The sequence below is a fragment of the Cottoperca gobio genome, chromosome 11, assembly GCF_900634415.1.
Source record: "Cottoperca gobio chromosome 11, fCotGob3.1, whole genome shotgun sequence".
Lineage (NCBI taxonomy): Eukaryota > Metazoa > Chordata > Actinopteri > Perciformes > Bovichtidae > Cottoperca > Cottoperca gobio.
In genome coordinates this window covers 17,992,283-18,064,371 of record NC_041365.1, presented here as the reverse complement: position 1 = coordinate 18,064,371, position 72,089 = coordinate 17,992,283, and the positions used below count along the sequence as shown (strand labels likewise).

Below are 72,089 nucleotides of genomic sequence, written 5' to 3'. Positions count from 1 at the left end.
TTATATATATTTGAAACTTCAGCAAGAGTAATGTAGCACAAGCTTTAACCACATTTCCCATCTACTACTGTTATTAGTTCACTGGTGGATGGAGATAAACAGCTGATGGTGGCATTAAACAACTTCATAGGAAAGAAGTGGACACAACACCAACATCCCAGCTAACTCATTTACGTAATGCTAAATAGTTGTTTGTTAGCTGTGTATATAGACTTAGGAAGTCAATATTACTTCATAGCATTTGGGCCGTTATAGAGCATCTTTGATGAGGTCATTAAAGAGCTCCAGTAAAGCGCCAACTATGGAAAACCATGTGGAGAACATGATGGAAATATGACTTTTCTGTGAGCTTCATGTATCACTGTGGAGGGTTACAGTCTTACATGCCTCATGTACGTCAACATGTATTCACTGAGGTGGTTTCCTTTGCACTCTCTCACATTTAGTTTTTATCGATATTCCAAGCGTGTCTCTACTCAGCTTTCTTTATGCACAAATTGAAAATGTGCAGAAAAACATCTGGATGGAAACGCAGCTAATGTCTTGGTTACTTGGCATGATCCTCAGTCAGAGCTCACTGGGGAGTGTTCTTCTACCTCCAATGGAAAATGGTTTCCAGTCAAACAAACTAAATATCTAGATTATATTGGTGTGATGGAAAAAATCTAAGATCTAAATCAACAGCAGATTAGTCCAACAGAAAATCTTAACACAACCATTTTGATGGTAGATTCTTTTGTTCTCTTGTAGTCTCTCAAATGTAAATACATTTTGGGCTTTTTCAGTTGTTTTATCCTGGCATTATTGAACATTTGAGGGGTTTGGACTGTTGGTCAGACACACACCTTGGGCTCCAGGAAACATTTTACAGTTGGTTAATTGGAAAAAACAATAATCCAATATCTGTCATATTTATATACTTGTGTTATACGTGTACATTAGACTCTGGTTAGACGCTAACTGCATTTGGTTTTTCCCAGTACTTGATCACTGATTTAGATATTTATTAATGAACTAACCAGTTGTTGGTGGCTTTATATATTAATGTAGACATGAGAGGTCTTTGCGTCTAATTCTCGGTAAGAAAGTGAATGAGCATCCAAAATGTTGAAGTGTTCCTTTAAGGAGGGACACTCCAATCCCCCAAATTCCTCAGCTTCTCGATAGTTTGAAACTCAACTGTGCATGAAAGTGCATGTGATCTTGAGGTTTCGCTTCTAGTTTGGCAAATTTTCTTCTGTAGGGTTAGGGTTAGGGTTAGGGTCTTGGTGTGAAGGTGAGCAGTGTGCAGTGTGCGTATCACCAATCTCTGACCTTTGACCTCAACCTTTGATATGATAGGCTGAAAAGTATCCCTGCAGGTATCGGCAGAATATCTCTCAGAGAATAAAGATCCGAACCCCCGACTCTATCTGCGTAACAGAGGGGTTTGTCCAACAGCAGCATGATGATGAAGGTGATGATGATGCCTTTGGAAAGCTGCCTGCTGGACCTGCATGACATCATTGTTGCTCTTAGTCCTTCCAGGAGCACTTCAATTCAAATATTAGTACTGTTTCCCCGATGATAAAACAAACTTACATTACAGATGTGACTTCAGAAGCTGTTGATCTGGAGCTGCTCCTGCTGGCTCCAACAAACACAAGTGTGTTTAACGAGTTCAGTCTCAGATGACAGACTGTGTTCTACGTCTGGAACTCATCTAGTAATCATTTAGGAAGTCCAGATTCTCTCCAGTCACTCAGCCTCAGTACAGAATGTTGTGAAGGATAATACAGTTAATACTGCTCATTCGTATTTATTTTTTCTACATTTCTGCTTCGTATTTTAAGGTCTTTCAATCTTGTCGTGTTTGTGTCCCGTAGCCTACAGATTCTGTATGTATAAATCTGTAGGTAGAAGCAGGCGATTCGCCGGCAGAATGATGCTTTGCTTCATGAGATATACAGTACATATATATATATATATATATTTTTTTGCATTTACTCAAAAACACCTTTTCACCTTCATACTTCATGACATTGTATTATTAATGCTTACAGAGTGACAGTGTTGACAGAACTTAATAGCAGCATCATCACACATCCATAATGAAATCTGTCATAAATTGAGTGTGAAGTGAAGCTGCTTTGTTCAGTGTTTTTACCAGCTTTACTTACTAATATCCTGAACAATGAAGTAATCCTGATCGGGTGCAGCTGACTGTAGTAACTCCCATGATCCTCTCCTTTTGTTATTGTTTGGATTGAGAGGTCCTTAGTGGCAGACATTGACATATTGTACATTTAAACTATCTTTTTATTGCTTTGAGTGCAAAACCAATTACATATAATAACCTAGATTATATTAGTGTGATGGAACATCTAAGATCTAAATGAACAGCAGATTAGTTGATCAACAGAACATTTCTAAACATTTTGATAGTAGATTATTTGTAGCAAATATGCCAAAACATCTTTTCTAATCCCTCAAATGTGAATATTTTCAGTTTTTCTCTCACATCCGTGTGTTGTCTGATCAACATTACTAACAAGTCATTTGAAGATGTCACCTTTGGCTCGCATTCAGCACGGTCAGATAAAAGTCTCTCATCACCATCAACAGATGTTTGTGTAACATCTGCCACTCATCTGATTCCCACTCTGTGTGACTCTCTGCATAATTCACATTCTCCTGCTCCATTTGTAATTGAATAGTTTGAATTACACAGAGGAATCCTCTTCCTCCTCACCACTGTTACAATGGCTGCTTTCAGCGTCTTGGGAACAACCGGCCACTTCTCTCACGCTGATCCACTCCAAAATCGTGATTTTAATGTCTCATTTGTCCTCATTAACTTATCTGTGTTTTCACACTAAAGAAGGTCGTTGACTTTGTCTATGGAACTGTGGGAAATAAATACCTTACCAAAAGAAGAAAGGTTATCTTAATTACACAAAACACACTAAAATACAATAAGGAGTTTTGAGAGGAATTAAAGCAAATCAAATCTTGAAGTCTGCTCTATAAACTACAACATACCAAAAATTAAAAATGTAAGTGTTTTATATATTTACATGTTGGATAATTAGCTTTTTTCCAGACACTTTTCTCGTCTTAGTGCTGCAGACTAAGATCTGTATTTAGAACAATTTATAGTGCAATCAGATAGGAGCACCAATACAAGTATTATCTTTTTGGCTGCATGCCGACTGCTAAACCTGCAAAAAATCTGAAATTCCCACGGGGGCTGAAAACCCATTCACACTGCTGACTCCCAACAAAAGTCTGTGTTTCGGTGACATATGAGTAACTTTACAAGCATCCCTGCGTCGGCCCACAGGAAGCCTTTTCCCAGAGCATTACTCAGCCAAAACAAAAGCTGCCCCCGTCACTGGCATCCATCCAGCTGCACAGGCTAACAGTGACATCACTGAGAAACATTTAGCCTTTGTCTGTCGGGGAAATAATTCATTTGCACTGTCAGACAGTTGGGACAGATGTTACTCTGCTAGGAGTGTATAATATACTCTCGCTGGAGAAATATAAACTAATCTAGGAATTAGGGACGTTAAAATTATTCCTTTGCATTAGTGCATTGTCATAAATTAGGACAATTCAATTGACAAACAGACCTCTAACTTTGCATCCAGCCTAGCAAACCACCAAAAGCAAAAATTAAAAAATTAAAACCTATGCAGTGAGAAAACTTTGCAAAAAAACTACAGTTCCATTGATGCTTTGATGGACTCAGACATACATGAATACATGAATGAAACTCTTTTTTGCATCTTCTTCTCTGTTTCGGTAAATTTTCTTCCTCTCGGTTCTTTCTCTTTCAGAGGTCATGTCTTCCCCCTCCGGCTGCTCCAGGTTTCTGTCTCTCAGCCTTTATGAGATGAGGGGTTAGGAGACCCATATGGTGAAGGAATGATAGAGAGGAGGAAGAGAAGACATTTCTTTTGTCCACCTTGTAAAATCTGTCCCCACATCCCTCTCTTTACCTTTGCCTCTCTCAGAGGGGTGATAGATGTGCTGTTTCTTGATGTTCTTCCAGTCTCAATCAGTCTCTCTCTGAGATGGACAAACCAGAGTATCAAGGCCACTTGGTGGCCAGCATGCGAGGTAACTACCAAAACAAAGAAATACAAATACAAACTTCATATATACCAGCATATATACCTTCATATATACCTTCATATATACCTTCATATATACCTTCATATATACCAGCATATATACCAGCCATCTTCCTTTTTTTTGTTGGCCCGTTTTTGTTGGCCCGTTTGAACGGACCAGCTTTACACAAACCTTGATATGAATTGCAGACACAGTAAACCACATCTGAATTAAACCTGTCGAGTGTCATTAACATTAAATAGTGTCTTTGTTCTGTTATTTCCTGTTAATTCTTTTTTAGTTCTTTTGTACCCCATGCTTAGTTTAATTTGAATCAGTGAGAGTTAACTGGTAAAATAACACAAAGCAGCAGTATTGTTGCTATGGTTACCTGTTACCATAAAGTACCATAAACTAAACTAATGTCATACAATGATTGTTTTAGATGTCCCACATATAACATTACAGCCTTTACCTTTATAGCAGTGTGACAGGTTCAAATAGATTCCACTCAGGCCTCTCTGCAGAAGCCAATATAGATTATGGAAGAAATATAGATTAATAATACTCTGAACCAATATTATGACACCTTGCACATGATAATAAAGTCAGAATCTAAAAGCCCTGATTGTAGTGGCCAACTTTGAATGCTGTGTGTTTACGAACAGAGAACAACAATGTGTCCTACTACAGTATGCCTTTAATGTATTCAGGGTCTCCACATCTGCCCAGTCTGGCAGGCAATGCTCTGGATAGGATTTATATGGCTCCTTCTGTATGGTGTGTGTGTGTGTGTGTGTGTGTGTGTGTGTGTGTGTGTGTGTGTGTGTGTGTGTGTGTGTTGTACGTACACATTTGCCTGCAAGACCAAAGTGAGGATATTGTTCAGCTCCCTGCTGAAGCTGGTTGTGTGTTAGTGGAAACTATAAGTCAGTGGTCAGGCTGGCTCTCTGTGTGGCCAACATGTGCTCATCTCCCTCCAAGTGTCTGTTGGCCTGCATTAAAGTCACACACTGCAAAATGTGCATCCTTGGTATGTTCATCTGCCATGTGTTGGATTCCAGTATGAGTTTGTGAAACGTGACGTATTTGAGGCCAGGGTTCCCTCTCTACATACCTCATGCTTTCTTTTAAATCATACTATAATGACAGAAGTCTGTGTGTGTGTTAGGGTAAGTTTGTCTACATTTCTCTGTGTGTGCTGTGTACATGTGTGTGACCATTAAAAGAGGATTAAAAATCCTTAACTTCTTACCATGTGGACGGCCTTGTGTACAGTCCACCATGCTTGACTGGCATATCGTGTAGCCAATGAAACGCTGAACATTTAGACATATCAGTTGAATGGGTTTTATTGTATCTATTTCTTAATTGTATTTATTATATTCAAAATACAAATAAAACACAAAAATATTACAAAAAATGTGTTTATACTTCAGTTACTTTGTGTCATTACTACTGACAGGGAATATTGGGTATATAATAGTTATTTATGGCCTTTTTTATTAATAAATATTATAATATCTCCAAATTGCACAGCATGTGTACGCCTGGTGTTACTCTTAGAAAACCCTGTGTCATAAGTTAAGTTTTTGTCCCTTTTATCTGAAATTTGAAGCTGAACTTTGTAACACTTGATGCTATGATCTTATTATGTTTTCCAGCTCACCACAACCAGCTATACCCATCTTCAGGCATCTTTTTCAACAACAAAATTCAGGCGAAGTGTATTTTCTTAGAATTCAGTATATTCAGACCACTATTACTCAGTGCCAGAAGCACTTGGAGTGATTATTCACTGTTTTGCAAGAACAAAAAGAGAGTTATCTTTTGAATGAGACCAAAATCATGCAGCTGGTGCAAATGGTTGAAGAGCAGCTTCTAATTTACTTTGGGTGTTGTTTGTAGGTATTTTCGGGTAAATTCCCCCACACTGTAAGAGGTTCATTTCCATTTTTTTATTTGTTTTTCCAACAGCAGGGTCTCGTCCGCTATCAGCCACTATGGAACATCTGTGTTTTCTTTCACAAAACAGCGCGCCTGTTCCTGTGGTGTCTTCCTGCATTTAACATCTTTTCCCTCATCAGCTTTTCACAGAACTTCATCTGAAGTTATTATCATTTTGATTTCAAAGTCTCTCGTTGTCTCCTGTGCTGCAGTACCACTCTCTGCCTGAACAAGAGGTCAATTTACCCCCCTGAGGCCATAAAATGTTCAGGGCAGCTTTTGTACTCGTGAAGCGTACACTGTAGCGTTGCTGCCGTAAACACTTGCATAGACTCACTTTGAAACCCAACAAGCAGCGGCACGAGCACATCCCGAACAGCCACCGCACTAGTACAGTAAATTCTGTGATTCTCTTCAACCTACATTTTCTTTTTAAATGTAATATTAGATATTTCAAAAAGTGTTGATTTGGGTTCCCCAACGTAACAAATAAAAAACTGAGACATTATAAAAGAAAAATACACTCACCAGCCACTTAATTATGTACACCTGTGCAGCCATTTTGGACTACTTCTTGTTTTTCACATTCACACATTCTTCATCACTATCATTTTCTTTTTATATTAATGTGTTTGAATACTTGAATATCCTGTAACAAGTGTGTAAAGTATTTTCTGCTGCAGATATGAGTGAAAGTAAAAGTTATTGTCATACCAGCTACAGCCTTCATACATGTGTGTGTCTATTGTGTCAGATTCAGCAACATGTGTTTATTTATAAAGGTGCTACAGTGCATGCCCCATAAAGCTGACACATGACTCCTCACTGTCATTGTCAAGCTGACAGTTTTATGGCCAGACGACAGTTGACCCGTTACAGGAGCAGTAAAGCTCCTCACCACCTGGAAGATGTGTCACCTCCACCCTCTTCACACCAAGAATACAAGACATTACAAGACTTTCCTATAAAAGCACACATCTGGACCGACCTAACATCTTCACTTCAGCTCCCAAAATAACAATTTGTATATCAATTACTCAAACTGTGTTACTTTTAATCCTTAACGCAAACTTTGCTTTTCTCGCATGCCTTCGCGGTGAACAAATAATCAAGTATTGATGAATTGAAGTAAATGGGTGGGGGCATTTATTAACAGCCAAACTATATCAAACATACGCTTACAAACTCTCACACAACTCGTGCAGTATAATCAAAGTTTCATTTCTCCAGTATGCTCACAGTATGCTAGTAGCGCGCTACTTACTTCAATTCATCAAGGATTTCCTCCGTTTTGGATTCTACAAAACAAAGTTCTCTTTGTGGAGTCAAGGTAACATGGGGTGAATAATTGATATACAATTGATCATTTTGGGGATGAAGTATTCCGTTAGTATGTGGGTGTTTTAGTTATAGAAGTGTTTGTTGGAGCCATTATTTTGCCTCGATCACTACCCAAAGCTAATGAGTGAGGGTTGGAATGTAGATCGACTGCTGAATGAAAAACATTTGGCTCAGCTCCTTCTTCCAACATAACTGTCCGGTACAACTCCCAAATTACTGCTGATGCTGCACCGCCTGTTGATTTCTCCTTCCATTTTAAACTCACACGAGACCCAGAGATACTAGCAGAGAACCCATCCCAACCTTCACATTCAATGCTGAAGGTCACGGTTTGCAGTCATCGATAACGGCGTGTTGAAAAATTCAATATTCTGTGCATAGTTTTAACATAATTTCTATCTCTTTAGATTTCTTACAGTAGCAAAATCAGCAACTGGGTGCAGGATTTGTGCTTTCATGAACAGCTCAGATACTTAGTCATCTGGTTCCAGGCTGTGGAGATTTACATATATCGTCTTGTGTCCTTTAAAATCATGAAGTAGGACCCTCGCACTGTCAGTCAACAGCATAATGCACCATTAGGTAAGAGAGGCTTGGCAGGTAGAACACATGAGTTATGTGTGTTTTTGTGGGCTGATTGTCCCTTTGTGTGTCTTTTTCTGTGTTACTTTCGGCGGAGGAGAGAGCAGGCGTGCGGCCAGACAGACAGACAGGTCCGGACGGGCCTGTTGTACATGAGCTACTCGCACTAATGAAAACCTGATCCCTCCTGAGGTAATGCTGCAGTCACTTTGTATTGGAGTCCTACGGAGAATGGGGAGCAAGCTAGATCCCCTCGTCTCTAATAGATTCCCAGTCTGGTCCATCGTATTTCACAGCGGCTGGCAGTTTGGGGAATACAACACACACACAGAAAGATGTATGTCTGTATGAGTGTGAACAGTTAATATCTATGTGTGTAACATGTGTGAGGGCATTCAACATGTTGCTGCATCAGGCAAGTTTCCCTTTGAATTACAGTCATGTTGGACAATTCTGCACAATGCACAATTTACTTCCAGTGCCAATGCAGGAAACAAGAATTTGCTTCCTGTTGTAGGCTAATAGTTACATTTGTATCTTTAACTGTAACGCGCTCTCTTCCTACGGCTGTGTTGCATGTGTTAATATACATCTGTAAGCAATGTGGGTGTTTTTGTTTGTTTGTGTCTAAAATGCAGAAGAAACAACAAAGCCTACATTCTACTGCATCAGGAGCTTACGTTGCACTCTATTCCACTCGCTTTGTCTGCGAAGCTACGCAAGGTTTCCGGGGTGGTTTCTATAAGCCCTGAGGCCACCGGAGGACTTAGTCTGAATCAGGGGAAGAAACCAAGTCGTTCCAGACTCCATCCTGTCTGCTTCAAGTCTGCTCCTCGGCCTAAGTCTCTGCTGCCCAGCAACCCTGAATCTCCGCTGCACCGACACCGGATCCTGCCGAGCTGCGGCAGTCCCCGGTAAAGCAGACTCCAGTTTCTCTTGCTGAGCTGCAGTGGTACCAACTTCCCCCTGCACTCTCCCGACTTCGTTGTTGGTCTCGCCTCGGCATTCCTCCTCCATAGGGGTCTTACCACCTACTTCGTCCTCCAGAGGGGCTCCTACTTTGTCGCTGACCTCCTGTGCGGCCCTGGACGTCTGGTCGCTCTCCTGCCCGGTTCTGCACGTCTGATCGTCCTCCTGCTCGTCGTCAAGTCCAGCAAGCCAGCCACGTTACAATCTACACAAAAAATGAAGACCTGACAAATAAACACAAAAAGAGCGTTAACAGCCTCACACATTGACAGCAACACAGAAAACTAGCCAACATATTGACATACTGTACAAGGCCAACGGGTCACACTTAATGTTACACAACACCTACATTAACATCACATGTTGTCAGTTTACCTCATGCCTTCACACGATGTTTCTTTCAGTAAAGCAAATAAAAAGTAATCCATGTCTTCATCAGGTAAAGTAATCCAGTCAGAGAAAGACATTTTACAGTTCTGGTCAAGCTTGCAATTTAGAAAATGTCCTGCTCTTCTCCACATTATCTTTGTAAGATGAATGTCCATAGCGTCACCTTGTGATGAGAATAAATGAGTTCTGCTGAAGGCATTAGCCTTTCGCTTTATCAATAAATTCAAGGCTCTTCCACCTCTCATTATCAAAACTAACCACATGCAGGTTGACCCTAAGAAAAGGGTAAACAGGGTATGGGGTTGTCTATAAGCCCTAATACTAAATCTTTAGACAGTCCTGAGTAACAAACATACAGTAAACCGCCGCTCATTAATGAGCTCTGATACGGCTTTGATACGGACTGAATAAATAAGTAAGTAAAACAGTGTGTGGCTCTGTAAGAGGGAGCAGACAGAGACACTCAGGGTGTTTTGAATAAAAAGTGTTATCTCTCTTTCTGGGATTGGAAACCTCATTCCTTCATCTCAGGTTTAACAAACTACTTCTAACTGCTCCCGTGTTGTGCCTGACGGAGTCAAGATGTGGACATCTCAGCAAATGTAGAACAATGCTTAAAACCCAAATAATGTAATTCAGTTGCCTTCAGTAGAAGAAGGAAAAAAGAAGGACACAGAGAAGAAGTGATATTGCTTCTGCAGAGCAGCTGGTTGCTGGTTTGATGCTCATTGAAACTCTGTGCCAAAGAGTTTGGCACGTTAACCAACACCGGCCAAAAGCACAAAGACTTTACAAGCCTTTACTTTCCTCTTGTAATAACTTTTTTCCCTCCTCTTTTTTATTTTGGTTCCTCTCAGATCTTCGATCAATTTCTCTCTTATAGTCATCTCCTCTCTTCTTCCTCTAATGACTTGGCTGTTGTAACAACCTCTCCTCTCTCCCAATGACTTACCTCCTCTGTTGTCATAACGGCTACACCTGTTCAGTTGATTCTATCCAATGACTTCCTCACTCATTCCCTCGACTTCAAATATACTTCAAGATTGGTGTGAAGATTTTTTTAAGGAGCCAAGTCACATTTATATACGTTTAAGTTCAAGCAATAGGTGCAGTCTGTAATATGTTTATTATTTATTCATTTTATATAGTATTTTGTTAACAGTCTAATTTATTTGATGTTGGACGTTTTTCCTTTTCAAGTTAATGTTCACAAGTTAAGCCAAGTTGAGCTTCAACACCCCTCAACAGTAAACTGCTTTGGGCTGCAGGTGTGCTCCTGATGCAAAGTAGGAAACGTGTCCAATACGATCTAGTAAGAGCATCCTGGAGGTCTAAAATGCTGACTCTTTAATTCTATAGTTGCATAGTCGTACAATCAACCTACCTGTCTGACATTGCCTTATTATTCATTTCCCATTAATTAGCATTTCGGGCACAATTTAAGCAAGTTTTATGACCGACGACGATAATTAGTTTTGTACATGAAAATGCAATTTGCTTATTAAAAGCCACACAAATGGTGAATTTGTTACAAATGGAGCTCAACATTTATACAATAACACTAAATTGACCAACCTAATAGCTATAGTTATCGTCCTTTTTCTATAAAGTAAGAAAACCTTTATTTAAAATCACATTTATTTTATAGTTGGCCTACTCTAATTAATAAAACAGTGGTTATCATAGATACCGTAGTTAGAATACGTACACTGCAAAGCAAAAGTTTATTTGAAGCTGCTAACAGATGAATCATAATATGTTGCATTGAAGCTAGCGACTAACAGCAGCCTGGAGGTGACGTCAGTATTATTGCTAACTTGTTAGCTATCGCAGTCAAAATCAAACAATAAGTATTCTGGCAGTTGACAGTAGCGTGTGAGGTGTGAGTGACTCATCTAGAAAGTTTGAGTTAATGAATGTTTTGATGATTTTATTTTTATATCTGATATCTTTATCCTTTGTGGTCTTTTCTTCTCTTCCTGTTTTTTTTTCTGTCAACTAAAAACACAAGTGGAGTCTGGCCTGTACAGTTTCTTTAAGAGGAAATGAGCTTGACAAATGCTACAACTTCCCACCTGCCCATCCTGCTCACAGAATCACATAAGGGAAATAATGTGATAGTCCGTTTTATGACCCGCAGGGACAAAGAAGGGAGCTGTTTGTAATGTGCGTGAACGGCACACACAGTCCATACACACAAAGTCTTTATTGCGCAATTTGACTGCTCACTCACACAGCATTTGTCAAAAGCAGAGAGGTCTGGGCTTTTGGCTCAAAATAAAACGAGTCTAACAGATTTTTTCCTTCCTCTTCGTATTCATCCTTTCATCTCGTTGCTCTCTGGCAAAGTCAACACGTCCGAGAGGTTTGACTTCGCCTCTAATAAGACTCTGGGGATCAGGTCTGGGGTTGAAAAAGGCTATCATTTAGTGTTGATGAGGAGAAGGGGAAAAAATATCAATATTATTCTCCTAAAAGTACTTAACCCACAGGGTTAACATCTGTTTGTTGGACAGAGGAAGCACATTAGGTCTGGAGAAGCTCATGCTAAAAATGTGAAATATGACAAAGATAATTTAGCTTTGAGTTTGAAATGTTTCTCATGGGATGGAAACGTCATGTGATTTGTTTCTCTGTTTTGCACTTGTTTGTAAGACGCTGAGTATTAACTTGATGTGTTCCTGTAATGGTGGTGTGATGTGCTGTACAAGATCTCCAGAATGTAAACTGAGCAGTAAGGGATGGCCGTGAATACGCTTCGATGTATTCAGTTGCAACTATGTAGTAAAAAGCTAACGTTAGGCTATAAACGAGATACGGTCGTGTGACGTTGAAGTCATACGACCGTATCTCGCCACGAAGCTAAAGGCGGACTACTGTAGACGTTTAGTATAGGCTCATTGAGCCACTTGTTAGGAACCGACTTATTAAAACTTACTAAAGCTTTGGAATTCACGAGTGGGGTATTTACTAGCGTTTTTTTTGTTGTAGAATAAAATGTTAAAAAGCTTGTGTTAGTGTAACAGACTAGAGTAGCCTGCTAACATCAAATTTATCTAACAGGTTCGGATTCCCGGCCACACCAACACAGAGAGAATGACGCCAAGAAACGTATAAAATGATTGACTTTTATTGCAACATTACTTTAAAACACCTCGTTAATAAATAGTTAAAATAATGTTCAATGTGTCAATGTGTTCAGGCAAATGGTTTAAAAATACCAAAAGTCCAGTCCAATTAATATGGAACAACCGCTCCGCGTTTTCCCTTGCGCCAGGGAAAGGGCGTGCTTCAGCGGGACTGTCGATAGAGTGCGGCGAGGAGCAAGAGGGATCCGGTCCGATCTGCGGGGAGGCAAGGCAGCAACTGTCCTGGGAAACATCCTTCAAGGTCTGGTTCACCAGACGAGGAGGCGCTGAAGAGGATCAGTGCGCGGCGAGGGAAACATCCTGTAAGGTGTGGTTCAGCAGGTAATCTGGCATATTTATAGGGGAGTGGATTCGGCAACTGGCGAATGAGATCGCTGATTTTAGCTGGGTTCAGGTGTGTCAATTAGCAACGCGTCTGTGTGTCTTTGTTATGACAGTTCGTGGAAAAGGTTAAAGGAAGCATGCAAATATTTATACACAACAAGAGTTCATCGCCATGATAGCGCACAACAACATTAAAATCACAACAATATATATAACATGCAACAGTCATAAAAAGAGTTAACCATACATCACACTGTCTTAAAAGATGGCTTCATGACATTAACCACAGACCTTATTTCAGGCATCTAACCAAAAAACAATTAAAAAAAAAACATTGACTTCAAGACAAGGAACTGGAAGCACTAAAATGCTGACTCATGTCCGTTCCGTCCATTAGAAGTTTGGTTCTAACCACTAATTTATGTAAAATGCAGTCAGGAAGCTGAGTACAGCGTATGGTTGTGTAGCAGATCTAAGACCAGCGTTTATTTAAAAAGGAGATTGTGGTATATTCATAATTATTAGACTGTGGAAATGGAAATATGCGTCAGTTGATAGAGAACGATTATGGAAAGTGAATTGTAACAGGGTGTTTTGGAGGAGAACAGTATGACATGACAATGGACTGTGTCCTGATCACTTTTACTGTGAATGTTATTTAATAGATCTACAGCCACAACTGAAATATCTTTACATTTAATTCTGTTCCTTGCCCAGTTATTATATATTTTGCATATTTACACACTGATCAGGTGTCAGCGATTACACCACTAGATCCATACAATTATTATGTAAATATCAAGCTTGAAGTTTGAATGAAACCACAGAAGTTTGTGGTCTCACATTTTGACATTTGTGGGTCAAAAACTGACATAAACCACAGTGGAAAATAAATAAATAAATGACCCACATTGGAAATGGTTGATTCCTGGTCGCACACACAAACTACATCCGTCAGCGACAGATTTATGGCACAATCAAGACGTAGGTGTCAACTTCAATTAGCATTTTCCAGCTTTACATGATCCATGCTCTCGTAATTTCTGCCGTCGCTGTGTTTAACGCTCTCACGGACTCCACTTGGCTCGGCTCAAAACGCACATGGTGCAATTAGCCTTCACTTCGTGATGCTTGTGGTCATGGGCTCTGAGGCATTTCAGGCCTCCCTAAGAGACCGTGAAAGTCCTGTTGATGAGTCTACAGAGGCAGACGAAGAGGCTTTTGAGCTCGGTGGTTAAAGTTAGTAGTTAAGGGGATTAGGACTCTACTGTCTGGAAGGCCAACAGAGAAAACCTGAATCCTCCCAGAGACAGATATCCATTCATACCGAGATCAAATGTAAAGGTGACAGGTTCGACCACGGGAGGGAATTTTTATTATTTTTGATTTTTGATCAATGACTGATTTTTTAAATTATACAATTACATTTATTACAAATTACAAATACACACATTTTTATCAGGATAAACTGTAGCAGTTTTTTCAGTGTACAGTTCCTCGACATGTGTTATTTGAAAGTTATATGGAAGTACTTCATAATGTGGTGGTAATGGGTTTTATTTGGGGGTGTATTAGCAGAAAAAGTATACTAACGGTGTTGACTTGTTGCTCTTCAGCGCTCGTCAGCTCGCTCTCTGTTGTTAGCAGCCAGACTAGCATGTTTGTGTGGTCATGCTCTGGGGGAATATCCATGTGTTGGTCTAAACTTTGATTCATGTCTTTTGGACCAGTAGTTTATGAGAAAAGTGCCCACCTGTACGGAACATCGTTAGTCTATGCTACTGACCCTCGTTGAGAAAGAGTTTTCCTGTTGTTGTGACGACAATGAGTCAATGAGTGAGCAAATCAAGATGGCGGACAGGAGGAATCCAGTTTTTCTGATAAATGGAGCAGGAGGAAAAGAGAGAGGATTGTCTTTTGGAGCAAACTTCAGGGGTTTCTAGACACCGGAGACACATATTTATGTTTAAAAAAAAGAAAAAGTGCATTTTGCATAATATTTGACCTTCGAGGGTGCATCACGCTTCATGTATAATTTAAAAAACAGGCTTTGATTTACTCAAAGTAATCTGATTGAATTGCACGCTCCACTAAAGTTTATATGATTTTGATTATAAGCTAGATGCTGCTTGATATCATAATTTTGGACTTGACACTGAGGTTGTATATGTGTGCTTTTGATATTTGTGCTGGCTCACAATGAGCAACCTCTGGATGCTGTTTTCAGCATCTTTCCTTACTTTTGGACAGTTAAAGATGCCTTATCGACATGTTCATGAATAGATATTAAAGTGTTATTTTTTGGTGATATATTGGCCAGCTGAAATGAAAGATGTTATTCCTGCAGCATCCACATGTCCTGTCCAAGGACTTTAATAAATGCTTCAAAGAAAAAGTGTTTAGAAGGCAGAAACTCCCCCTGGTCTTCCCTTCATCGTCGATAGCGATCAATGTGCCACTGATTGCTAACTGTTTATTGTATATCTGGAGTACTTGGAAAGCTTATTGTTTATTCCTCATTTGAATCTCCTTTAACTGTTAACAACTGCTGTCCCTGTGGTCCATAAGTGAGGCTGTCCTGCTCCAGATGTTCTTCAGATGTTATTCATAATGTTGAGATTCTGATTCTGATTCTCTTCACATTTATTTTAATATTCTCAATGAGATCATTTTGTAATGAATTTCTTTTAAATCAAACATATGTGTGTTTTGCAGAAAATAATATTGAATCTGTATTGTTTTTTAATTTGTGCTTGTTTGATTTTGGATTTATTTTAAAGGACAAGGATTTAGAATGTATGTCTACAGTTCACACTTACAGGTCATGCAACATGGCACCAATACCAATTTTCAAGAAGTACATTAATAAAAACATCCTCTCCGCATCTGTGCAGACATTGAACAATACTTTTAGATAAACATTTTTGGTCAAATTAAAATGTTTTATTAATAATTGAGATTTTTGAATATGAGTATGAATACAAAAGAATATTTGGAATATGTATATATATATATATATATATATATATATATATATATATATATATACAGTATATTGTTATTTTTGCAATCACCTTTTATTACATTTTTAATTTTACAAATCCATTTAGAGCAGGGGTGTCGAACTCATTTGAGTTCAGGGGCCACATGCAGCACAATCTGATCTCAAGTGGGCCGGACCAGTAACATCACAGCATAATAACATGTAAATAACAACAACTCCAAATGTTTCCCTTCGTTTTAGTGCAAAAAAGTACAAATTCATTCTGAAAATGTTCAAATGTAATGAACTTTTGTAATTTTTACACTTTGCAAAGTCATCCCGCAGGCCGGATTGGACCCTCTGGCGGGCCTGTTTTGGCCCCCGGGCCGCATGTTTAACACCCCTGATTTAGAGGATATAATGGTGATTAGTGAGCGACAGGAAATAAATCCACAGTGCGTGAGGTATGCAGTGCGGCGTGCCAGCGACTGTCTGGAGGTCTGTCAGGCTTTAGGGCAGTACACTTGATAGTAAAGGTGATCGGCTGTCAGCCCGAGTATTGAGCCTGGAACCATCGCAGTCTGTATCTTACATTGCAGTGTGAAGCCCACAATGTGCAACAGAGCTAACATAATCCTGTATAACCATTCAACCAATCAAATAAGCAGTAAGAATATTATTATTAATGATTATAATATAGCGAAATGCTTCCCCGCAAAATGAAAAAATGATTGACACTGAGACAGACAGAAGAGCTTCAGGTGGCGGAGGTCAGTCAGAGTTTAGGGTCGGGTAGTAAAGTTGATGGTTAATAAACCTGATTAACTTCAGCCCAAAACTAACAGAAGTCAAACATTTCAGCTACATCCTGCAAACTTAATTAACATCTGAAGCTCATAAACTCCCTGGAGATATTGTGGTATACACTAAACTAGCGATTAGTCCATTTAATCACAACTATTTGGATGAATAAATAAATAGTTAAGTCAAGCATTCCCCAAGTTCCATCTCCTCACAAGTGATATAAGTGATAGTGATCAATCTTTCGGGCTGTTTGATCAACTGTTCTCTATTTTCTGAGCAAACAATAAATCAAGAAAATAATCAATAGTACACATATTTGTTAAATGCAGCCCTAATTGTCCGTTTTTTAAAGTCATCACTAATACCATAGAGTTCATCAATGACACACACAGTATTATGATGTCATGTGTTGATATAGAAATAAGTATTGTTCATTCATATTTTAGATTAATGTGAAATCTAAAAAGAAAAGCTTTTTGGCAATTTCCCCTAAAGTTAGGGGTTAGTACTCAACCACCACTACTACGAGTCATAGCCACGGAAAAAAAGTTAATTGTGTCTGAAGAGTCAGAGTAAGAATATGATTAAAACAGACAAAAATGAAACATGGAGAGAAGCAGGACGCAGGTTCCTACACGGAGATAATCAACTTTTCTATGCCCCTAAAACTTGAACCAAAAGGTGGAGCAACCTGTTGGAGGAACGCATAATTCATGTCCACGTTTAATCTTTCTCACAAGCCTCTGGATGACCTCACCTGAACCGCCCATACCCTTCCTCCTGTTCAAAGACCCTCTGCTTGACTGCTGAACTGCCTTTGATCAATTTCCTTCCCTTTCAACAAGACAGAATAATAAAAAGCAGTAAAACTACACATATTTCTATATTTGCTGATAGATTATCAGAATCAGATTTAATAAAATATGTCTGTTTAAAATTAGAAAAGTTGTACAGTGTAGCAAAGAGGATGGAATGTGCAAAATATATAATGTTTTACACCGGCCGTGTCAGAGCCCAGAAGCAGTTTACCTCAAAGACTTGTTAGCGTCGACATTATAGGTGTAGACCAGTAAACTGTACCACATTAACAGGGTGGTCTGAGATCACTTTTACATTTCATTTACATTACAGTGCTCAGATGTCCCACAGAGAGCTTGACACAGAGCCTATACATGCCCCGCAAATTACCCAAGGGCCCCGCCTCCCCATCGTATCACAGCAGGCGTCAGTGTTTACAACTTCGATGAGAGGACGTAGCCAAAAGAAAAGAAAAACATCATGAGAGGGAGTTGCGGGAACAGCAATCAGATAAACATGTGTTATCTCTGAGGTCAAACAGATAACAGCAACGTTAATCGTTGATCCATCTCACACTTCATCTCTCTCTGTCTCGCTCACCACGCTCTGCATCTCTTGGTCTGTGTCTTGCTGCTCTCCAGCCACTTCCAGGCCGTGTTCTGTGACTTTGTGCCGGACAGAAGTGAGAGTGAAATACAAATATTTATTACGTTTCATAATTGCCAACAGGCAACAGTGTTTAAACAGCAGCTTGGAAAAGACAACCATGTGAATATGAAATGAAGCTCCAGCTCTGTGGGGACAAAGAGTATCTCGTCTCTCAGTCAAGGTTTGGATACAACTCTGCACTGATGCAAGATTGACACTGACTATTGATTAAATATTGAATTTAAAATGTGGATTAGCTGGGCATACTGGGCAATATGCACATCAAATATTCAGCCAAACCAAAATACAAATAGTATTTTTATATTTAAAATGAATAATAGTATTTGTATCTATAATTTACAGGTGCTCTGCTGAAGGAGATGTGATCATCAGCAGGTACAAAGCTCTGTGTTATATTTGATTATTTTCTACTTTTCCTTATTCATGTTACTGTTAATATTCACTAATCTGCTGCATGAAATATTTTATTCAATAAATATAGTTTATTCATGCTCATTCTGTTGTGTATAAGTCTTCTTATTCTTAGACCAACTGTGTTAAAGGAGGGAGGGTTGTGGTGGGAGGTGTGACTGTGTGGCAACAGCACATGGTAGGAGGCCCCTCAGCAGAATGTTGGGCTCCAGGGAGGTCAGGGCCAGTCTTGTGCACAAGGCACCCTTTAGCATCTGTATGACGCACCAGGCTTTCAACTTACTCCAGTGTAAACCCATGTGCATCCTTATTACACGCTAAGGGGAGCAGAAGCTTAGAAAGAGAGGAAAGGTCCGCTGAAGGTGGGCGGGAGTTGAGGCGGATGGGTCACACTTTTTAAAGTAGTTATTTCTGTATTGTTCTCTAGTAGCTTTAATAAAAGACCTGCACCACCTGCAAGGCTGTGATCGTTGTGCATATTCAATAAATACAGCCACAAGTTTCAGCAGAGACGGAACAGAAAAGTCTTCACACCAATTCATCTCCTGCTGGTTGCGCTTCCTGACAAGACCTTCTGTTTACCATGTACGCCTGAAGAAGGTCAATGACTTGTGAATGTGCTACACAGATTGTGCAGAAGACCACCACAGAGAGGCAAACATGATGATAAATGTTCATGTGACGCCTGATGCTGACAGATGTTTTGAATTGTGTTGCTTTGTGCAAAAAAAGAACTTAACTTTCATTTTAGCACAATTACCAAAGCTGATGTGATATGAATGTTCACCATGATGTGGCATCATACTCTGGAATGTTTGTGCTTATAGGCAAATATTTATATTTCACATTTGGTACAAACACAAGCACAGAGGAAATGCAAAGTGATTTACATAGGCAAAGAAAAGCATTTAAAAGCAATGTGCAATAAGAGCCAGAAAGAAATCCCTTAAGATAGAATAAAATGATTTTTAAAATAAAAATTGGTCAAATGAAAGAAAACAACTCAAGTAGAATAGATCAGAAATATAGTTGAGTGCAGTAATAGGTTGTAAGTTGCCCCAATAAAGGAAATAAAAGTGTGAACAATTCAGAAATTTTCTTTTTTCACATTTTAGGTAAAACTAAACCGTGTTTCATGATTTTTTTGTTTTTGTTTTGCAATTGTATTAAAAAGAAAAAACTAAAATATCTGCAACATAACAACATGTGAAAAAGTGAATGCACTGTATCTGCAAATATTCCAGTAAATAACTTTATTAGGTGAACACATTGTGTCTTTGCAAAGTGCATTCTTCAATAATTAGATTAATAATTCCTATTGATTTCAAAATTCGGATAAATGCATTTGTCCTAAGTGGGCGGTGTGCATCCCGTGCTCTTGCTTGTTCAACTCATCAAAAACCATCTAAACTTTGTGTGACAGCAACAATATGAGCATCTTAGAGATGAATGTGTTGTACATCCTCTCCCGGAAAACAAAACAAGAAAGAAGCGGCCAAATGTCTGTGTAGTGCCAGATCCTGGAGCTGCTTCACTGACACTGAATGGAGAGCAGGTTTATCAGCAGAGCATCAAAATGTGACCGATGCAACAAACAAAAAGAGGAACTGACGTCACGGAGAGTCCAGCAGGGGACAGAGATTGCTTCAAAACACATTAGAGATTTTTAGGCCCCAACGTTCCCTTAAAAACATCTAAAAATTCAGATGTTTTCCATCGCAAATCTTCCGCCCAACAGGGACCTGTAAAGCACATAGAATTACATCAGAGAGAAAGAAAGGAGGAGGAGGAGGAGAAGGAGAAAGAGAGGGAGGACAAATTCTTCAAGTATGAGAAAATGCTACAGCACTCCTCCCCTCCTTTTTTTTTCTTCTCTCTCTTTCTGTCCGTCCGCTCGTCCTGCTGTTGCTGCTGGTCAGTCAGTGAGAGTTTCACAGACAGCAAGTCATCTGAGCTCACAGCAGGTAAGATGCTTCTTTACATTCTCATAATGTTCCACTTTGCATCTTTCATTCATTTCATTTATAATCATTCAAGAGATTTTGAAACAAGTGCATTGATATTGTGGATATTGCATCAATATGCATAAATATATATGAATTAAATGTGCTTATTATTCAATTACAGCTGAAACAATAAGGATAAAAAAATCAATTGGCAGCTATTTAGATTATTGATTAATTGTTCTCTGAATATATTTGGACAAATTAAGCAACCTGAAGACGTCACCTTCACACAAATAATGATTATATGCAACTATATATTTAATATTCTGAATAATTCAACAGTATCCAATATTTCATCTGCACAGTTCATAAAATATATTTGTAGCACCACAGCTGATGAAAAATAGAAACTTTTGTAGAACTTTTGTGACAATTATTGTGTGTATAATTCCCAGTCTGCAAGTGGGATGAGTTTATTTCAGCCTGAACAATATTAATCAAACAAGACAGATTGTTAGAGGAATATCAAGAAAACATTATGATTCCTATAATAAGACAATCTGTATTGGAAACAGGTGAAATCCCCCCCGTTGGCATGAGATTTTGTTTTCTCCAGATGTTTTAGGAATGAAAAAACAAAATGAGAATTAAGGATGAGGATGTTTTAACTGCACTTCACTAACATCGTGGCATCAGGTGGTTTCAAAAGCTGTTAAGGCTCTTGCATGCAGGTGTGCATATGTTGAAATGTGCTGCACAGTGGATGAGATGAAAATCGGTGAAAATGTATGTAAAAAAACACAAACTTTGTTGAGTGACAGCTCTTCTTTTTCTTTTCCAAATGATTTCACATGTTGTATGATGTTATCCTCAGCCCGGCTGCTCAGACTTCAGTGCGTCACTGACACTCGTTAACAAAGGCGTGTAATGTCTGTTCATCATTACATCACTAAAAGCCAATCAAAGCATTCTTGATCTGCAATACAAATATGACCAAAAAGTCTAAAATCAAGGTCCAACTGATTTTTCTACCAGTTTACACCTGTCTTCCTCAGGGGATGGAGTTTGCAATTACTGAGTTAAAAGCTGCATTAAAAACTAGTAAGTGGACCTTGAGATAAGATGTTTTTGGGGGGTTCAAACTACTATTTCAAATGTCAAAACAAAAGTTCACTGGTTAATAGTCTCAACACATCACACCACAGTTAAGTTTGGGGATGGAGCTGCTGGGAGGGAGCTTATTATGGCTTCTGAAGCTCAGTGTGAACAGGAGGAATGAAAACCAGCAGCAGCGAGACAAAGTAAAGGTGAAGAGCAAGTGTGCCGTCTTTATGGTGCGTTCAGGGTTTCTATTGCCCTCCTGTGTTTTCTGAGAGGGTTCAACCGGAGCAGCTGGAGCAGCTGGAGCAGCTGGAGCAGCTGTCCCTGGCAGGTATTCCCAAGCTAATTGTTCCCATTGAAGTCAACAGAGATTGCTCACTAACGGGCCGAGGTTTACACAAACTGCAGATGCTGAATCCTCTTTCTGTCATATACTGATGGCCATTTGCATTTTTAATGAGGGAGAAGCAGTTTATGTAATTTTAAGAATTTTCAAAAAGGAAGAGAAAAAGCATTTTACACAAATAATTAGTATTAGTATTAGTACAAAATAACTTTCACCGTCTTTGCGCTATCATTTATTAGTTTCAGTTAGTCCACCACAAATATCTGCACATTCATACTTCCTGTACAATGAATCCTCGGACATTTCCTCCAGTGCCAACTTGGCAACTTTTTTGCCAACTTGGCGACTTTCCAAATCTCTTGCTGATTGTTTTTTGTCAAAAGCTACTAGCGACAAATGTAGAGACTTTTTATTTTGAGAAGTGATGGCATATTTCAATGTCAAACGACAACAACAACAAATACAAGAATCAATAATAAACATATTTAGGGTGTTTTTTACTCTTTTACTCTTTACTTTTTACTTTTTGTCTCCCACGACGTTGTTCCTGTCTCCTACAGCGTCCATTACAATTACATGCAAATAGCGGATTATGCAAATTAGGCGATGATGTCATTTAGCAATTTCTAGCGACTTTTAGGACAGCCAATAGCTACTTGCCTTACTGAGGAGTTGGCAACACTGATTTCCTCTAGCCCCTCCATGAGGTTGATTGTTATAGTTTTGAGTGAAATGTCTCAACAACTAGTGGATGGAAGTCTTGAAATTTGGTTCAGAAAATCATGTTGTGATGGCCTAGAGGTCTAGTGGTGCGCCTTCTAAAAAGGTTGGGAGTTCAATACCAGGTTGCCACCATTGTACCCTTAAGCAAGGTACTAAAACCTGAGTTGCTCCAGGGAGACTGTCCCTGTAGTTAGTTCAATGTAAGTTGCTCTGGATAAGAGCGTCTGCTAAATGACCTGTAATGTAATGTTGCCCTCAGCATCAATTGTGATCCTTTGACTTTTCTTCTGGTGCGTTCAGGTCAACATTTCAATTTGTTGAAATACCTGCAGAACTAAAGACATTCCCATCAGCCTCAGCTGTACTTTGTGTTTGGTGCTGATTCGCACATGTTAGCATGCTAACACGCTAAACTAAGACAGTAAACATGGTAAACAATATACCTGCTAAACATTAACGGACAATCTTTGGCCACAACATTGCCGGTCAAAACCCCAAAAAGCTACACTATTTGTAGCCACCAAGGCTAAACAAATTAATGTACTGCTAACGACACAGAGAAGCAATAAAAAGTATGCGCCTTGAGATTGCTTTTAGGTGCTTTACAAATAAAGTGTATTATTATTATTATTATTATTATTATTATTATTATTATTATAATATTATTATTATTATTATTATGTTTTCAAAGGGGAGATTGTAATTTGAAACCTCACCATGATGTGAAAATATATTTTCGTATTAACCAGCTTTGATTATAAACCTCTTTCTTGTGGGATTTGCTCAGGGACTGAATGTGTGCTGGAGGAAATGTCAGGGGGAAACTCTCTAACTCCAAGTGTGGCAATATTTATCTGTCCCTTGTAGTTTAATAATAACGTGGTGGTTTGTAGGGTTTTTCCATTTACTGTATAAAATACAGATGTAGGTCTCCGTGAGGTCACCCATACAGTAGATTTCTGAAGAGCTGTTGTGAAGCTCCATGTGGTGGCTCTGACCGTCGCCATCTTGGCAAGTGACAACACCGCATAAATCCCAGCTAATCCAAAAATGATCAAAGAGGTGGATCGTCGGGTGACACAGTAGAGCAGACAGCAGCTAGCGACCTGTGACAGCCCCCACCTGTCACTCAAAGTGGCCACGTCCTTAATTATGCATAACTTTAAGCATTAATATAATTTAAACGGTTGAGTTAAATATCATTTCACCCCACGTACAGTTGTGATGAACGGGAATATAAACTTTAGAGATCAAAACCGTGTTTAGTACCAGGCTGTAAACATGTTTATTTCTGTTGTAAAGTAACATGGGGGTCAATGGAGACTCGCTTTGAAGCAGCCTCACGTGGCCGTTTGAGGAACTGCAGTTTTAGGCACTTCCACGATGGCTTTATTTTTCAGCGGCAGAGGGTTTTCCATAAATATTATAAGTTTGACTATAAAATAGAGCAACATTTTGGCAAAGACAAGGCAGAGATGTGTAAGTTGGTTAACATGAGAAGTAGTGTCCAGTAGACATGTGTGAATGAAATGAAACCGTTTAATTTACAAAAGCAGCATAATATATAGCTTACTGATATACAGACTCGTTGTTATTAGAATGACAGATTTACAAATGTTGACTGTGACAGATTTGAAGTTCATTCATAGTCGGTTCATAAACTACTTTTAACAACAAACACGTTTATGTTGAGCTTAATTTTCCAAAGCAATCAGAATCAGCGAGGCTTAAAGTAGCTAAACCAATAAAACCTAAAGATCCATTTCATGAAACACTCTTCATACTAAATAAATAAACCAATTACTGTGTAACAAATAATCTGAATGATCAGCCTGATCCATCATCACCTTTCAGGTGGCGGCAACAGAAAACTGGCTGCATTTGAACAAATTACTCATTCAGACCAAGTTACTTTTTCCGCTGTGGTTTATTGGCCGACACGCTACACTGACAGGTCTGTACACAGCTAATGGCTCCATTTCCACTAATTGTGAGTCTACTGAGCTAACGTGGAAATTTAAGGTGGGTTTAAATGTGTGTTTCTGTGTTTGTTCCAGAAGGAGTACAGAGGAGAGACTGGAGGGAAAACGGCTGGTAAATGTCATCACCTCTGTGTGATCTGACGGACAGCGACCTCTTTCAGCTCCACTTCAAGTGCTACTAATTTGTCTATCTTTGAAGAAAATTAGCTTCAGCTCAGCCAAACAAACTGCTTCAGAGTCCCTGAGCAGGACACAATCTTTTCCCTTTTTCCTAAACAATCTGAAGAAGGTTTTTCCTGGTCTGACCCCAGCGATGTTTCCCTTTATCCCCTCCCTCCTCCTCGTCCTCCTCCCGACTGCCCTCCTCACCCCATCAACCTCCCATGAGTTACAGGTTAGAGGTCAAAGGACGCCGAGGGAAACAAAGCAGGACTCCATCAAGGTAAATCGATTGACAGGCTGGATTAATTGACATAATTTAAGAAATAATCTGAATTTCGGGACTATACGTATATTTCCTTCAACAAGTCGAGGCTTATCTAAACCTGCTGCTCACATATAAGAGACAGAGAAATGATGATGTTTCCTGAGCCTAATGTCAAATGTTTAATTTTATCATCTGGAAGTTACCCTCAAATGGGTAGTGAGGTGTATTCAGATAGAGATGCCACAGGGTAGAAATACTCAGATACAAGTAATAGTCCTGATTTCTAAATCTTAATTGAATTACAAAATTAGCTTCAAAACTCTGTTCAGCGTTCATCAGTGATGCTGGACAGTGAGACACTTTGAAGCTCTGGCTTATGGCCCCACAGACCCTTTGGGCCCCTGGGCCTGACCCTGATGGGCCCCTTTTACAGTTTACAGAACGATGATGGATGGTTATGTCACAACTTCATCCAACTCTTAGTATTCTTTCTGTTCTGTCTCTTATGTTAAACAAACAGCAGAGTGGATTTCATGTTCTCATTATTTACATCCTGCTTAAGCCTTTTTAATTATATATTCATGTGATGTATTTACTTACCTCGTGAATACAAAACAAATTGGAAATGTGACGTTTCCTGACTTCACTTCTTAATTATGTGCACAATCGGTCTGCTTGCAGTGGATTGAGGGATATTGGGGGTCACTGTGATACATCCGTTGTGTTCGGGTTAGGGTTAGGGTTAGGGTTAGGGTTAGGGTTACTCCAGAAGTGGGACACATTGTCACATTATCATTGTTACAGGTGGTGATCTCCGAGGGCTGCATCACTCAGGAGGATTCATCTGATGTCAGCCAGGGAGGTAAAAACCTGGAGTGTTTATTTTATGAATCATACACATTATCATTGTTTGAAAGAATATTGTCAACCAAAGTAATTTTTCTTACAGCTTCATCAGTACTGGTATGAGTCTGTCTCCCAGCTTTAATCCAATCTATTCATCTCTCAGGTAAAGAAATCGACCTGACACCCGGTTACCCTCTTGTCCTGACCCATAAGATCAAACTGATTCCGTTGGGTTCTGGTTCGGGATCCGGGTCTTGTGGTTGTGAGGCGGACTTCGCTGCTCTGCGGGAACGTCTGGAGAGGCTGGAGAGGGAGGTGTCGTCCCTCAGGGAGAAATGTGGAGGAGCTGAGGGAGGCTGCTGCACCTCCAAAGAGAGCAAAGGTAAAACGTGTTGTTACTTTAAAGTATTTCTCTCTCACTTCAAATAATTATGACTAAATAAGTGGCAAAAAACCATTGTGAGAACATTGGGCCTCATTCAACAATATCTTCCTAAATGTCTTCTTAAATGTGTTGTAAAGACAATTCTACATCAGAGTCATGCTTTGAATTGCTCCTGCCTATGTTCCTATAATGATGAATCTCATTGTCTTTGTAAATTGAAAGTCATGCCAGTTGATCCTAATTAGCATGTAAATGCCCTCTAATCACCATAAAAGGGCATGAGGCAGCAGGGCTGTGTGCACACAGACATTACAAATGCCCAAGTGAAAGTCCAAAGAGGACGGAGCATGGGACTACAAACTCATAACAAAGTGCTTTTGCAGGAAGTGAATCTAAACAATTTCATACTTAGTAGCATCAGCAGTGGATATAAAATAACACAGAGTAAGATGCAGAGGATGCTATTCCTTGTTCAGTGTTAGTGTCGCGTTTATTTATTTTAAAAGACCATAAGGCTTTGTAAAATAATGAAAATATATTTTTTAATATTAGAAATGACAAACATATTATTGTAATTTAAATCCTATATTATACAACTATAGAATTGATAAATGAAAACAAATTATTTTGCACAAACATGTCAGTGTTCTCTTGAGTTTGCATAGATTCTGTTCTTAAGAACAAATTCCAAAAAGGAAACATCGGTTAATGTCAGAATCTTTGAGAAAACTGTGTCGGTGGAAAGAAATTTCAACAGTTGATGAATGAGGCCCAATGTGACAATGTGCAGCTCCCCTCGGCTTTACAGAGCTTTAAAGTTAGTTTCAGCTCATTGTTGATCTGTCCAGCCCACAACTGTACTGTTCTGGTTCACTCTCACTGCTTCATAACGTCGTCTTCAGAAAAAGATTGCTGTAAAAACCTCTGTACTCTACCTGCTCAGCAGCAAACTGCAGACCGACACAGTCAGGGACTGGCTGGTGAACATAGTAGGAACATTTGCTAAAGAGACAGATATTTAACTCAGGAGGTGGTGGAGACCAAAAACAGAGGTAAAAGAGAGTGAATATTGGACTTCAGCAGGTGGACACAAGCACAAGCACTCGTAATGAATGATCATGATGCTCTGTCCCCCAAAACAATCAGTTATTGTAGGTTTAAAGTCCAGAAAAAATATCCTTTCCTTTCGTTTGTAAATGTTTGAGTTTAACTCTCAAAAACATCCTGTTCATGTGACATCATGTGTTTCCCCACCCAACTCAAAAACCACAGAAGAAAACAAAATTACAGAAATCTCTAATGTGAAATAAACAAAACTCAAAAGAGCCACCCTCAAAGCACTCCTCAACATGTTGTTGTAAATACAAATAATGTCTGTCATTTCTGCTACGTAGACCATTGTCTTAACAGACAGTAAAATACAGCTAAAATAACTTAATAAACAATAAATAGAAGCCAGTCCCTTAGAAAAGAAGATGGAGCATCATTTTGAAATACATAATGGGGCTGTTGAACCATAATGATCCTAAATGTTACCCTAACTAAGACATTTGATAGAATGATTGTGATTAGGGTTGGGACAACATAGATTTTTTTCCGCTGATTGGGATAAAAAACACACACAATAAGTTAATTGTGCTGGGTTACTATTATCAGTATAATCATAATTTCCTCACGAGTGACTTGAAAAAGCTGACTCGCTCACTATCATGGCAAGTGAAAAATAGAGCCTGGTTTAAAATACGGAAATTATCATGTAAGAAAGGAACGTCTTTATTTATTTTTTATCCTTTATGAACCTTCCAAATTATGTTTAACTTATTTAAGATTGTTTGTTTGTTTTTCACTAAAACGATGTTCACTAAAAAAGATGCGTATTCTGTCTGTAATGCAATACATAATATGTTTCTTGACAACATGGAAGGTAAAGGGATTACGTATGCTTTAGTGCCCTTTTAAGCGTTTGACGCATATTTTGATGATTAGTAGGATATTATCGTGAATCACAATTATTTTGGCAAGGTTAATCGCAACATAAATTTAACATAAAATTGTATTTTGCTCTAAAAAGCTAATATTAGCTTGATAATATTAGCTTGATAATATTAGCTTGATAATAATAGCGTGCTAATATTAGCATGGTAAACATGATACCTGCTAAACATCAGCAAAATGATCCAGGCAAGATATTCTGTTTGATATTATTTTATCTTATTGGCCTAAAGATGACGCTGGAGGAGAAATTAGAAGGGTCACCAAAAACAAATCCAAATAATATTCAAGTAGCTGATAATGTGATAAAATAAGCAACGGGGATTCATTTACAGGAAGATAATTAAAGACATGAACAAAAAGTGAAATAATGCTGCACTGGCCCTTTAAAATCTATTTTATGAATACGAAGCAGACCGTTTCCTTAGATTAATAACTGTTCAAATATAAATGAACACATGTTGGGTCTGACTCACAGTTCATGTATTTCTCATCTTTCATGTATTGCTGCTGTTACTCTTCATCACATTCAGTCACAATCTGCCTGATCGCCTGCACATGTCTTAGTTTCAGCCAACTGCATGAGTTCATATTACTTCACTGTTTCTGTCTGTAGCAGCTTCTCCTGTTCCACTGTCTCATCCTGCAGCACACACACACACACACACAAACACACACACACACACGCACACGCACACGCACACGCACACACAAACAAACACACAAAAGTTGAACATAAAAGAAGAAGAATTGAACTATATACATACATGAGAAAACTAAACAAAACAATATAATAATAATCTAAAAGGGCACTCTGCCAAGGCCAAATGTCCTATCCCAAAATGTTAACGAAAGTGAAAAATAATTTGTGTATCCAGTCCGTTATTTGGTCTCTAGTTTAAATAGATTCTTTGTTGGCCCATCGCTATACCCTTTAACCAAGTTCCATGAAAATCTTTTTTTTGTAATTCTGCTGACAAACACTCAAACATAACCTCAAAAACGACAAACCAGCAGCTGCAGTGGAATCAATATGATCAAAGTATAAAAAAATAATTAGCAAAATAACTCGTAACTAGTACAGTCGTCTAACAGTCGTAGTTAGGGTTGAGATATAAAGTACCTTTACCTCCAAAGTGTACTTACAGCAAGTACAGCAATTGAGTATTTGTTCTTGTGACTGCTGTCAGTTAAATGACTTTTGACAGATTCATGTTAGATTCAGTCCATCACTCACATCCTCCGTCAGAGTGGAGCCGTCAGGGACTGATCCCATTATATACTGGCAGAGCTGAAAGCATGAGCTAACTGTGTGTGTGTGCGTGTGCGTGTGTGTGTGTGTGTGTGTGTGTGTGTGTGTGTGTGTGTGTGTGTGTGTTTGTGTCTGCCCAGTGTGATCTCAGTCTCCCTCTCCTCCTAGTCCACATCTAATTAGTTAAAGCAAGGCTGCGTTGCACTCTAATGACAGAGGATTAGACCTCTACCTCCCACCGTCAAATACTAACAAGGAAGAATTTCTGTTCTAAATAATTCAAGACACATTTTTCAAATGAACTACCATTATTATATTATACTGCAGCAAACCAAAGCTTCTGTGACTGCCCTGGTGGAGGTCAGGATGAATTTTAGCTCCTTTGCTAGTGAGGAAATTGGAATACTAACACAACACAACAAACTCAAGAGCTGTTGTTTCCAACTTTATGGGGATTTCTGACACTTTAACAATCCACATTTTAGAATTATCTTTAGGGGTATGTGTGCTATTACATATATTATTTACAGATATAACATGTGTACATAAAGTGCAGAGTAGATGTCACCAGGACAGATATACCATAAATGTCCATATTTCATGAAAACACACATTTTCATTTTTGGTATCTACTCCATCTAAATCTGACATAACAATTTAGTGTTATATCACATTACAACATGACATATATTTGTATAAAAATCCTAGATGGAACCATCTCTGTGTCATTTCCCTTGTTTAACCCTTCTGTCCTCCCCTCGCCACTTTAGGTGCAGGTTGCTCCATAAAACCAGAGGTGGACGAGTGTCCCAACGAGTGCAGTGATCAGGGTCGCTGCGTGGACGGAAAGTGCGTCTGCTTCCCTGGTTTTAGTGGACCGGACTGCAGCGAGTCCAACTGTCCCGGAAACTGCAACGACAACGGGCGTTGTGTGAACGGACAGTGTGTGTGCGACCCTGGTTTCACCGGTCACGACTGCTTGCATAGAGGCTGCCCCGACAACTGCAACAACCGTGGCCAGTGTGTGAACGGCAGGTGTGTGTGCAATGGAGGCTTCACTGGTCCCAGCTGCTCGGACGAATCCTGTCCTGGAAACTGCAACAACAGGGGGCGATGCGTGAACGGACAATGTGTGTGTAGTCCTGGGTTCATCGGGCCAGATTGTTCCAAAAGAGCATGTCCTGATAACTGCAACAACCGCGGCAGGTGTGTGAACGGTAAATGTGTGTGTGACAGCGGATTTACTGGTGCAGACTGTTCCGAGAACTACTGTCCTGGAAACTGCAGCAGTAGGGGGCGCTGTATAAACGGAGAGTGCGTTTGCGATGAAGGATTCAGTGGCCCGGATTGCTCTGAAAGAATATGCCCGAATGACTGCAGCGATCGTGGCAGGTGTGTGAACGGTAAATGTGTGTGTGACAGCGGCGTCACAGGAGACGACTGCTCGAAAGACTCCTGCCCAGGAAACTGCAACAACAGGGGGCGCTGTGTTAACGGACAATGCGTTTGCGATGATGGATTCGCTGGTTTGGACTGCTCTGGAAAAGCTTGTCCCAAGAACTGCAGCAACCGCGGGAAGTGCGTGAATGGGAAGTGTGTTTGCGAAGTGGGCTTTGCTGGGCCGGACTGCGCCGCCAAAGGCTGTCCCGGTAACTGCAACAACAAGGGGAGGTGCGTCAAAGGAAGGTGTGTCTGCCGGCGAGGGTTCACTGGACCAGACTGCAGCCAGTGTGAGGAGGTCATGACCGGACCCAACTGTGATATCGGTGAGTCAAAGCCAACACATTACACAAACCTTAATCGAGACTGGAGACCTGTGTCATGGAGAGGGAGTCTCCATATACACCTGGTATTAATAAGTTATATCTGGTTATATCTACTATATTACACCTTGCATTAAAATGCATCTCGTCTCAAGATTGTGTAAGATATTATTTAACCTGATTACATTTACACATGGTATTAATATTTGTCTCCAGAGTCCACATTGAGATCTGCTTAAGATCAGCTGTTGTGTAGAGGTCATACAACAGAACTCTCAGACACACACAAGTGGTAAGTTAATGAATTATGATACATGACTGATTCACATAGAAATAGATATTGGACCTGTTTTTCATCAGAAACATTGTGGCAATAAAAAGTTTTAAATATTTTTTCAGACAGACAAATCAGGAGAAAGTGAGTTTTTTCACGACATTTTAAAAACTCCTCTCTGTCCGCCCTCCGCAAAGGAAAAAGATGTGCGAGCCGATGGGGATGTATCCAATTTTCCTATTATAGGCTTGTTGCTGATTTGGAACAGTCGCTCGCTCTCCATTACGTATGTCCGGCCACGTAGTGGTAGTATGTGAATTACACGTGTGTTTGATGTGGTCACAATGCGTCCCTGTCTCCGGAGGTGGTTTGGCCGATCAGAACACAATCCATCCTGAATGCGTTTTGATCGCATTTACACCTTCATGTGGTCAAGCACTATCCGATTGCATGCAATTACCCAGAATGCATTTTAATGCAAGGTGTAACTGGGTTCTTAGTTAGTTATAGAGTTAGGTGTCTTGAGCATGTGGTCGATATGTTCTGGCTGATCCGATCCCAATGCAGGAGCCTAACGAAGTAAACTTTTACTTTTTTTCTTAAGTAAAAGGAAGTACTATAAGTACTACACTTTATCTTTACTTCAGTATTTCCATTTTCTGCAGGCCCTTTTTTTTATACAAATATTTTCAAGCCCCCACCTACATGTTCCCACATAAACACACTTTCTGACACCTCATTTGCTTGCAAACTCCTGATAGTCAGGGGTGGAAGAAGCATTCAGATAAGTAAAAGAACAAAATGATTACCATCAACGTATAAGTAACTAAAGTACCAAAAGTGCAAGTATTAAGTTTTGTATTAGTGATCTGAATCTGCAAAGTAACTAATGATATTTAATTCAGTAAAAGTATAAAGTAGTGGAGTAAAAAGTACAATATTGGTTTCCAAAATGTAGCGGAGTAAAATTAGTATAGTAGAAAATGGAAATACTCGTAAAGTAAAGTCCTTACTTACCTAAAGTACTTTTTTCACTACTGTTGATAAATGGGCATTGAGCTGTTCTTGATCTTGAATCTTTGATCATACTGAGTGCCTGTCATGATTCATCCAACAACTTAGTTTCCATCAATGATTTCATCGTTTCTCCACATTTTACTGGAAGCACTCGTACATTTTAAACGTTTTCATATTGAAGGAATTTCCATTCACTTCAATAATGCGATGGATCATATGTGAGTGGTGCGAGTAAGTGTTGCTGTTTTGTTGTTGTTTTTACCATAAATAATGCGTAATGGCTTTCTGTGCTGAGGTCGACACAAGACACGTGTGTGAGAGTGTTAAGTGGTTTACCAAATGTAACCGCAACCTCTTATTGGAGCGAGCGGAGGGAAGGCCCACAATCTGAGTCCCATGGAAGACAGACTGTATGTTTCCATCCACCTGTTGTTATGCACATTTGGAATCTGTGCACAAATACCTGAACTCAAACAAACTGCACAAATGTTTTTTTTGCTGCAGGACTTGTACTTGTAGTGGAGTACTTTCACAATGTGTTAGTACTTTCACTGAAGTAAAGGATCGGAATACTTCCTGGTTACTGGCCTCCAGCCACTGCCATTGCTCTGCATCCACCGGTTGTTAAAACAAAGGTCATGACCTCAGAAAACATAAATACTAATACTAATACTAATACTATTTCTATATACTACTATATTTATTGTTGTTTCAAAATCTTCAGAATCTTCAAAATTGATTTAGCATTTTATTGCACCTTCTTTTATGGAGTTTGCGTAACATTTCTCAAAAGTTTCTAAATGCATGTGTGAGCGTGTGTGGCCACATGACCCAGTGTGTATGTGAAGAGCATGTTGGATTTAAGTAACTGGTTTCGGGAAACATGACGTCAGGCTCTCGGTGAGCAGTGCATTTTTCAGCACTAACTTTATGAGAAACTTGTGCAGTAAAACAAACCTGTGAATTATTATCGAGTACGCCTTCACTGTGTGCAGTCATGCATCAGCTGTGTGGCTGTGCCAGGCGGACAGCTGCGTGTTGGCAGCCTCACACACTGCCACATGTTTCAATCTGGGCTTTCTGCAACTGCACTTTATATACAGTGAAGTATATGAATCAATAGGACAATGAGCAACTGCACTGTGGCGGAAGAAGTACGCAGAGCTTGTACTAAAATATAAGTATCAATTGTAGAAAACACTTTTGCATTTTATTAATCTATGATAATACATCATCATTTATATATTTTTATATTATTCATCTGAATCTAAAAAGTAACTAAAGTTATCAAATAAAGCTGTAAAAAATTAAAATATTTGGAATGTATACAGATTGGACCCTCTGGTGGGCCGGTTTTGGCCCGTGGGCCACATGTTTGTTACCCCTGCTTTAATGGGAATGGAAATATTAAAATAAATCTGATTATTGTCCATAACAGCATAATTGTATGAACATCAACATACACATGTTTTAATTCTATATATATATTTCTCTCTCTCTCTCTCTCTCTCTCTCTCTCTCTCTCTCTCTCTCTCTCTCCAGTCATGTCGGGGGTTTCTCAACTGAGCACCAGGGACATCACAGACACGTCTGTCACTCTGCTCTGGACTCCACCTGGCGTCCAGTACGAGAGCTACCACCTCACCTTCACCAGCCAGGTACAAGCACCCTGATATACTGTAGATGAAGTTTTTTGCCTCAGTAAGTGCGCCCATTTATTTGCATCATGACTTGTTTGTATCCACAATCCATGTTTGGGGGCATTGTTATGCCTTTATAAACAGACAGTAGAGACAAAACAGATGGGTAATGACATGCAGCACAGGACCAGGGAGCTCCAGGGGTATTGGGCGGCAACCTCAACCCCTAGACCCTCACGGAGCCAGATAGTTTTCACTTTGTCTTTCTATCATTAAAAAGAACCGTTGAAGGACTCACACTTCAACACTTGCACTGACACTGTTATACTACACTATACAATATCTAGGGGTCTTTCTCTGAGCTTCGAGTCCTAAACATGTCATATTGTGCTCTTCAACTATTTCTACCCGCAGGTTTTGCTTCACTGCAATCTGTTTTTGGTTGACCACCTCACAGTTTTTCTGTCTTTTCAAAAGACAACAAAAAAGCAGAAAACTGAAAAAGTAAGTTAAGATTCATAAAAGTAAAACGGATCAGGATTTAGATTTTGGATCCATTTCTTTTTGGAACAAACGAGAAGCAGACAAACACACAAACATATGTCAGACACAAACAGATACAGATACAAATAATTCAGACAGCAGATGTGTTTGGCGACTGATGATGTTGAGAGGAAAGAACTTTGGCGGAAGATCCTCAGAGAGCTTTAAAACAGGACGATGAGGTCTGCAGACAGAACCTTAAAACCGCTGCGCATCACCTCAAACAACCTCTACTGTGTCACAAGATTAAAAACAAAACAGTCTGACCTTCGACCTGCAGACAATACGACCTCAGCTCTTTCTCTGAAGCCGTTTGCTTTCAAACTAAAACTCTGTACAAAAAAAGGAAAAAACGGTACGCAAACAGGACCTGAAGATTTGCACAGATGGAGAAAGTCCCATTTAACAAATCTCCAAGAGGAATTGTTCAAAGAAAAAATCTTAAATTGAATGCCAGCTTGGATATGATCAATTATGTGTGAGGGTTTGGATAAGGATGTTGTTTAATTATGTATCTTTTCCATGACAACGAGGATCACTATGAAATTCCCACAAAACCCTGAAAAGACTTCAGCAGCTCTGTGATTAATTAATTCATGATTCATTAATGCTGCTCCAAGTGTAAACTGGAGCAAAGTGACTTGAAACTGAAGCCCATAGTCTCTAGAAAGGGTTCAAAAACACTGATATGATACTGAATATTAAAGGTAACGTAAACACAAATACATTTGTATTTTTTAGGATCATTTTAGCTACTTTAATTGTCATCCACCAAAATATGAGCGTACACCTGTTGTAAATGTAAAGTTTTAACAAAGTGTCACAATCACAAAGTAGGAAGGTGTGATGAATTCAAGTCATTTCTGTGTTGCAAATATAATTTGAAATATAAATGATCCTGATCGATGTCAGGCCCGCAGAGGTTCTCACCAGACTTTATTTCCATGACGAATACTAAAAGAAAACCTGCCAGTAAATGAAAGTTAATACTCAGGAAGCATCGAGTAACTAATCCGTGTCTTCCTTGGAAAAGAATATTGACTCCTTTTGGTGATGTTTGCATCAAAATGCCAAGTTTAGATATCCTGACTAACTGTTCCATCGTTATCCAAACTCAGCAGCTCCAGATCTCACGTGTTTGTGAAAAACACTTGAGATTTCAGCCCGTCGGCACTCTGCACTGCTGCACCTACATGAAGCAAAGCAGGAGTCCATGCACTCGAGACTTTCCACTGTGTGATGGTCTTCATGCTTGTTTCATTGAAAGTCACATTCTGCACACAACAAGGAGATCAAATTAGGTTTATCGGACAGTTAACATCAACATTCACATCAATCGTGAATAATCTGGGTTTTAAATGATTATTAACATAAATGTGTATCCTGATCTGGATGTTGATCATAATTCCTGTTTGTTTAGCCGAACATGAAAATGTTTGTGCTCACAGATCAACACTGCTGAAGATTTACATGAGACACGAGAGCTGCAGTCACAAACATTACCATGCACACGTCTATAAAAGCATCATGGACATATAAGATGTTTAGTCTGCCGTCTCCCTCGATCCTCTTTGTAATGAACCCATTTGAAAGTGTCTCGTCTCAGTGGGATGAGCTCCGACGGAAACACTTCATCTTCTTTCTTTCATTTCCTACATCGCTCCTCTTAAACCACATATTTATTTTCATCCCTCCTCCAGGAACCTGAACAGGTCATTGAACGGGCAGAGCGGGTGTGTCGTTAGTGACAGCGTTAGCAACACAAACAGCATCAAATCATCAGTCTCACTGGTTGTGTTGCACAAACAGAGACTGTAACATAGCAACCACCAGATCACTCAGGTGGTCATTAACTACTCTAACAGCAAGAATCGTTCACTTGTAAAGTAGCTAAAGCTGTCAGATAGATGTAGTGCAATAACAAGTACAATATGTCCCTGTGAGATGTAGAGTAGAAGTAGAAAATGGCATGAAAAGAAAAGACTCAATGTTAAATGTCCTCACATTTCCCCACTGAGACTGAGACTCCCCTCCGCCTAGTTTCCACCAAAATATCTGCTCTTGCAATACAATATTTGCTCATAGTGTCTGGAGCAATATTGGAGTTTTAATGGTTGTGTTTTGGCACTGGCAGCACCAGATTGTGGTCTGATTTAAAACAGAAGAAGCCTGCAATGACTTTAAAAACATGCTTAACAAGTCCTGAACTTTGTACGCTCACCACTTAAACCACACACATCTCTGCAGTACATAAATGTAGCGCATTATTCACAAATAAACATCCTCTGAACATGATCCAGCCAGTGATTATTATAATTAAATAACTGGGAAAACATTGTAGTGCTATGCAGTATACATGTAGGAGAAAGGGTGGGCTGCAGGATGATGGTCCTCCAGTGACTGCCTGTGGTTCTCATTCAATTTGAGTAACTTTAAAAAAGAAACCTGGTGGTAAAAAGGTTTGTTGTGCTATGAAAAATAGTTTTATTGTCCAGTTTATTGAGACTATGTTGTAATCTGCACCAACCCTACCATAAATTGACTTTTATTTGTATTTCTTCCCAGTTACTCAGAGGAGCACAAGCTTTCAGGATGGTTTCCTTTAATGTTTCGTGTAGTTTCTGATCTGATCTGCTGTGGCAGGACAGTTTGGTTAGTTAAAAAGCAGTTGTGTGCAAGTGTTCATTCAATATAAACAATATTGTCATATTGTTTGGCCAACAGAAAGTCAAGGTGTGATTTACAAAAGACATTCATACTGTGCTGTTTTGCTAAAAAGGTGGACAGTGAGCAGATCTGACCTCCGTTGGCTGCAGGTCCACATGTACAATTAAATGGAAATACTCAAGTTACCTCAAAACTGTACTTAAAGATATGATTGAAAACATTTGTATGTAGACAAGTCATTTAAAAAAGAAAGGTGCAGAATAAAAGTAAGTACTTGTGTGTGAGATAGTATAACGACTTTAGTAACACATGGTGTCGTTGGTGAGCAAGAGTCTTTGTAGCTCAGTTAGCGTGGACAAAACTGTCCTCACTCGTTCATCAGTCCGTCCTCACACATGTGCGATTAATCAGCAGATTAAAAAAGTGGAAAATGACTAATTGCGTTGGTATTTGTGAGAGTCGAGTTGAGGAGAGAGATCGGGCCGCCGAACAAAGACAAACCTCTGAACTTAACTTTCTAAGTGAGTCAATATAAAACTGTCACTGAGATGAAAAGAAACCAAATCACAGCTCTAGATTACAACACACACACACACACACACACACACACACACACAAACCCATATACATACACACACACACACACACACACACACACACACAGGGATCACTTCACCGCACATGTCCTGGCTTCTTCTCAAACATGTTTTCCTATACACACACACAGTTACAGCAATCACCTCAAAATCAGTGACATCATTGAGGGATTAAGCCTTATAATGACTCTGAGAGGTTTGGACCAGACTAACAACACCAGGAATTATCCACAGCCGACCATAATTGGAAAGAGAGACAAGACGTGATGGATGGAAGGATGTAGGAAGTGATGAGAGATGCCTGAAGAGTTCTGCAAGAGGGAATAAGACAGGAAGTGATGAGAACAACAAGAGGAATCAAGGTTATTATGTTCTTTATGAAGCCACAGAGAGGACTACAGAGACAGAGAGACAGAGAGGCGGAGACAGAGACAGATAGACAGATATATATATATATATATATATAATATAATATATATATATATATATATATATAATATAATATATATATATAATGCAATTAATATAATATATATATATTATATATATATTATATATAATATATATATATATAATATATATATATATATATATATATATATAGTATATAGTATATATATACTATATATATATAATATATATATATATAATATATATATATATATATATAAGAAGTAAAAGGTCAGAGGACTTTTTCCACCACTGGTTAGAGAAGGACACAAAATAATAGAAGAGAATAGATAAAACTGAGAGACAGTCGAAAAAGATCAAAATGAAAACAGTGAATGAAATGAACGCTGGGAGGTGTAAAGGAATAGATGCAGATGTGGGATGCTTGTTGCTGTGGAAACATGTAAACACTGTCAAAAACATGGCGACTGCCAGAGGGATGACATCACCACTGGCCCACAGCTGTGAGAGAGAGAGAGAGAGAGAGAGAGAGAGAGAGAGAGAGAGAGAGAGAGAGAGAGAGAGAGAGAGAGAGAGAGAGAGAGAGAGAGAGAGAGAGAGAGAGACACTGATAAACAACGATAAACAACAACAGCTGACGGGAGATCAGACATCATGAAGATGTGTCTGAGGAACAAAGAAATTGGAACATCAGGCTGTGAGAAATAATGTTTTATGTTTAAGTAGTTTGATGAACCACGTTACTTACATCTGACAAATATTAACATTTCCTTTTTAACATTTTTATTAATAACAGACGTTCACCAGCACTTGGGGTAGGTATTCAAAGGGCTGCAAGTAATTATTATTTGATGGTTTATTTAGTGAATAATCACTTAATCCTTTGCATTATAAATGTTCAGAAATGTTCCCATCAAACGTTTCCAGAGCCAAAGTTGACGTCTTCAAACAATTATTTAATTATCAAAATATGTATATATACTAACTCTGTTAAATGTGTTATTTAATCCATAAATATCTCTTAATGTATCTATAAATGTATCATCAAATAAATATTGTACTTTAAACTCTGACAGCTTTAGTTACTTTACACATTAAGATATATTCATAAAAAAACCTATGAAGAGCTTATAAATACATGTTGTTTTAAATTAAACTACCCAACAGTTTATATATATATATTTCACTTTTTTTTACAAAGGCAAATCAATCAATCGAAATATTTTGAGCACATTAGCACATAAAGAAAACAATCGTTTATTAAATAATTCAAAATGAGAATCTACCTCAACCAACTACAACAGTAAAATCCTGTTTTCACATTAATGCACGAGTAATACAAATCTAATGATATCATTTATAACAGTACAAGGGACATTTTTCTGCATTGAGTACTTTTACTTTTCAGTACATTTGTTTGATTATACTTACAGTCTTCAGTGTGTAACTGCTCTGAATCTGCCCTTTTGTTGCGATGCCTCATGTCTCCGGTTAATGACGTCTTGTCTCATTTATATGCACATGGATTAAAAAGGCCAGCAGGAAGGGGAGACTGTACGTCAGTGAGAACGATGAATCGACCCTCAGTGTTGCCCAGCTGTTGTTATGTGATGGTTATCATACACACCGATGCATTCAAGAACTGAAGTAACTTTTCCCTATTCTTAAATATGATACTGGACCCACAACTCGTTGCTACTTACACAGTAAAGCATGACTAATCCAAAAATACCCGTCCTAATGAGAACTTTCATTTTAGAACATTTTGCTGCTTTCGTACTGCACTATTACTGAAGTAAAACGATGGATGTTGGACTTTTGCTTGTAGTACTATTACAGTGAGATACTTCATACTTGATACTTTTATTTTAGTAAAAGATCTGAATGTTTCTTCCATCATTGAATTTAAGATAAGATAAGAAGAATGTTTATTGATCCCCAGAGGGGACATTTGGTTGTTGAAGCTCAGGGATAAAAATAGTACAGATAAAAAGAGAAAGTAAAATAAACAATAATTTGAAAAAGGTGGAAAAAAATATACATAGAAAACTATATGGAGACAAAATGGAAGGAAAGTGGCAGTGGTGATTAATAGCAGCAAAGTCAGCAAGTTTATTTAAACAGTGTACACCAGACTGATATGATATGATGTAATGAGTAATGGTACTGGAGTTTGCCTGTATTAATATAGAGATGTTAAAATCAAATACATTTGATCACAAAAATAGATGTAATATAAATACAATATGTTAAGCAAAAGTCTTTAACATATGAAGATAATACAGTGTAATATGATACATTATTAAATAGTTTGGGATATGCTATCTAGTATAAGGTGAGGTAGTAATATAATATAACATAGAATATAATAAAGAATAAAACATTTAAATATCAATGTAAATAAACAGGGAGATTAATATAAAGGTAAATAAATAAAGAAGCAAATTAACATTTTGTCAATTAATTAATGCCACATTTATTTTGCATATTATTTTTGGTACATTTAATGGCATATTCCTTTATTTATCGAATCATTTCATTTTGATTTTGGCAGCTTCCGTCCTCCATAACGTGTTAACCCAGTATAAACTCCTTGTGTCCAGAAAGAACCGTGGTCCCTGAACGACCCTCGGAGACGCCACAGAGGCTTTACTTGTTTTAAAGTGTATCAAGAATGTATTGTAGTTTCAGTTTTAATGATGTCACCATCATTCATATGGAAATAGATGAAAGTGTTTTTTGACACAAGGACGCTGATCCAGGACGACCTCTGAGGCTCCACTGTCAGGCAGCCAACATAGCAACCAGCTGTGGTCCATTTACTTTACAACATGCTATCCATTCATTAGAAACACCAGCGCAGTCCTCCCAGTTCAGTAACTGGTGAGTAAGCTTTTAATTCATAGGAAGTTTCAAGCCTTTCAACAAATAAAGGGAATAATAAGACCTTTGAGCCGCATGAAGAAATAGGAATAATTACAAACACTGAACACAGTCACGATACAGTCTGTAATGACACAGAATGACAAGAATTATTTATAATTGTGAGTATTTCGTTTTCTAATCAGAAAGTGGAAAATAATGCTTTTAATTCTGGAGAAAACAAGTCCAGACACAGGCCCGTTCACAGGTCTGAGAAGAGTAATATTAATAATAATACAAATAATAATAATACACTTTATTTACATAGCACTTTCCTAACAAGGTTATAGTGTTTCACAGAAAAAAAACAGCAGATAAAAATTAAAAACAACAATAAAATACAAACACCAGAGGGATCACTTCGACATTTTGAGAAGGTTGATGGCAGAAGCTACACCCAGCAGCTTGTTAGCTTAGCTTAGCATAAACAGTAAACAGGGGGGAACTGCTAGCCTTGCGTTGTACAAAGGAAACAAAAGCCAAAGCTGACTTGATGTTGTATATTTGTTGTGTAACCTGCACAAAAAATGACGTACGAATTCTACACACAGCCTTAATGAAATAGTGGGAGTCAGCCGCTAGTGGCTATTAGTGTTCATCATCTTAGGTTTTCATTTAAAAAGAAACCACAAATCAGAATATTGAAAAAATAATAGATTAAAACATTAGTAGTATATAAACATTCGGGAGAATTCCAATCATAGAAAAGCCTTTCAAAACATTTGTTCGCTGAATCATGAACTTTCTTTTTTGATGTACTTTGAACTTTGCATTTCCTTTCTGTGTTACTGTTGTACAGCCTCTTTAGTAACCACAACACAGAACGTCATTCTGCAGCATTTCAAACTTTTATTTTTAGAACATGAGATTTTAAATTGACTTCATGGTCCCTTCAGGGTGCAGCAGTCACTGAATAATGTCAACATTCAATCACATACAATAAACCAAAATAAGAAGACTTTTAAGTGCGATTAACTTTCCCCTACAGTAAATTTAGATTTGGGAAACTCCTGAAAAAACGAGTGTCTTTGCCCACACACACAATGCCCTGCAGACAGTACAGTGTTTCCACTGATCAGACTCTTCATGCGCCTTAATCATGATGATAACATCCTGCATCAGTTTGTTCCAACAGTCAAAGTTAATAATCAGCCGTCAGTGAGATTCACCATTTAAACTGGATCATTGTCAAGTGCTGATGGATCAGATGTGACACTGTTCAAATTCAGAAAGGCGGACTCTCAGAAAACCCTGAGAAGAGATTAAAGCTTCTATACACGACATGCAGAGCATCGATGTAGCAGCAAACAACTATTTGCTATGTAAAGATATAGAGGAGTAATGTGGACCTGAGCAGTTTCACTGTGCTTTGTCCTGGTAGCCGGGCTGGCTAAGTGTGCATTTAGTGCATGTGCTAATGGCCGTCGCTCAGAAGGCGGTGACCACTGATAACGCCTCCCCGACCTACGGCGGCGAGTAGACGTCGTTGCGGAAGCGTAAAGCCCATTTCACTGTGTGATTGTATTTTGGTTATTGTTGTTGTGCAGTCATTTCCACTATTTATTTTTATCTTAGTCTTTCCTTGTTTCCTTTCCTTTGTCTTTCCTTGTTTTATTGATACTGTAAAATGTTTTAATTGTTTTTGTGTGTACCACAGGAAGACTAGCGAGCACTTTGTGGAAGCTGATTTGGATCCAAATAAAGAATAAAGAGTATTTGATCCCAGATTGTTTTGCAGTGGACCATCACATCTCTGTCTACGTCTTACCAGCATTCAGTCAGTGGACTTCAGGGTGATTCAGGCAGATGTTAACTGACTCTCTTTTGTGTTGTTTGTTTTGTCCGGCCTAAACAGAAGGAGAGTGACCAGCAGATAAGTGTGCAGGTGGAAGGCAGCCTGACCACCTTCACCCAGACGGGCCTGGCAGCCGGTCAGGATTACACCGTCAGCATGACCGGAGAGATCGACGGCAGGAGGGGAGCCGAGAGCTCTGCTGAATTCATGACCCGTGAGCTGTCTATATTTATTTGTTATATATAATAACAAGGGTTAGAATAGTATTCCTGTTTGCTGATACAAGTTTGTTGTTACTTTTTTGATAACATTCATTATCTTGTGGTCAGTCAGTGTCAATAATGTCTTGAATTTACCTTAAAATGTTACTTAATTGGCTGGTTTACATTAATAATGTAAAGAATGTAATGTGTTTCATGTCTCGTAATGCCCTAAAAAGATGTTTTAGATACTTTTCTGCATTTCTGGATATTGGATATTGATAAGCAGTACAACGTATAACCTAAAGCCTCAATGAAAGAACATTTGTATCAATATGTGCATTGAAAAGGCCCCATTCATTCAGCATCATGCAGATGCTGGAATCATGAACATATTGCAGTTGACAGTAATGCTTTCAAATGTAAAATGTCCTCATAAAAGTGCAGTTTCTCGTAAGAAAACGGAGCTTCTGACCCACATATTGGCTGCTGTGAGTGGCTCAAATTGCCAAACTGGCAGAGAAAGTTTAAACATTTCCCTCTCGCTGCCCCCTCTGTGAAAGAAACTCTATGGCAGCTTCAGGAAGGTTGTGAACAGGAAGACAGAAGTTTGACAGAGTCTAAGTGTTAGTTTAGGAAAGTAAAGAAGGAAATGTGCTGAGCCAAGTCTGCAGGGTACATTTAAGGGTGAAAAAGTGAATGTTTGTGTACTTTCCCACATGGAGCCACTCCTACAGCAACATTTTGAGTAGAGGCTGAAAATAAAGTATTTTTCCTTTTTCTTCTTCGTCTTCATCTTCAGTCATCTCTGGTCCCACCAACCTCCGAGTCGTCAAGACGACCTCCACGTCTGCAGTGGTCCAATGGGAGCATTCGCAGGGTGAGATTGACAGATACCGTTTGACTGTCACGCCCAGTGACAAAGCAGGGAGGAGTCAAGAGTTGACTGTCCCAGCTGGGCAAGACTCCGCCCACATCCAACAGCTAGAGGCGGGGCGTTCCTATGCCATCATACTCATGGCGGAGAAGGGAACGAGTCGGAGCAAACCAGCAACCACTCAGGTTACTCCAGGTGAGTAGGACCAAAGTCTATCTTAACTATTTATATTCAATATAAATATTATTATTTTAGCTGATCAGATTTCACAATGGTGTTCAAATTGACACGCAGTATTTACCCCGATATAAAACAACTCCGATTGTAAGATGAGCACCTTTTTTTTTCAGACAGCTGTTTTGGGAAAGTTTTACCACGATTACTCCAAGGATAAGATAGTTCAGATCCTCGTAACCTTTTGCTCACTAGAGCCCCAAACGTGGATCAGTCCACCGCTAAAAATAGTCCCCAAGAAATGCATTTCCACCTGTTTTGTTTGATAAAAACTACAGTGACCAAATTCTTTTGGAATTTTCGGAGCTTTTTTGAAAACTTAGGTGTTTTCAAAGATTTACGTATTCAGTATTAATCAATGAGCCTGAGAGCCACAAACAGGAAGTCTGAAGGTATTGAGAGATGTTGTTGGTTTTGGTCTTTTTAATGTAATTTGTGGAAAATAAGAAAGATATAGAATATCACCAGACTTATCCTTTAAGTGTTTAGCTTGGTGAAATGAAAAAACAAAACAAAGCCAGCTACATTCATGAGTACTTAGACGTTGCTTATGCTCTGTGTGAAGTAGTCTATTGTTTCTCTTCCAGATCATATACAGGTGATAACAGACTTGCTTCAGCTAAATGAAACTTTATGTGTCCTCATTGTTCAATAGAACACATCATTAAAAACACTTTACACTGTGGAGAAATGTCACAGTGAAAGTTAATGAAGCAAGGTGGCCTCAACTATGAGTTTCTGAACAACCTTAAACTCTTTTTTTCTGAACTCGGTCATGATATTTCCTTCACTACAGTGGCACAAACACCATGTTGAATTCCTCTGTCCAACCTAACATTAATTATATTCCAATTCTCTCCTTGCAGGTTCTACATGGATCCCACTGCCCTGAGTTGTACTGTTAATCAGGTTTCTTTAAAAGCATCATAATGAATATTAAAACTACTTTTCTTCCTTTATTAGACGTGAGAGCTTCTGGATTATTAATAACAGCAGCATATGATGACCTTAACATTGATTCCAAATGCTCACTTCCTTCACATCTTTAGGGAAAACATTACCAAGGGTTACCATGGCAGCTTTAACCATGCAGGTCACACTAGCACCTGGTCAAGATGTTGGCGACAGACACCATGAGTTCAACCCTTTGCCTGAGGTTCAAGTCATTGACCAACAGAAGAAGAGGGAGGATGGGAGCAAGGCTGACTCTTTAATAGTTGGAGGTGTTGATGGGTCTAACAAAGACTCATCAACCTCTGTGACTGCAGGAACTAAACTTCTGGTCAACAGAAATATGGCAATAAATGGAACCAGCCCCAAAGTCAGTAAAAGGCCCACGTTGTACAGGAAGCCAAATGTCTCAGGCCCTTTCCGTTTCAACACAACCAGACTTGTGCCTGGATGGAGAAAGGATGGCAAAGGCCCTTTGAAAAAGCATCTGGTGGGTCAGAAGAAGAAGGCACCAATAGTACCAAAAAAACCTAAACCAGATGTCCCCACTTTTGGTAAAAGGACAATAGCTTTGACTGTGAGAGACCCGACTGTAGAGGCATCAAGCACAGAGAGGAAGGATGACAAGAATCCAGCTATAATGTCTGGTAGTAATTCAGATACAAGCAGACAAAGTAGCTCCGAGGAACCAACTGCTGCTGTCGGCTCCAAAGAGCAACCAGATGTTGGCATGGCAGGCAAAGGAAACGACACTGCTCTAGTGTCTTCAGAGCCAACTGGGACTTTTCAAAGCCAAGAGAAGAAATGTATGAACAAAGTTAAAGTGACACACATTAGATTACCCCATCGGGGCAAAGGCAGCGGGTGTAGAGGGGATGGAACAGTGCTGGAAGGAAAGACACCGAGTTCAGATCAAGGTTCCACTGAAACAGACGATTTGGAACCCTCCTCTGCAAAGACAGACATTGATTATTCATCAGATCCTTTACATAAACTTCTGGCCGACACTTTTGACAGTTTGAATATCACAACATTTTCTGTTCACCTGTCCAAACCATCAAACCTCTCTGTTAATGCAGAAAAAGTGAGGAAGCAGATTTTAAGTGGACTGAAGTCATTGTCACCATCCTTGCCCTGGTTACCATCACAATCATCAACCTCACAATCATCAGCAGCAGCACAGTCATCAGCACAGTCATCAGCTGTAGCATCCCCATCCTCTTTAGCGTCACCTTCACCAGCTCTATCTTCATTAACAGCAGCACCATCATCATCACTATCATTGGTAATGTTGTCATCACCCACATCCTTACCTTTACCACCATCATCACCCATACCATCATTATCACTTTCACTTCCATCATCATCTCTTTCCAGCTCAAATGAATCAGGTTCAGATGGAAGCAATGAACCAGATGTTGATGCCAGCAAAAGTGTGGCTGACGTTACGTCCCCTGAAGACAGAAAACTACCACCCTCAGGAAAAGGTGGCATACCACTTTTCCACCGCACACCTCTAAAACATGGATATGTACGTCGCCTACGGCCAAACTTTGGATCGTTTCACAACAAAACCCGCTTAAATATGAGAGTTCCTCACCGTTCCCTTTCTCATTTGAACGTTAGCCCTAGAAGAGAGACAGAGACCAGACATACATCCACAAGTGAATTATCCTCATCACCATCTTCATCTGCTTTAGGGGAATCTTCCTCAGCTAAAATAAATTCACCAGTGAGGGATACGAGTGGAGAGAAAGATGGGGCGAATACACCTGCATTTTCTGGAGTTGAACAAAACCAGAAAAATATGCCAATTGAAAGAGGACAAATCCCAGTTCGACGTCTTACTCCAAAGGGGGGATTCAAGCGTCGTCCAAACTTTGGACCTCTTCAGAACCGGAGTCGTGCAAATTTGAGGCTGCTGCCTCCCCCCTCTCGACCTTTAAAGCCTGTGTCAGAAACAAGGAGAGAGCAGTTATCTTCTACCGAATTGCCAGCCACTTCATCTCCTCCTGTTTCCAAAGAATCCTATCCAGCTGAAGGTACAGGGCCAATAGGAGAGGAGATTGAAGGAAGAGTTGTGACAAGCATGTCCCGTGACTTCAATCAAACCCTCAGAGGAAGCGGAGTGCCTTCCTCCCATCGCACGACCACCAAAGTTGGTAACTTCCGTCGGCTGCAACTGTATGGTGGACGTTTTCAAAACAAAACCAGTACAAACGTGAGACCGCGTCAACATCCAGCAGGAGGTCCCATGCGCAAGCCTTTCCCAACCAGAAAACTAAATGGAGGCATTACTTTTGGAGGTCAAATTAGACAATTAGAAAAGGATAGTACCGCTGAAATCCCAGATATTCAATCAGGAGTGCAGAATGCCCCCACGTCTACCCAACTAGCCCAAATCAAACCATCAGGAGAACAAGACACTGCAGAGGTAATTCCAAGAGCACAGATCCATGGCCATGACACTACCGTCAGATCTCAGATTAGCAAATTAAAAGGTGGCGGCAATGCTCCAATCCAAACTATCAGATTTAGGGAAGAAGAAACTAGCTTCCCAGATTCAAACTCTGACTCTGTCATCCATAAAGAGAGAGACAACGCTGATAAAAAGAGTAGCGTTACACGTCGAGAAAAAACAACTATCAACCAAACTTCCTCCGATTCAAGACTTCGAACCCCAATACCAGTCACACTTCCAAAGGGACAACCACCAATAAGGAGTATGGTAGCACATCATCACAACCAGATAAGACACTACAACAGTGGGAGCAAAAGGAGAGAGGACAAAACAAACAATACTGCAAAAATGTTGTTTGACAGTAAACCTGAACAGACAAGAAGTGTTGATCCCAAACCTCCAGAGGGATCAGATGATTCATCTTCCGGAGCCACAAAGGAACCTCTGGACTATATGGGAGTGACGAACCGGACGTCAGATGGATTTATGCTCGTATGGGACTCACCGGAAGGGAAGTACAAAAACTTTGTTGTGACAAGCGAAGATGTTGGGAAAGATGAAGGGCCAAAGCAGAAGGGAAGCAAGAAAGATCGGGAAGGAGACTCAGATGAAGAGGGTGGCAATGAAGACAAGAAAGCAAAGCATCAACCAACCAAAGAAACAGAATCAGAAAATGGAAGCAGTGAAGATGAAAATAGAGTTCATGAAAGTATCTCCACACAAGGTCCACAGATCCAAAGCAGCACAAAATCCAAACATGTTACAGGAAGTGACAAAACCTTCAAAAAAGTTCTTCCTGGTTCAGCTCGCTTCTTCCAGTTTGAGAATCTGCCTCCTCAGACCGAGTACACCGTGACCTTGCTTGGAAAGGGTTCTGGCCTTCTGTCCAGATTGCACAAGCTTGTCATCAGTACAGGTATAAGCTATTGTGACAGTAGAGCAACTTTAATTACTACTTCACAATGCTACAACATTACCGACAATGTTGAAGTCCTCTACAGAAAACTTTATCTTTTCATCTCGCACCTCAAAATTAAAAAACTGTTCACTCACCGATCTTATATCTTTTCTGCGCCACACGTCTTGTGCTGATTTAAACAAAACCAAAAAGTGTTAACTAATTGTCTTTCAGTGTTCAGTCTGACTAAATGCTTCTTCCATGTTCATTTCAAGAGCTCAAGTGCTGTGGTGCTCTTGAAAACTGTAAGCTCGTGATTTACAGTTTCACCCCATGTATTTCATATTTAAAGGAATACTTCACACTGAAAATGATCATTTGTATATGAATTACTCACCCCATGTTATCTTTTTAATTAGTTTTTCTCGCATGCCTCCACAGTGAAGGAAGAATCAAAAATCTGTTTTGTAGTAAAAACTTTATCTAGTCGTATGCTCACTACTTCCCAAGCACATGAATTTGGACTAAAACTTTACTATTCAAACAATAAATATGCATTTGCATGAAAGAGTAGAGCTTGCACAAGCGTGAGACTGTTTATGCAGAAGTGTTTTTAATGGTAAGGTTTTAGTGAAAATGCATGTGTTTGGGAAGGAAATAGTATACAACTAGATGAAAGAGACTTGGATTATACTGCACGAGTTGTGTGAGAGTTTGTAAACAAATGTTTTGATATAGTTTTGTCTTCGGCCCCCATTAACTTCAATTCATCAAGACTTTTCCCCGTTTTTTGATTCTTTGTTCTTGTTGAGGCATGCGAGAAAAACAAAGTTGTGTTCACAAATTCAAGGTAACACGGGGTGAGAAATTGAGGGTGAAGTGTTCCTTTGACCACTGCTGTGGTAATGACCTAACCTGTTTTGTTTGTTTTCAGTGGCTCTTGATGTTCAAAATGTCAATCAAGTGGTTGTGTTTTGTGTTAACATTGTGTTTGTGCAAACATTCATCGGCTTTCATAAATATATGAAATATTCATGAATCAGCAGTCACACATTATAATAGTCAACACTCTCTCATCCGTAACCACACACTCTGTTATTGGATGTCAAACCTCAGATATGTATTGACAACACAGTTTGTCGTATTGTTCAGCTCACCTTGAGATTCTCAACTTCTATTACTGGATCTTGAGTATTATTTATTGCTTCAAGGCAATTGAGCCTCCAGTAAGTCTCCTTTCAAATGTTAAGCAGATTTTATGCAAATATGGAGCAATTCACCAGTTCTACTTCTACATTACCAGAAATAAAAACAAGAAGCACATTTAACCAAACCTTAATATACTCAGTTGTGGAATGCAAAGCACTGCACTATACTACAAATTTGAAGTACTTTACTTTTTTTAATATTTTCTTTCCGTGCCACCTTCTACTTCTACTCCACTACATTTCGGACAGAACTATTTTATTTTTTAATCCACTACATTTATTTGACAGCTTTAGATAGCCTACTTTACTAATCAAGATTTCTGCATATAAAAATACAGAATACCTTGTAAAATATGATATGTATATTTATAATATGCATATTTAAGTACAGCTGAAATAATTGGGTTGACAGAAAATTAATTAACTATTTTGATCAATCTTTAAATAAAACATTTCATGGTTGGAGCTTCACAAATGTGAATATTTGCTGCTTTTCCTTTTAAATTATTATATATTTTTTTAATTAATTTTGAATCTTTTAAGTAAATCTTCCTGATGACATACTTTTCTGAAGGACTTTTACTTGTAACACATTATTTAGTACTTTTAAAGTAAATTATCTGAATACTTCCTCTACCACTGACTATACTTTATTTGCAAAACTGCATATTTTGTATGAAAAACAATTCTAAATAATGTTGGCAGCAAGCACACGAACAGCTACAAGACACAAATAACTTTCTTGGCTGCAGTATAGCAGTAAATTGAGAACTATATTCATGCTGAGTTGACATCAAATGAGAGTTCAACAGTAGCAACATAACAACACGATGCATTCACTGCTGCTCTGGTTTTCTCTCATTCAGGGTAAGCTAACAGCCAGCTTCACTGACACCCCTTCACCTCTCACTCAAACCAGGGTAAGACCACGGCTGGTCTCTGTACGTTTGGTCTGTCTCCACTTCTTACATCCAAGTTTTAATAATATGAGTTCACAAGAAAAATAAATGAAAGAATATATTAAAGTTAAATGTGGATTTCTTAGAAATTATATAGCAGGTCCGGGTGTCAAAAAGACCAAATTGGGTCATTATAGATTGACAGTTTGGTTCATATTTAACTTTGCCGGATCAGATTGTATCACAAAGAAGAGTCTAATACGTCTTTGTAATACAAATGTGTAAAGATTGCACAATATATTACAATTCTAATGAAGCATTTCAGGACACAAGCTACAGTGTGTTCAGTGAGACCCAGCCTTTGTACAGAGTGATGAATGAGTTTTTACCTGGAAAATCATTCACACATTCATCAAGGTTGAAAATCTGTCCACAAAGTAATTGTCCAACGCTTTAAATCTTCTGACTGTGTTGAATTAATATCTAAATGTGTTTGTTTTCATTCCTCCTGTAAAACCTTTCTTGCTTTGTTTTGACATCCTTCACTCCTGCCACGCTTTTATTTTCAGGTTTGAGCAGCCAGCTAACTATTAAATATCATTCTTTCCTTCGCTGCTGTCCAGGATCCATCATCTGCATTTGATTGTTGTAATTAATTATGGTTTGTCTGTATATGATTTATATACTGTATATATGTTTGCACTGTACATATATACACATAAACTCACCGGAGCACCAATAGCAAATGTGTGGATGAACACACTGTTTTCACTCCTTTAGTGGCCCCCTTTTGTCAGCTTTCCATGAACCCTGCTACACTGTCTGTCCAAAGTTATTGTTTTTACCTTCTTTACTACTTACCTTGTCTTTTATTTCACCTTCTTTTGTCTTTTTTTCCTATTTCCTCAGTTTCTTCTTTGACTTCTTCATTTACTTCACTTCAATTTTTTCCTTCCCATGCTTTCATCCACCTCTCTCATGGTTTTCTTCGTACCGTTCAGGCCCGGAGCCTCCGACCGACATCATCTTCAGTGAGGTGACAGAAAACTCTCTGACGGTGTCTTGGACCAAACCCAACACTCCCATCAGTGGATTCAAGGTCACCTACACCAACACAGAGGACGGTGAGAACCGACATCCATGTGTTATTAAAAGGCACACAGTGAATAAGAATAATATATATCTAGATATTGTTGTTTATATGTTTCTTTTGTCTGTTATTTTCTATATCAGGAGACCACTGAGTTTATAATAGCTTTTAGTTTTGTTGCCCACTAACCAAAGTGTCAAATCAAAATCCTTTCTTCTCTTTAAATAAGTTATAAACTTAACTCGGGGCTAGGTCAATTACAGTACACAGTTATTATTTGGTGATGCTGCATTAAGCATAAATATTGTTCAACAACTCCAACTCATTCTCACAGTTAATATTAGATATTATTTTTGTAGTTTTGGCCTTTTAATTATCAGCTTTAATGATGATATGTATAACAATGCATTTCTTGGAAGTAACAGACAAAGAATTGCACAGAAGCAGACTCACCAATCTTTCTCTCTTAAAGGTGCAACGTGTAGTTCCAGTCACCTCTAAACTGCTCCATACAATCTGTATTCAACAATCATCAAAACCATCAGTTATTAAACACTCCTGTGTCTGTCTGTCTGTCTGTCTGTCTGTCGTCTGTCTGTCTGTCTGTCTGCCTGCCTGTCTGTCTGTCTGTCTGTCTGTCTGTCTGTCTGCCTGTCTGTCTGTCTGCCTGTCTGCCTGTCTGTCTGTCTGTCTGCCTGCCTGTCTGTCTGTCTGCCTGTCTATCTGTCTGTCTGTCTGCCTGTCTGCCTGTCTATCTGTCTGTCTGCCTGTCTGCCTGTCTATCTGTCTGTCTGCCTGTCTGTCTGTCTGTCTGTCTGTCTGCCTGTCTGCCTGCCTGTCTGTCTGTCTGTCTGCCTGCCTGTCTGTCTGCCTGCCTGTCTGTCTGTACGTTACGTTTGGATAGTTTGTATGTTGTCTCGGGTCGACGGTCGAGGGAACGACTCGTGTTTTAGTTTCGTCCTCCGTGCTGACATAATACTGCTTTTCCGGGAAGGGAGCGTGCTGCGGCTCCAGGGATCGTACAACATACACGTTGATCAGGCTAGGGTGCAAACGTTATTGAATTTCCAGGCGTTAAATAATGTTCCAGAAATGATTGTATTATTGGATGCTACAAAGCCTTTGCTCTTCAATAGGAAGCCAAAGTGTTAACAGACTTGAGGCAGCTCACATTGGTCCCTCTCAGGTCAGACGACGTTCAGCCATAAATGGCTCGGCCCGTTTTAAAAGAATAGTTAAGAGTGTAAATCGGTAACAGGGGAAATTTCTGTTGCAGCCCGTAGTTGTATTTTTGACATTTCTGCTCTCCTTTGGGCGTCTCTGCAGGTGAGCCGGTGTCCGTGTCCGTGGACTCGGACGACTCCACCCTCGGCCTGTCACAGCTCTCACCTGGTTCTTCTTACGAGGTCAGTGTCGTCTCCATCCTCGGACTGGACGAGAGCGATCCAATCGAAGACTTTGTCATGACATGTAAGTACTGCAGTTTTATTTGATTTGTTCCCTTTGTTTTATTGTATCATAGGTGAGGTGAGCTGCTGTTGAATGCACTGAGAAAATATACTAAATGATCATATCTTTATTTCTCTCTCAGTCCCTGACCCTCCTACATACCTCCGTGCCGTAAACGTCACAGACACCAAGGCCTTGTTATTGTGGCGTCCAGCGTTGGCCGGCGTTGATAAATACGCCATCGTTTATGGCTCTGGGACAGGTGAGAGTCTGCAGCGCTTTACGTCCTCCGCTTATAAATCATTAATGTTTCTGTGCTAGAAGAAACATTAAGAATGCATTTAATGCATTAATGTGTTCAAAAGTGGAGCTCAATTTTTATTTAATTATATAGTTTGGAAATTTCCAATTTTATGTCTTATTGTTACTATAGTATAATAACATAGAATAGAAAAAGAAAAAAATACTGTTTAAAAATATAGAATTATGTACAATGTACCTTTTTGAAAAATTGCTAGGCAGGAATGTGCAAGAATATATTCTAGGGGATGTGCAAAGGTTCACAGTATTAACAATAAAAAAGAATAATGCAATGTACAGAGATAATTGTCCAGAAAGATGTGTGTTAATGTAACGCTTATACAGATGTGAAGACGATGAAAAACAAGAAACAATGGAAATATTCAAGTAAAGTACAAGTAATTTGTACTTAAGTACAGTACTTGGGTAAATATACTTAGTTACTTTACATCACTGAGAATGCCAAAGTAGTAGTAATATAATATATGATCATGTTAAACGACAGGATGACACAGAGTCGCTGATTGTTTCTGTGTTCAGACTCAGAGTTGACGATCACGGTGTCTGGAAACGCAGCCGAGCAGCAGCTGAGCGATCTGGAAGGATCCACCACCTACACCATCACCATCAGAAGCCAGCTGGGCAGCAGGGAGAGCTCAGCTGCCTCCACCAGCTTCACCACCACCAGAGGTCAGTGCACACACACACACACACACACACACACACACACACACACACACACACACACACACAAATGTCATTCCCGCAACTCTTACCTTGAAGAAGTTGAAATAACTAGAGTAACGCCACTCTTCCTCTCCAGGCTCTGGGAGGGATGGGGACGGGCTTCGCGAGCTCAAGGCAAACAACGTGACCTCTCGCTCCGCCCTGTTGTCATGGAAACCACCGTCAAAGCCTGCGGGCAGCTACAGACTGACTTATCAGACCGAAGGTCAAGAAATGAAGGTAGTAAACATGCTGTGGTGGAAGAGATGCTCAGATCCTTCACTCAAGTGCTCAAGGCCAATCTTATTTATAAAGCACGTTTCATACACAGAGGTATGTTCGAGATGCTGTATTAGGTTAAAACAATGCAATACATTACGTTAAGACAATACTAAGAAAGAAGTGTAAGAATTAAAATCTCTCTGAGAAAACATTTAAAAGATCTAAATAAGGCGGTTAGTGCATTCCAGAGAGGACCAATACAGAAAGGTACCGATACATGACTGTAAAAATACTCCATTCAAAATCCTATTTAAGTAATCAGAAACATATACTTGAACTATTAAAAGGAAAAGTACTCATTCTGCAGTAAAATGTTGCAATGTGACTGATTTGTTATTATATATTATATTATATATGATATCATTGTTGTTGTTATGAAATTATATTAATAATGATGCAATTCTTTTTATAGTTTAGTCCAGTGGTTCCCAACCTAGGGGTCGAGTCCCTCCAAAGGGTCACAACAGGTCGTGAGATGATTAATGGCAGAGGAAAGAAAAAGCAAAGTTCTGCATATTTATTTTCTTGAATTTTGTCAAATATTAGTATAATTTTCCCTCTTTGGGCCTCAAACAGTTAGGCACTGTTTTCATATATGAGGAGTCAAAAAGGTTGGAAACTACTCTCTTAATCTTTCATAATGTGTTGTATTTTATAACTAGTAATTATATCTTTCAAATAAATGTAGTGGAGTAGAAATATAAAGTAGCAGGAAACGGAAATACTCAAGTAAAGCACCTCAAAATTGCACTTAAGTAAAGTACTTAGTTACTTTCTCACAATGTCTCTGGTTTGTTTCCCCATCACTTAACTGTACTATATTTTGTTTGATTGTGATAAAGTAGTTTTAGTTTATACTTTGATGAATAAACAATGAATTACCAAAATGATTAATTGACTGCTTGTTTCACCTGCAACTTCCTAAATAAATTCATGCTTTTATAAAACTGTAAAGTCACTCAGTAGACAACCGTCTCTTGTCTTCCTGCTTCTTCCAATTTACAGGAAGTGATTGTGGACGCCATGGTAACAGAGTACAACCTGACCAGACTTCACCCCGAGTCAAAGTACACAGTGCAGCTTCAGGCTGAGGCAGGAGGACAACATGCTGCTGCCATCTCCACTGACTTCACCACCGGTAACTATTCCTACAAATACATAAAGCAAGTATTATCAACTAAATATATTTAAAGTATGAACAGTAAAATAGTCGTGGTGAGGTACCTTGAATGTTTACTTAAGTACAATACTTAGTTACATTCCACCACTGTGATAAACCGATAGAGAGCTAAAGTCTCCTCTTCCTCCTCCTTCCTCTTCCTCAGGCACCCTGAGGTTCCCCTTCCCCACAGATTGCTCTCAGGAGCTGCTGAACGACATCAGGACATCAGGCGAGGTGGAGATCTTCCCTCAGGGGAAACTCGGGACACCGATGATGGTTTACTGTGACATGGAGACAGATGGAGGAGGCTGGACGGTGCGGGGACACTCACTGCCAGTTCTTTTAATGGCACAGTTCTCTACACATGATTCCTCTGCTTTTAATCGATCTAGATTGTTTTGGTGTGAGTTACCGAGTGCTGGAGGTATCAGCCGTAGACATGGCACTCGTCTTGTGGGACTCAAAACGCCAAAAGAAAACATTTGAAAAGGGAAATATGTATTTTAGATGTTGGGGTGAACTGCCCCTTTACATGCAGTGGTGGAATGTAACTAAATACATTTACTTAAGTACAAATATGAGGTATGAGGTAATCCATGATCTTAGATCTTGAATTTTCATGCCACTTCCACATCTACTCCACAACATCTCAGAGACAAATATTGTTCTTTTCACTTCACTTGTGTGACTTTTGACTTTTCAGATTTTTGCAGACAAAGCATATGAGGTGTTTATAAACTATGAATAAGTTATTTTATAAATCAAACCACCCAACAGTTTAAACAAGTACAGCTAAAAAGATTAGTCAAATAAATCATTAGTCGATTGACAGAAGCAAATATTTTGATTGTTTATGTCATTTTTAATATAAATTATTTTTAATGTTCCAGCTTAATAATTGTGAAGATGTGCTGCTTTTCTCTTGAATAATGTTAATGATGTTAATGTAGTATTAATAATGTTGGTTGGACTAAACAAACATTGTGCAGGTGTCACTTTGGACTCTGGGTAACCGTGACAACATTTCTCTGCAAAGCAAACAGTCAATGGATTATTGTATAAAATAATCAGCAGGTTAATCCATAATGAAAATAATATAATCTTATCATTAATAATAATAATATCTTTATACTTTTAATTATGTAAGCACATTTTCCTTATTTTACTTACATATTTTTACTTAAGTCACATTTCCAATGAGTCCTTGTGTGGTATTATTATTGAATACTTCCTCTCAGTCTATAGTGTATATATATATATATATATATATATATATATATATATATATATGTATGTATATACATATATATACTCTCTCTCTCTCTATATATATATATATATATATATATATATATATATAAATATATATATATAGAGTATATATATATATATATATATATATATATAGAGTATATATATATATATATATATAGAGTATATATATATGTATGTATATACATATATATACTCTATATATACTCTATATATATATAGAGTATATATATGTATATACATACATATATATACTCTATATATATACTCTATATATATATATATATATATAGAGTATATATATGTATATACATACATATATATATATATATATATATATATATATATATATATATGTATACTCTATATATATATATATATATATATATATATATATAGAGTATATTATATATACTCTATATATATATATATAGAGTATATATATGTATATACATACATATATATATATATATATAGAGTATATATATATATATATATATATATATATATATATATATATATACTCTATATATACTCTATATATATATATATAGAGTATATAATGAGGATGTCCTGTGAGGAACCTGGTCTGTGTGTTTCGTGTCTGCAGGTCTTCCAGAGGAGGAAGGATGGCTCTGTGGATTTCTTCAGAGGGTGGAAGGAATACGCGAAAGGATTTGGGAGTCTGAGTGGAGAGTTTTGGCTGGGTGAGAGAGAAAGACACATGATACTGGAACAATACACAATCACTGGTGTTTACAGCAGTGTTGCTCCTTCTAAATAAGAAAAGAGATTGTAAAGTTAATAGTACACTAGTTTTAAAGTGAATTTAGATTGAAAATGTGAAGATTGTTACATTGCAAACACTGCAAACTGGGTTTATTTGCCATAAACATTAAATGTGTCCGACTTAAGTGTTAGCTAGCTAGCAATATACGCAACGGCCATGTGTGTGTTTTTGTGACATCTCAGACTCTGAACTCACCGAGAACTCGTCTTTTTTTGTTCTTTGTCATCGACTTCCTCTCCTTTTGTCTCTGTGTTACAACTTACACATACGCATACATACCACTCAGTTTCAAACATATCGAAACACGTCTTTACCTCAGTTTGTGCCGCACGTCTTTCCATTGACGTCAGGTCCTTTAAAATGTCGTGCAGCCTTTTATTTGTAAAATATGATGTCAGAACACATATTTTGACACTCCAGATAATCAGCTAATTTATCTTGTTTTCTCCAAGAATTGGAGCATTTAGGCTACCTTACTTTGGCTCTCTTCAGGCATCACATTCAGTTGTAGAAAAAAGAGGTTTTAAAACTATACTTCCCCAAATGCTTATCTGAGAATAAACAGATGTATCTCCTGTTCAGGCCTCGAGAGCCTCCACAACCTGACATCGATGATCAAGATGAGTCTCCGTGTCGACCTGCGAGACAAAGACGAGGCGGTGTTCGCCAAATACTCGACGTTTGAGATTGTGAAGAGGAACTACAAACTTACCGTGGGCGGATACAGCGGCACCGCAGGTGAGAGGAAACCAGGGGTCGACTGGCGTTAATTAAAATGTGCTGATACAAACTAACTTGGAGGTAATAAGAATGAACCCTTGTGCTCTGTGCTGATAATAGGACAATATGTCTGCGTCAAAAAACGGCCATGAAATCGTATATTAATATTATTTTCCACTTTCACTGATTTGCATTTCTAAACCAACATCAGTCCTGATCATAACGACCAAATATTCATTAATTTTCCGAATTTAACCTTTTAACCCTGAGATTAAACTTCCAAAATACAAAAGAAAACTCACAACCTAGCCACAATTGATTCCATATGCTTTAACAATCAAAATGATTTAAAACTTCACATCTCCTGTTCATGGTCTCAGGTGACTCTCTCAGTTATCACAACCAGCGGGTCTTCTCCACCAAAGACCGGGACTTGTCCTCCTTCATCACCCGCTGTGCCATGTCGTACCGAGGAGGCTGGTGGTACAAGAACTGCCACGAGGCAAACCTCAATGGCGTCTACGGCACCGACTTCAATCACCAGGTAAACTCCCAATTGTTTAGTGTCATCCACAATGTTTTGGTAATCCACATAAGGACTTTCACACCTGTTTCGTTCAGTTTAATCAAACTCTGGTGCGGAACAAACAACCGGGCCGAGACCGCCTGAAAACAAGGGTCTCGATTCCAGATGAACTCAGGCACGGTTTGTGCATTTAACCCTTCCTAGTATTAGGAGCAGATGTATTACAATGCAGTGTGGGGGTCCGCTGACTTGCTCATGGACACCTCAGCAGTGCCCAGGAGTCAAACTGGTACCTCTCAAAGTACCAGTCCACACTCCATACTTGGTCCGTTTGGGGACTCAAACGATTCCGAAGCCAAGTCCCTAGAGACTGGGCCCCACTTTGTATGGTGTAAAATGACAGGAAATGTCAGAACATAGTGAAAGTGATAAGTTCCAGCCTATTTTAAAAATAACTACATGTAAATACAAGCAGCTAAATGATCACAATGCATCGTGAAAAGTAGTGTACAACTAGCCAAGCACTGTACCATCATGCATTGCACTGAAGGAAAGGACAGCAGACGGTGCGAGCAGAGAGAGAGAGCAGCGCAATTGCGAAATGGTTCGATATTGGGTAGCATTTCCGCTGAGCTCTGAAAGTTATCATAAAGAGTATTATTAGGAAGTATTTTCAATGGGAGTATAATCTGTTTTTCGAAGGTACAAATCTATGAGTTGTGGCGCGAAAGTAATATGTTAAATGTGAGCGGAGCAGCACATCACAACACAAACTGCCACAAAGTGCTTTGTATTTATCAATTTTGGGAAAATATGCTCAGTCAGTATAATAACATGTCAGTATTTATTATGGATGGTCCACCATACCTTGTTTATCTGGTACTTTTTAATTGTGCCACATAATTAACGGCACAGGAAATGAGTGCCAGAGTGTCCTTATGAGCTCACTATATAGTGCTCTACATACAACTCTCTAGATCAGTGGTGTCAAACATGCGGCCCATAGGCCAAAACCTGCCCGCCAGAGGGTCCAATCCGGCCCGCGGGATGACTTTGCAAAGTGTAAAAATGAGTTGTTTTGATCATAAAGTAAAAGCCTTTGTAGATACACTGTGATCAGGTCGTTGTAATGCACATGTGTAAATGATAAACTGATAATATTGCTGACATTTCATCTTTTTTTCTTAAGAAATTTTAGGTTGTTCATAATGTTTTGTAAAAAGATTAAGTTTGAACATTTTCAGAATGTACTTGTATTTTGTTGCACTAAAACAAAGGGAAACATTTGGAGTTGTGATTATTTATAGGTTATTATGCTGTAATTTTACTGGTCCAGGCAACTTGAGATCAAATTGTGCTGCATGTGGCCCAGGAACTAAAATGAGTTTGACACCGCTGCTCTAGATAGTGAGTAGGGAATAATATTTTATATATCATGGCGGTATAAAGAGAACTGGACACAGCATTCATTCCTATGGAAGTTGCTCAGTGGCGCATGAAGCCAAAAGTGCTTGACTGCTGAGTGTAAATGACCTGGATCATCCGGCGATCTTCTGCATCCATGGGGCCCATAGAGCAAACAAGCTAGTGATTCTTTTAACCTCCTCGTCTCTCGAACTCATCCACATCAGCAGCACGGAAATAACTCTGGATTTAGCTTTTGGCGCATTTTACAATTTTTAGGACCTAATAATTTAAATAAGGGTTACTGAAGTGTTTGTTCTGGGAATTTGATTGACCTCAAAGAAAAGTATCCACTGATTTACAGACACGGACCTGGAAGTTGTAATTCCACGGTTTGGCAACGATGAAAATTGGCTACAAAGCGCCCCGCTCTACCTGGGGGCTTGTTTCGAACACAGCCGATACGAGGTTTTGTTTATTAAAAGTGGTTTCCTTGTCGAGGACCGGCTGTCAGTCACCTGAATTTGATTTCTCGTGTGTGTGTGTGTGTGTGTGTGTGTGTGTGTGTGTGTGTGTGTGTGTGTGTGTGTGTGTTAGGGTGTGATCTGGACCGGCTGGAAAGGAAAAGAGTTTTCCATCCCGTTCTCTGAGATGAAGATGAGACCAGCAGCGTTCAGTCCTCCAACCAGAGGCTGAGGACGAGACAGAGGATAATGAACTGCTTAGCACATGATGCGTGATGGACATCAGTGTGTACATACATGTGCAAACACACACTCTCATTTTAGCAGTGAGCCTCGCTCTGACTTCAGAGGAGATGAAGACATATTTTTTATTTTGTATAGAGGTCAGTTATCAGTATGTTACTGTAGATTGTACAATTTGTATCTTTTCAAAGCAGGGCTGCTCCATCTGTCTCTAAATTTAAACGGCCAGTTCACCCAAATTACAAAAACACATACATTATGGTTCAAAAGTTTCTAATATCCTACCACAAAGGCTTGATTGGGTCCAGTCAGATGTCTGAGAGGACTCCTCGCAAATGGCTTCCAGTGCTTGTGTACATACATTTAGGTATAGGAAGTGGCTACCAACCCACAAACAAAAAATAAGATGATCTAGTCAGTTTTTTGTCTCTGTCAGAAAACATGGGATTCAGATTCAAGCCATTCAGATTTGGCTCCCTTTCCTATGTCACATGCAGGCTAATTACAATATAATAATGTGTTTTTTTAACATTAAAGCTGGGGTAGGCAACATATTTTTGCCGTTATTGGGCAATATAATAACCTCTCAGCATATTGCAATTCAGGTGATCTGAGAGAAAACTAGACATCTGCACCTCCTCTTGGCTCTGTTTACAGGCTTTAGAAAATCTAGCCAGTGACGGGAGACTTTGGCCAATTACACGTCATTTCAGAGAGAGAGAGAGAGTTCCTATTGGCTGTTCTACTAATACAGATGCTGATGCACGTCTGATACAACTAGAGATGGAGAGAAAATGTTGCTAATAGTTTAGCTTCTGCTCACGGCTGTGGCCATCGTGAGCTAACGTTAGCCTCGCGGCTCAGTAGCAGACACTCCGGCTTAGCGGTTTGCAACAGGCTAAACTATTTGCAACATTTTCTCTCCATCTCAGTGTGTCATCTCACAGGGCGTTACAGGCAAACATGTTCGCAAAGAAAACAGGATCAAAATTAGCACATGAATGATGTGAAATGAATGACTAGTACTCGTACAGGTTACTGTATGAAGCACATGCCCGTGCTTGTCTGTGTGAGGGGCTGAGGACAGAGAGGACAGCTGCAGGACGGCGGCTGTATTCTCAGATCCTGACGTTCTTATTATGGAATTTTTGCCCAATAATGCCAAAAATAAACTGCCTCCCCTATCTTTGAAGCATGTAAACAAATATGTTCTAGTAGAAACCCAAAATATGAACCTGACAATAAGAATGATATGGCCCCTTTAAATAGAAACTGGTTCCTGTTTCAGTGTCAAGTGCACAATAATGCCTCTATCGAAATTCAATTAACAGCCAACGTGTTGCTTTAGCAAAGCTATTCTTCAAACTTCAAGGGTTAACAGTATTAGAACTGGATCAGGGAATATCAGCTCAACTATGGACTGAAAATCACAGTTTGAAACCTCTTCAATCTAACCACTGAGCAGACTGCAGGGCCCAAAGGAAATATTTAAAGTCACTTTTCTGGACTGGAGAACAAATATAAATTACAAGTTGCAGCAGTATTCTCCCCTGTCATGCAACACTGTGGGGACGCCAACTGAATGGAAGTTTGAATCACTTCCTTTTTTCATCATTTGGGGCCAAAATTATTTCAAATGTAAAAATGACATTTGGTGTCTGAATTATACTGATTTTATCTCTGTTAAAATGGCAATTAGGAAGAAGAGAAACATCGATACACATTTTTAAACGGTTATATATTTCCCATCAACTTAAGCCGATAGTTTTGGTTTTGTGTGCCGACTTCACATTTAATACAGGATCACCTTGACAGGTGTGGATGTAGCTGATGTTTGCAGCACTTCAACCTTTTGTCTTCAGGATGGACCAAAACTGCAACTTTTCATTGTTTTTGTATGTGTTTTGTAAATAAATATCAGCCAGTTGTCAAAGAGTTATACATGTAGTAAAATACAGAATCATTATTATATCACTGTTGCTGGTCGTGCAAAAACCTTTTGTCTCCAAAATGTTTACTATTCAGGAAATAAATAATTGTTTTGACCTTGATGTTTGACTTCCTTCCGTGGGCCTTAAAAGAAAAATGTTTACATTTATTTTTTACCTCACAAGTTCTCTAAATATGTATTTGCTATTTCTGATCAAGTCCACCTGAAATAAAACCAAACAAGAGGATGTGGTTTGGGTTTTGAAACCTACAAGCTCTTCATGATTCAGCCCTGCTTTACAACTCAACAGCCCCACCTGCTGTCCACTGTAAGATATATCAGATGCACTGTGGCCCTTCAATAGTACAGTCTGAGTCCAAGCTGGAAACAAGCAGGTGAGTGATGGAGAGTTTTGTTTGTCCTTCTGTTATTCTATCTATGTTTTATTTTCATTTTTAAGTTACCAAGCCCCTTAAAGAATAAGATAACAAAATTCACTTTTTGATAAAATACTTGATATAAAAAAGGATATAAATAATAATTAGTAGTAGTAGTAGTAGTAGCATTTAATGTTATTATCTAGTATTGCATTTTATTTTTGGAGTAAAAGTACAAATTGGCATCAAATTATCATTTAAATTACCAATTAAAAGTAATCATATAACGTTATTAATGATGAAGAATGGCCTATTTAAGAATGATTTATATTCTATTGATGCATTAATGTGTTCATCAATGTTGTCCTGGTTAAGGTGGAGCTCATTTGTATTACTTAATATACTGCTGGGTGGCTATATCTATAATAATAAACATAATATTGGTCTCTGTTGTAACGTTAGCTAACGTTAAACTAGTTGCTAGCTTAGCTAATTTAGTTGTATGTATTCTTAATCAAGTTACGCTATAGGCCAGGGATGTCCAAACTACGGCCCGCGGGCCAACTGCGGCCTGCGCCCATTTTTAATTGGCCCGCAGTAAATTCTAAAAGTATAATGGAAAATGGCCCAGATCGAAACTTGTGCTTGAATGTTTTGTACTTCTTAGTTCTAACACAGAAACACAGTTTTGACTTGTCAGCTAACTTAAAACATCAAGTGTCAGATAAAGCTTGTGCTTTAGATGTTTACTGATTGCATGTGATGAGAGCACAGATGCGACGATAACTTTTGCTTTACGGAAGAGCTGCTTGGTCTTAGGAGTCTAAAGGATCGATCTGTTTTTGAAAGAGAAGGAGCCGACCTCTTCATGAGCTGAGAGACCCTCCATGTTTGGCAGACCTGTTTAGTTGATCTTACTGGTCATCTCAACACTGAACAAGAGCCGACTGTGCACATGAAAGCATTCTGTGTGAAGCTCCGTCTCTTTGAGACACAACTACGCAACTTGAATGTTGCGCACTTCCCCACGCTGTCCGAAATCAAATGTGCTTTTCCAAAGGCCAAGCTTTCTGATAACAAGAGGAAATATGTGTCTGTGATCACGTCTCTCATCTCATGTCACGTCTCATCACAGAATTCAGTCAGCACTTCCAAGATTTTTCTATCATTGAGAAAGAAATCGAGCTGATTAATGCAGAAGAAGTTTAAGAGAGTCTGCAACTATATAAACTTATATAATAATAATTATATAGGATAATTCCCTGAAGAATCAACATCAGCTGAGTGCAACGCTGGTCCCATTATAGGAGAGTTAAAACATATATCCCCCCTGTGAAGGACTGTGAAGGAGGATCACGATCCTGACTAAGAAGCTCGACAACTCCCCATTTAATATGAAAGTATTTATTTCGTTTCCATTCTCTATTAAGATTTGTGAACAGGTTTTCAAAAGATTCATTTATCACAGATATGTTTGGGTCAGCTATAGGTAGAGCAGAAAAAGCAGGATGCTTTGCTTGTGAGCGAATCTCACTCGTTAGTTCCTCCAAATCCCCTACAATTGAGAATCCCTTCCTGCTGGAAATCCTTCTTGGGAATCTTGGGAAGGTGGAGAGGATATCAATACCTCTGCTTGGGTCATTAACAAGCTTCTGACGGTGCTGAAAGGTTTTGCTAATTTTTGGAAAAATCTGAAAATTGTCTGTGTTATGGTTGAGCAAAGACATGTTCACTTGGCAAGTATCAGCATCCAACTGCCTTTCTAGATTAACAACTCTTTGGACATTTGGGGCCCCTGGAGAAGAGTCCATAGGGCTATTTGGTGATGTTGCAGATCCTCGACAAATCTTTTGTTGGATTGCTTTCAGACGCCAAGAAATGTATCCTGTGCTGCTTGCAGCATCATAGAAATGTTTCTGAAATAAAACAAAAAAATATTTTGGTCATACTTTAATTAAAGAACTCAAATGTCATATAAACGTCTTTGTGTCATAGTATGCAAGTTTGATATGCAACTTTCATGCAAACAATAATAATGAATATTACATAGCCTTTCTTGGTATATGGATCCTTGAGGTAAGGGAACAGAAGAGCATAGGCTACTCTTCTCTTATTGCTTTAGTGGGGATGTGCCTGAGAGGAGATATTAAATTCCTAATCAAAATGTATACAATGGGCAATGCAGTTATTTGGCACAAATAAAACAGTAAAAAACAGGAGCTACCAGTATGTTAACCATTTGTCTTCTTGTGGTCCAAACACAGCTGAGGGATCGAGGGAAAAGTCAAGTTCTTGCCGTTGTCTTTTCATGGTCGAGTGCAGATCCCAGACGTCCTTTTAAACACCTTTTGTTTTTTTAATTGGTCCCAGGGGTGCAGCTCCCCCAACCCATCTGCTCACAGGGTGGCCAATCAGACCATTCTTTACCTGCCCTCTGAGCCACCTGTGCCTCTTGTTTACAGGTGTGTGCCGGGACTTCACCTGGGACCGGCGGCGAGGTGGGAGGGAGGGACAGGTGCTGCTGATCCTGCTGTCAGCTCAGGTGCTGTGGCTTTGATTGGTGGATTATGATGTGGAGCAGATCTCAGGTCAGCGCTCACAGGGAAGAGAATAAACTAAACCCAAAACCACAAGACGGGCGTCTGCAGAGACACCTGGAGGAGTGAGAACGCTCAGGTGCTCGACTGTCGGGAGGAAAATCTGCCAAAGATCAAGAGAATAAAGGAGACATTCAGGAGAGCCACAAAAAGGTTGTTTCTGCAACATGTTTTAACAGTGCAGATGAGATCTTCTGGTGACGTTTGAAGGGTTCATACGGAGCACGCTCAGTGGAAACCAACCAGGAGTCTCTCAAAAAAAGACAAGGTAAGTTATTATTCATCTCCTCCCTCCTCCTCGGTCTACCTGGGTGAACAAGGTGAACAATGTGACTCTTTCTTGACTAACATATTTACAAAAAATGGTTTTAAAAAAACTGTTTACAGTTACAGTTTTCCAGAGTCAATCTTCAAATGTCCAACACTAGAAGATCTTATGTTTTTATCTTTTAATTTGTGTCCTTTAAATTCTTATTTTCACTATTATTCTAATTCTTATTCTTTATTACACACTAGTCTTTTTAGTACAGGTTCAAGAGTGTGGAAAAATAAAACCTTTGAATTTTAATCTAACTGTTAAAGTCCTCTTTGGTTTGATTGAAAAAGGATAACATATTTATGTCAGTGTCTAAAATAAGCCTAAGTAGCAGTTCAGGAAATACGTTCATTTATATTTTATCACACATTTTATCTTTTTATTGTATTTTACGATTTTTCAGATTTGTCAATAGTTTGTAGTTTCAGTTCTGTACTGTAGATGAAGATGATCATAGCGATTGTTCAATCTCAACACATCCTTAGAAACACTTCTTTAAAAAGTGTTAAAACTTAATGAATTAAACATGAATTCATGAGTCCTTAAACTATGCAACAACACTTAACCCCTATGAAGTTAATTATATCTGTAACATACGTTACATAACCCCAACCTAGTGCTCGTGTTTTTATTCTACATTTGAGTTTTTCTATTTAAAATATTACAAAATAAAAGTAAACAAACATAGGCCTCTCTAATCTGTATATCTGAGTGTAATAATAATAATAAATAATAATAAAAACGTGAATCATGCAATCATTTAAAAAATAATAAAATATTTCATAAAATAAGCATAAAAGCCATTTTGCCAAATAGTGAGTCTGTAAATTTCCCCAAAACTTTGAAAGTCTTTGAAAAAAACTTTAAATTTCATGTCAAGTGAGAAGAGAATCTGACATCTGGCTTTCGGTTCCTATATATACAACATGTGTAGTTTTCATACATACTGTACATAGCTACAGATGAAAATGGAAGATAAAAAACATGATTAATTACATATCACAGAAAGAGAACAGCTGTGTGACATGTATTGTGTTACAGTTTGGGTCTGGATGTCATTGTTGTTGTTTACGAATAGAGACTGTTTTTATTTCTCTAATGAGGGCTGTGATTACCAAGTGGACTGATTATTACCCCCTCTACCTTCTCAGGACAATCATGATGTCGCCAGACGACCGAGCCCTGGAGGACCTGTTGTACGGCAGTGACCTTGGTGACGAGGCAGACGTGGCGGAGCTGGGCGGAGGCCCAACAGGGACGGAGGAAAGTGCTGCTGCAGACAATGTGAGCATGACAGTGGTGGAGGAAGTATTTAGATCCTTTACTGCTGTAAAAGTACTAATACCGCATTATAAAGATAACAATAAAAATACTCCACTACAAGTAAAAGCATTCAAAACTTTGCTTAAGTAAAAGTATGTATGTATCATCAGCTAAATGTACTTCTGTAGTATGAGAAGTTAAAGTATTGATTGTGCACTAAATGTTCCCTGTCAGTGTATATATGATGTATTTGGATTAATATTACTGCTGCATTAATGTACTTGTTGCATCTTACAGCTGTAAATGTTTAGGGTTATTCTTACAGCTGCAACGTTTAGGGTTATTCTTAGAGCTGCAACGTTTAGGGTTATTCTTAGAGCTGCAACGTTTAGTCGACAAATCAAATATTCAATTGAGAGAAAAATAATCTGCTTGAATAGCTATTTTGATAATGGATTAATCATTAGTCGTAATTTCTCATGCAACAATGGAAACTATTTTATAGAGCAAACTGGTTGGTTTGCAAACAATTGGTTTGTATTGAAAATAATTGTCAGATTAATCAATAATGAAAATAATTGTTAGTTGCATATAATCTTTTTATCGATTTTAGTTGGTTGTTTTTTTTCCTTAATCAGATTTGGTTAAAGGGCCTCCTCTCCAGTGATATATATCCAATGTAAATGAATCTGTCTCAGACTCCGACAGCCATGTCCATCCAGGAGCCAATGACGTGTGCCGGCTGCGGCGAGCAAGTGTCCGACCGCATCTTCCTTTTGGCTGCAGGCAGTGTGTGGCACGGTGTCTGCCTCCGCTGCAGCCAATGTCACTGCGAGCTGCAGACACACCCCTCACTTTACTGGAGAGACGGAAACATCTATTGCCAACAGGATTACAGCAGGTTAAGAAAAATGACTCTTTACTAAAATTGTTTGTTTCCCAAGATGTCAGGCCGTTCCTTTAACAGATGAATAATTCTTCAGATGAAACTTGTCTTATGGCTGTGTATAATCAGAGTCCTTTTCAGTGTCTGTTGATGTCTCCTGACCTCTGACACCTTTTTGATTTCTCCTACTCAGGATGTTTGGAGGCGGTCAGTGCGCTCGCTGCTTCCAGCCAATCCCAGCCTCTGCTTTGGTCATGAGGTCTGGTGAGCTGACCTTCCATCCTCACTGCTTCTCCTGCCAGGTACTTTCATAAGAAACATTTACAGAAACATTATGACACTTTTTGAATAGCTATTAAAAATAATAAGTGAATTGGATTGTCTCTCCGTGGATTGTGATTCTCACAACTTTCTGAATTATGGGACATAATGAGACATAATGGACATAATCATTGAACATTTTGAATTACATATATACACTTACCTGTACCTAATTAAATATTCTACTCATTAAGAAGAAACTTGAGATTCGAGCAACATATGACAGTATGATTACTGTTAACCTTGTTTATATTTTTAGCCTTGTGTGTATTTTGGATTTTTTATTGATATTTTATATTTATATACTTTCTACTGCAACAATTTCCCCTCAGGATGAATAGAGTTTTTTTATATATATATATATATATATATATATATATATATATATATATATATATATATATATATATATATATTTATCTTAACTTAAACTTAACAGATATTTTGATGATAATGAACATGTTTTGCAGGAGTGTGATGTGACCTTGATACCAGGGAACCTGTACTGCATGCAGGGCCAGAACCCCTACTGTCAGTCTCATTACCATGACGACGGCGGCAGTGCACCACTATCACACGACCTGCAGGCCAAACCAAATCTGAAAGAAGGTGAGAACTGTGTGTGTGTGTGTGTGTGTGTGCGTGTGTGTGTGTGTGTGTGTGTGTGTGTGTGTGTGTGTGTGTGTGTGTGTGTGTGTGTGTGTGTGTGTGTGTGTGTGTGTGTGTGTGTGTGTGTGTGTGTGTGTGTGTGTGCTGCAGGATGAGACAGTGGAACAGGAGAAGCTGCTACAGACAGAAACAGTGAAGTAATATGAACTCATGCAGTTGGCTGAAACTAAGACATGTGCAGGCGATCAGGCAGATTGTGACTGAATGTGATGAAGAGTAACAGCAGCAATACATGAAAGATGAGAAATACATGAACTGTGAGTCAGACCCAACATGTGTTCATTTATATTTGAACAGTTATTAATCTAAGGAAACGGTCTGCTTCGTATTCATAAAATAGGTTTTAAAGGGCCAGTGCAGCATTATTTCACTTTTTGTTCATGTCTTTAATTATCTTCCTGTAAACCAGGCATGTCCAAAGTCCGACCAGGGGGTCACATTTCATACGGCCCGCAGATTCGGTCTTATAATGTATTATCTATGGCCTGCTAGCGCTGTCAAACTGAATGAAGCTCCTGATCTTTTTAAAAGGAGTTGACGACGACATTAACGTAACACGTGACCTTTTACGCATCTCAACCACTGCCCTCAAACCAGACCTGGCCTGTCTACTGAAATCCAGATCTCAGTATCACCCTTCTCATTAGTGTCAGTTACCTGTTTCTTGGTCAGTCTGAAATTCTGAATGTTTTGAACGGTAACATCGTTCACTATTTACAGTGAAAAGCCAAAAGCACAGTTAATATATGCACTAGGACTTATAGCACTTATTTAATTAAACTCTCGAATAAGATGTGGCTATAACTGTTGATGTTATGTACTTTCTGAATCTGGCCCTCTTTGAAAAATGTTTGGACACCCCTGATTGTGAATGAATACCCGCTGCTTTTTTTTTATCACATTATCAGCTACTTGATTATTATTTGGATTTATTTTTGGTGACCCTTCTCCTCCAGCGCCATCTTAAGGCCAAAAAGATAAAATAATATTAAACAGAATACCTTGCCTGGATCGTTTTGCTGATGTTTAGCAGGTATCATGTTTACCATGCTAATATTAGCTTTTTAGAGCAAAACACAAGGCTGATGGAAATGTCATTAGTTTTGCAGGTATTTGGTCAAAAACTAAAGTATTGGACAAATTAAAATGTTGACTTGATTATGTGGAGTGTGTGTGTGTGTGTTTGTGTGTGTGTGTGTGTGTGTGTGTGTGTGTGTGTGTGTGTGTGTGTGTGTGTGTGTGTGTGTGTGTGTGTGTGTGTGTATTTATAGAAATATACACCCTTCTCATCTCAGAGACCGAATTGTTTTGTCCAAATTAAAAAAACAGGTGTCCTCCTCCTCCTCCTCTGCTGAATTGACCGGGTCAAAGTTAATTTTATTAACTGTACACAAATGAGTGCGTAATTCACCAAGAAGCTCGTATTGAGGATAAAGAATTACATAAGTGTAAATAAATACAGAAATCATTGTATAACTAAAGATGAGAATAAATAAATGCATAAATAAAAGGTGATGATTAAACAGGATTCTTAGATCTCCTCTTTTAATGTCCGTGCTTCTAAAATCAGAAATACACACAGAATTGAAGCACATGTTGTAAATTGTTGAAGAAAAGAGTGTCAGAGGCTGTATTGTGCAATGTGTTCGTTCAAATAGGTCTTCACATTTGCATGTATTGCTTTTTTCCGTTAGGGTGAAGAAGACCAAAACATGCTGATAACACACACGTCTGACATATTCCTTTATTAATTATTAAATTGTTTTAACTTGCGTGTTAGCAAGCAGCTCGTCTCGCACTGTGTCTGTCTGCTGCTGAGCAGAGAGTGTATAACAGCTTGTTTGATTATACCCAGGAGATACAAGAGGCTAAAAGCTTGTTTGAAAGAATTAAGGTGTGTCCAGACTTTTAACTAGCTAAAAAAAAAACACTGTGTGTGCGCGTGTGTGTGTGTGTGTGTGTGTGTGCGTGTGAAAGCTCAAAATCAGGTCTCAGGTGAAGGGGAGGAGTCTGTGAGCAGTCCTGAGCCCCTACTGGATGACAGTGTGTCATGTGGGCGGACCCGCAGGCGGACCAAGCGTATGAGGACATGTTTCCGCAGCGAGCAGCTCAGAGCGCTGGAGTCATATTTTGCCCAGAAGCACAACCCTGATGGTAAAGACTGGAACTGCCTCGCGCACAAGACCGGCCTGCCCAAGAGAGTGCTGCAGGTATGAAACACGGGGATAACGTAAAGTCAAAGCAATAGTACAAGTGTTTTGAGTTGAAACTAAACAAGTAGACAATTATAAAGTTTCAGCTTTAAGTCGAAGCTGCTTCTAAAACAGTTTAAAACACTTTTTAGAAAACCATGCAAAAACCAAAGGTACTTAATGCCAGAAATGAATGAATGAATTAGTGTCATAAATATAAACTGGTTAACAGTAAGGTGAAATTCAAAATATACACATGTCCAAAGGTAAAGTAAAAAACAGTTATTGG

At 38.9% G+C, this 72,089-nt stretch overlaps 1 protein-coding gene and 1 long non-coding RNA gene across 4 annotated transcripts; one reads left to right on the top strand and one right to left on the bottom strand.

Moving 5' to 3' along the window:
* The first annotated feature begins 20,371 nt into the window (after positions 1-20,371).
* Positions 20,372-63,300, top strand: LOC115015899 (tenascin-X-like). 3 transcript variants are annotated; one of them, XM_029443517.1, is made up of 20 exons: positions 20,379-20,429; positions 24,436-24,535; positions 24,639-25,005; positions 25,795-25,852; positions 26,000-26,218; positions 30,236-31,231; positions 34,062-34,177; positions 43,154-43,307; positions 44,096-44,365; positions 51,823-51,945; positions 53,238-53,381; positions 53,503-53,622; positions 54,201-54,350; positions 54,484-54,626; positions 55,674-55,806; positions 55,994-56,145; positions 57,713-57,809; positions 58,475-58,630; positions 58,993-59,156; positions 61,140-63,300. In XM_029443517.1, the coding sequence occupies exons 3-20, from the start codon at positions 24,877-24,879 to the stop codon at positions 61,236-61,238; spliced, it is 3,423 nt and encodes a 1,140-aa protein (XP_029299377.1). In that variant the 5' UTR covers positions 20,379-20,429; positions 24,436-24,535; positions 24,639-24,876; the 3' UTR covers positions 61,239-63,300. The 3 variants fall into 3 exon arrangements, with proteins under 3 accessions (XP_029299378.1, XP_029299377.1, XP_029299376.1); XM_029443518.1 differs by lacking the exon at positions 24,436-24,535 and having other exon boundaries at positions 20,372-20,429; XM_029443516.1 differs by lacking the exons at positions 20,379-20,429; positions 24,436-24,535; positions 24,639-25,005; ... (4 more) ...; positions 43,154-43,307; positions 44,096-44,365 and adding an exon at positions 46,602-48,732.
* Positions 63,301-65,427: 2,127 nt separating this feature from the next.
* Positions 65,428-65,798, bottom strand: LOC115015913 (uncharacterized). Its single transcript, XR_003833040.1, has 3 exons — positions 65,781-65,798; positions 65,603-65,689; positions 65,428-65,472 (listed from the first exon to the last, which is right to left on the bottom strand). It is a non-coding gene; the product is annotated as an uncharacterized LOC115015913 (long non-coding RNA).
* Between the last annotated feature and the right edge of the window lie 6,291 nt (positions 65,799-72,089).

Excerpts from the sequence above, each read along its gene's own strand:
- LOC115015899 (XM_029443516.1), top strand. The coding sequence starts at position 46,644 with ATGTTGTCATCACCCACATCCTTACCTTTACCACCATCATCACCCATA. Across the intron at positions 54,351-54,483 it reads CAGCTTCACCACCACCAGAG|GCTCTGGGAGGGATGGGGAC; the intron begins GTCAGTGCACAC and ends CTTCCTCTCCAG. Across the intron at positions 56,146-57,712 it reads CAGATGGAGGAGGCTGGACG|GTCTTCCAGAGGAGGAAGGA; the intron begins GTGCGGGGACAC and ends TCGTGTCTGCAG.